Source organism: Ovis canadensis, chromosome 3, assembly GCF_042477335.2.
Source record: "Ovis canadensis isolate MfBH-ARS-UI-01 breed Bighorn chromosome 3, ARS-UI_OviCan_v2, whole genome shotgun sequence".
Classification (NCBI taxonomy): domain Eukaryota; kingdom Metazoa; phylum Chordata; class Mammalia; order Artiodactyla; family Bovidae; genus Ovis; species Ovis canadensis.
The window spans coordinates 43,358,768-43,430,856 of record NC_091247.1 but is presented as its reverse complement, the minus strand read 5'-3'; the positions used below and the strand labels follow the sequence as shown (position 1 = coordinate 43,430,856).

The 72,089-nt window shown below is 44.0% G+C and overlaps 1 protein-coding gene and 1 long non-coding RNA gene across 2 annotated transcripts; one reads left to right on the top strand and one right to left on the bottom strand.

Annotated features, from left to right (window-relative positions):
• Positions 1-28,940: 28,940 nt before the first annotated feature.
• SLC1A4 (solute carrier family 1 member 4) lies at positions 28,941-57,145 on the top strand. The gene is made up of 8 exons (XM_069580344.1): positions 28,941-29,800; positions 40,098-40,140; positions 42,074-42,136; positions 44,019-44,185; positions 50,102-50,335; positions 51,697-51,891; positions 52,228-52,362; positions 54,305-57,145. The coding sequence occupies exons 1-8, from the start codon at positions 29,274-29,276 to the stop codon at positions 54,531-54,533; spliced, it is 1,593 nt and encodes a 530-aa protein (XP_069436445.1). The 5' UTR covers positions 28,941-29,273; the 3' UTR covers positions 54,534-57,145.
• On the bottom strand, positions 48,503-67,071 carry LOC138435533 (uncharacterized). The gene is made up of 2 exons (XR_011255129.1): positions 66,587-67,071; positions 48,503-49,679 (listed from the first exon to the last, which is right to left on the bottom strand). It is a non-coding gene; the product is annotated as an uncharacterized lncRNA (long non-coding RNA).
• Between the last annotated feature and the right edge of the window lie 5,018 nt (positions 67,072-72,089).

Here is a 72,089-nt window from a genome sequence, read left to right as displayed (position 1 = left end):
TCATTGTTTGGGATTTTCCATAGATGATATCATATGACATGCAGCCTTTTGCAACTTGCTTTTTAATTTTTTGGATTTTGAAAAAAATTGTATGTGTAATAGATGCTGGTTGTAAGAAGTTGAGCCACACAGGCATGGATAAGGAAAAGTTTAATTATTTCCACCTGCCCCCTTCAACTGCACTGCCCAAGAGGACCTCTGTTGACAGGTGATAACCATCTTTCTGCATCTTTGCTTCTGCTCACAACACACACAATGGCTCCGATGCTGAGGGAAGAGCCAGGAGGAGTCTGGGATAGGCTGGAGGAGTCAGGGGTGCCACACGAACAGATCCTGGTGCTGCTGAGCGAGGGGAATGCAGTCAGAGGCTGTGGAGGGAGATGTGCAACTTCCCTGACCGTTAGCCCACAGCCTGCTGGTTTCACTACTCACTCCCTCTCCTGACAGGCCCTGTGGTCTGCAGGGCATCCAGAGTCAGTTAACAAGTCGTGTCTTGAGTTGCAACATGGGGAGGGTCCCCCCTTATCAGACTGGATGACTATGGTGAGCCATGTGATGAAGGGACCATAAGATCTCTGCATCCCTTTCTGATTGGTGATTGTCACTCAGATTGTTCTAGCGAAGAGCTGACATGCTGTGAGTCCCAGATGTTGGAGAAACCTATGAGAGGCCAAGCTGGCTTTAGCTGTGACCCAGAAGGCATTCACAGATACGTGTTTTTAGTTCCTGTGACCTCTCCATGAACCTGGGGTGAAGACATAGAATGCCAAGAAAATTTCCAATTTTTTTTTCTTTAATTTAAGAGTGAATAGGACCAGACATGTCATGCTTAGCGCTGGATTGGAATTTTTTTTTCCTTGCCAAAAAGAAAGCTAATAATTAGAGCTTAAGTTATTTTTGTTTTGTTTTTCAAAGTGAGTTTCATGTTGCAGCAAAGCAGACAGAGAACCTGAACATGAGACTTAATCATTCTCATCGTGAAGGCCTGCTCAACTTTTCCACCCTTGAGATTGCAATAGTTTGAAAAGAAGCATAAACCTCACTGGGACTTGTAAACCAAGATTTGAGATTGACCCAAGGGATCCCTCCAGCTGTTAAGCTCTAGAGTTCCGTACTTTCCACTTTTCCCCATTTATTTATTCAACACAATTTTTTGAGTTTCTGCTGCGTTCAGCCATTATTCTGAGTTGGGTCATTATAGAGTCATTATACACTAGACAAACCTTTGCCCTCCTGAGGAGCTAAGAACTCAAAGGGTCTCAAAATGCAAAGACTCCCATTCTGTACCAATATTCAAATCATTCATTTATTCTTCAGAGTGAATCGATTCCCACAACATCCTCCTGCCAGTAGGTAGGACAGGTCTTTCTAGTCTCATTTTCCAAGTGGGCAGACCTAACAATAATAAACATAATTCAGGAAGATCAGCATGAATACTGTGGCCTTTAAGGAAACACAGAGGTGGAAACGCCTGCATCTTACTTCCCAGAATCTCTATCTAGCTTCTCTCACAGGCTGGGAAAGCTTGAGCGTGCACATCTTCTGAATTAATACCAAGAAGAAACCTCAGTTTCCAGACATGATGCAAGAAGCAGGTGATGAATTCTGGAAAATGATACTTGGGTAAGAGAGGAGAGAATTCCTGAAACTCCTTGAGCAACTAAATGCTCCCTACCCTGCTCCATTCTCCAACATGTTTGAATCCCCATTTGGCATCCTACAAGCTGAAAATGACAATCTCTCTCTTTATCTTTTTTTCTCTCCTTTTCCCTGGTCTGGTGTTGGCCCCAATGACATCAGCTTGCATCCAGACTGGGACCTGATGCCTCCTCAGGCCCCATGGTTGCATCTGATAGCCACGCCAGGGACTCTCTCAACTGCCCAGTGGGGCCTTTATAAGGTACTTAGTAACTTACCCATGGCTCTAGTTCCCCCAGCTCCAGGCTCCTGGCCAAGTTCTCCAAATTGTTTTCATTAGCAATGAAAGGCCTTCTCAGCCTTGCAGCAGAATGCAGGGCTTTTTTCTCTTTTCCTTGCAGGGCTGTGAAGTCTCTTTCAGGCTGTTCTCTCCCAGCAAAGATCACTCAGAAGAAGGTGTTCAGCCCCAAATGTGGGCCTGCTAACTGAGAAGGTGGCTCCCAACAAATTCCCCTAGAAGCTGCAAGTTGGCAGCACAGGTGTGATGGATGACCTGAATGTATTCTGCCCCTAAAAATACCCTGGAGATTTAAAGGTAGCAAGTATCTATATTTTGTGACTCAGGTAAATCCTTTATCAGATTCTTTTCTATAATGGAATGATTTTTGACTCACATAGTGAGTTTTGTGTAAAAATGTTGCTTAATCTTTACAGCAAACACTTGGAGAGTGAGAGTTCACTCCCTCTGGTTGCAGAGAAATGATGGATCTCCCTGTTTGAGGAAACCATCTCTGTCGGCTGGATGGATAGTGGCCTCAGTTCTGGACCTGCCTGTGTCCAGTGGGCTCATTTCAGGAGCTAACTCCATAGTCCCTGAAGGATTACAGACACTCCCCACCCATTTGTTCACGGAATTCCCCTAGCAGTTGTTTCCCTCATCCTCAATTCAGACACAAACATCACAAGTCCTTCCTCCCCACAGGTCCGCAGGAAAATGGTGGGGAAGGTTTTCATTCTTTTATCTCCCCTTGGGCACTTAAATGAAAGAAGTCCACTCACTGAGTCATTATGGAGTCCTGTAGTGTCTGAGCATGGGAGGACGGAGGCGATTAAGACTGGAGTCAGTGACTTTTGTGGGCTTACAATTTAGAGAAGTTGGAATAGAAAATTTGAAAACTCAGGTCTTTCATCTTCTGGGGAAGGCTGTATGCATCATGTAATGCCTCTCATTTATTATGAGTTAGAGCAAATGCTATGATTTAATACTTAATCATCATAGATAATCATTATAAAGAAAGCATTGCATTTTTAGGACACTTATACTTTGTCAAAAAAGCCCTCCTGTGCTCACGACTTCTGGTAGGAAGCTGCATGGTTCAGGGGTTCCTCACCCTGACAGTGCTGCTGTCCGGTGACTGCTGCTAGTGAGGTACCCTTCGGGGATCCCCCCGTTCCCTTCTGTGGTGTGTGATCTGGGTGGACACTCTTCTCTCCTTTCTAGGGCAGGAAAACTGTGAGGGGCTGTGCAAATGAGTCAGCATATTTCTCTGCAGCTTCTCTTGATGAAGAAATCAACAGTGTCCAGTTTCCAAGACTCATAAAAGAATAAATGGTACCCACCTTTCTGCTTGTCCAAAATAAATGGTACCCACATTTCTGCCTGTTCATCTGCCACCCCCTGCCTATGTCCTGGAAGCAGAAGCTTCTCTTGTCTTTCTAAAGCTCAGGTTCAGGTCATAGGGGTGTGAGGTGAGGCCATAAAGCTTAAAGGGTGGGTTTGACCTGAACAGAGGGGAGACGTGTGCTCTGGAGTTGGAGGAGCCAGGAGATGGAGGGACAGCACAGTCTTGAGGCTGGCATACACCCCCTACAAAGCCCTGGCAGCCTTGAGACCTGCAGGAGCCCTTGTGACTCCACAAGTCAGGAAGGATTTCTCTGAACCCACTCAGGGCAGCAGGGTTGGGACCCACTCAGCACGGCCTCCTGCAGCAAAGTGGGTAACTACAGCGCCAACCACTCCTCTGGACCCAGGATCAGGGTCCTCACAGCTTCCTGGCATCACATAACCTCCGGGATCCAAGATGGTCCCATGGAGATGCAAGCCAGCTCCAGTAATAGCCACATCAGACTTCTCATCAGCAGATAGGTAGGTCTCACAGCTGGATGAATTAGTTGAATTTTTTTAAAAAGAAGAAATACAATGTTTTTACACTTGAGTGTTGTTAAGAAAATTTATACCTATGAGACTTGACTATGGATAAAAGTGACCCTGTAACTTCCTGGTGACTCAGAGGCGTTGCAGGAAAGGGACCCACAGAGGCTCAAAGAACAAAGCCCTCTGAAGAGGTGAAGGGACTTATGCCTTGGCCAGAAACAAAGAGAAACACACTCAGGAAATAGGCAAGATGGAAAGGATGCCCTTTACCAGAAGAAGGTCTGTTAGTACTGTGTGGGGTCTGTGAGTTCAGAGAAAGCAGGGCAACTGGTGCACTGTGCAGTCATGACTTAGCGTGTGAGGGTCGAACCTGGAGCATCTGCTGTGCTCCCTCAGGGCTGGAGCACAACAGCTGGAAACAAAACACTCACCCCCGCGCCCCCCCAAAAAACCCACCCACAGCTTCAAGTCTCTCCCAAGATGAAGAATTGGCTCCAGAGGAGGAGGAAGTGACCCTGACTCATCTACTCACCACATAATTCATACTACTGTATATTCTTCCATTTTAACTAAACTGAATACAACTGTGCCGAGAACTGGAGGGAAGAATGTTGCTTGGGTTAGTGGGGTGGATATTTCCAAATATTAAGGCACTATTTGACATATGTGCTCAGTCACGGGTCTCTCATAACTGGCCATGTTTATATTACTCTGTGACCAGGGCTGATTGGACCAGGGAAGGTCACCTGACCCAGGATGTGCCAATCAGCTTCACTTTCACGTTAAAAATGTTAGTCGCTCAGTTGTGTCCAACTCTTTGCAACCCAATGGACTGGGGCTCACCAGGCTCTTCTGTCCGTGGGATTCTCCAGGCAAAAATACTGGAGTGGATTGCCATTTCCTTCTCCAGGGTATCTTCCTGACCCAGGGTTCGAACCTGGGTCTCCTGCATTGCAGGCAGACTCTACCATCTGAGCCACCAGGGAAGTTTCCCTTTTATGGGTATGTGGAATTAGGAGCGAGAGACAGCCAGTTATTCTCAACACAAGAATAAAACAGGCCAAGTAAAGTTGGGAGTCATGAAGAGAGGAAGGCAGTGGGTACATTCCACCCTGTGAGCCAGAGAGACAGAGAAACCAGATAGTTGAGAGAATGAAGATGAAGAAGAATCACAGAGAAAAGCAGAGACAAGGAAGAGTCCCAGTGGCCTTACAGTTCCTGACTCTAGTCCTCCGAGGTCTTTTAGTATTCCTGCCCTTGATTTCTGAGACACGCCGTTGCATCCTTGCAAGTCCCCTTTTTTGGCTCAAGCTAGCTACTATTGGTTCTATAGCAACCAAAGGAACTTAACTAACCATCAGGAATAATACATCCAAGCCAAGAAAGTCAGTGACTCACCATATTCTTTTTTTATTGTGGTCAAACATCCATAAAATAAAATTTATCACTTCAGCCATTTTAAGTATACAATTCTATGACATTAAGTGATCCCCACTATTTTATGGTCATAACCACCATCCATCTCTAGAACTTCTTGCCATTTTGTTAATTGGTGTCCTCATGATGTAAGTTTAGATCAATATGATGTAAGTGTAGTTGATGAGCATGGGCCAAAGTGGTGACCTATGCCAGTACTATGAGTTGGTTTTGGGGTTCATTCATTTTAGTTATATTCCTAATTGGGTTTACTGTCAGATGACTTGCTTTCCCCCCATAATTTTAGAGTTAAGAAAATCATGTTTACTTGAAGGTCCCAGCTAACCCAGTGTTCATTATAAAAACTTTGTTGTTTGATAAAATTAATTGACAATCAGTTTGTTTGCTGAGAGTTGAACAAGTCCATAGTTTTCTCATATGTGACATGATGATCATAAAGGTGTCTACCAGAGTTCTGGAAAAATTAAGTCATGTAAAGCTTGGCCCTTTGTACAATATAAGGACCTGGTGAAAACTAGTTATCATTATTCATAGCTTTGTTATGTGGCCCATATTGAAAAAATGGTTAAGGGTTCAAGGATTTGCTATTTTAGGCAGCACCATGTCAATATGAAATAATGAAGGTGGTAAGAAAATAGGTTAAGATGGACCTTTAATAAAATCTTAAATTATGATGGATAATAACTGGATAATAGTTGAAAAATATTTAAGAAATGGTTCAGTAGAGTTTCCTCAGGGACCAACAACCAAAATATCAAAAGTGGAAGGAAATATAAGTAAGGGCCTGGTCAACATAACACTCCACTTGGAATCTCATCCCCTTATCAGAGAGTCTGACATGATAACGCTTTATTTGAAACAAATCAGGAAGGTTTCTCTCTATTCCTGCACAAAGCCCCCGTCACTGGGCAGGCTTCATTTGCCTGAACCAGGAAGCCACACAAGCATCTAGAAGGCTCACAAAGTACAGAGCACCAGGGCTGAAGCAAAAACTTGATAAGCCTTGAACCCCAAACGAGACTGAACTCACTGTTGTGCTGAGCCAACCCTCCTGCCAACACCACCATTCCTAATTTGCCTCTCATTTGGGGAGGGGATATGATGTGAGATGTAATTTGGGTGATCAAGTTTACTCCCTGCAAAGCCCTAAAGCTTGAAAAGAAAATATAATCATTTTGGATGAATTTTCCCCCTCGACTATCTTGCCTATTTCCTTGCCAGCTTAAACACACCACAAAGATCTCATGCAGTTTCTCATTGATGCGCATGCGGCATTACCTTGAATGCCCGTGCCATCAATACCAGAAATGAGATTATTCAACTATTTCCCATGCATGAAATGGCCCCATTTCATGGTTCTGACATCCTTTTCCTTTGCTTCTGCTTCTTGCCATTTTACTGTGTCCTCCTTTGTTGCCACCCACCGGTTACTATTTTCTAATTTAACCCATACCCTGGCTTTCACTCCATGTTATTCTCATATTTCAGGAAGATGGCAATGTCTTGTTTTATTCTTCTTCACTGAAGATGTATTGTTGGGATCACAATAGGCTCCTGGACCCTGGTGTAGAAGTGAGGTTTGATTTTGAATGCCGTCTCATGACAACAACTCTGTGACATATGTGAGCTGTTTAGTGTTTGCCTTTTTGTTTGTCAAGGTTTGACTCAAAAGAATATCTGAGGCTCCCAAATGTCCTTTTTTGCCTGAGTTGAAATGACATTCTTTCCCTGTATGTTTCCTGTTGCTGATGTCACAAATTACCAGAAAGTTAGTGAAAAACACAAAATATGTTACTCAACAGTTCCGGAGGTCAGAAATCTGAAATGAATCTCTATGGACTAAAATCAAGGTTTCGGCAGGGCCATTATCTTTTCTGGAAGATTAAGGGGAGAATCCGTTTGTTTGTCTTTTGCAGCTTCTAAGAGGCACCTGCATTTTTTGCCTTATGATCCCTGTCCAACTTCACAGCCAGCAATGGCCAGTCAAGTCCTCACAGGACGTCACTCTGACACTCTTCTGCCTCCCTCTTCCCCATGGAAGGATGTTGTGATTACACTGGGCACACCTGGATAAGGGATTCTCTGGTGGCTCAGACAGTAAAGAATCTGCCTGCAACTCAAGAAACCTGGGTTCATTTTCTGGGTTGGGAAGATCCCCTGGATGAGGGAATGGGCTACCCACTCCAGTATTCTTGCCTGGAGAATCCCATGGAAAGAGGAGCCTGGTGGACAACACAGAGTCGGACATGACTGAGCAACCAGCACTTTCACCTGGATAATCCAGGCTAATCTCCCTATTTTAAGGTGATCTGATTAGCAGCCTCATCCATCTGCTACAATTCCCCTTTGTCTTGTAATATAACATATTCACAGGTTCTGAGGATTTGGATTCAGACATATTTGGGGGCCATTATTCAGCCTACTACAGTCTCTATATTTTATGGTAAACATCCTAAGGTGAATCTCTTATTAAAAAAAAAAAAAAACACGAGAAAATATAGTGATGGCCAAGTGGAGGGAAACAATGATACAACCCACATCACATTCCAGAAGCACTCATTCTTTGTGGCATCTGTGAAATAGATTTGATTTCCATGCGGCCCGTTTGCCCACCATCTTTCAGAAGGAACTTGAAAACCATTATATGCCTGTAAGGGCTTGCATAATTTCTATTTTCTATTTTTATATGATTTTGTGCAGTTTTGGAAACCAGATAATTTATTTTGGAATTGTATCAAAAATGGAATAACAAATATTTATACAATGCTCACTAAGTGCCAGGAGTTATTCTAAGTGCTTTTAGGCATCATTTCCAGTCCTTCCAACACCTTTAGAGGATAGGTTTGTTTGGCCCATTTCACAGACAAAGGAACCAAGGCTTTGAGCCATGCATCTTGATTGAAAGGCTTGAATAATACCTTGAATTTTTTCAATAAAATAGAGTTGTTTAACAAACAACAAGAGTGAATGTGGTGTAAACAGTCAACAGTATCTTCTATCTGTATATTTTTACATATTAAAAATTAACATGCATTCAAAAACTCTGCAAGAATATAAATAATGTTAACAGCTATCTATGAGAGGGAACTTTGTGCCAGCTAAGACATACATATTTGTGATTTTTTTTTTGCAATGAGCTTGTATTATTTAAAAATAGTAAAAGGCATTATGTTTTACATTTAAAAATGAAGTGATGCCATTGTAAATCAACTATACTTCAATCAAGAAAAGAAATGTTTTAAATGAAGTCATTCAGAATTGAGTGCAGGAAAGGATTCATTTCACTCAGGAAGTGAACCAGTGTCAGTAAAAAGAGCAAAAGAAGACTTTGTAACAGTGGCAGGGAGTAGGGACCAAATCAGTGAAGCAGGTACTAAACAGATTCAGATTAACAAGTGAGCATAATTGTTTCTAGAAATGTTAACCAGGAAGTGTACAGTGGGTTCCTATTTATCCATTTGGAATTTGGAAATGAAAATTTGTAGACCTAGGTAGTATAGGATGTTTTATGCTGAGATATATATACATCAATTTTTAAATTTTAATTACATTAAGAATTTTTTTAACTAAGAGAAAATATGGTTTAAAGAAATCTTAAAGTATTGGGTTTTCTTAATGTAAAATGTATCTGTTATTTGGAATGGGTTATTTCTATGACTTAGGCCAGAATTTCCTAAACTGTGCTCTGAAGAAATAGAATATATGTTCCATGAAAATAAGTGATGCTGATGTTATTTTTTTCTACAAAAATTTCTTCTAGAAAAACATGTGTGGGGACTTCCCTGGTGGTCCAGGGGCTAAGACTCCACGCTCCCAATGCAGGGGGCCTGGGTTCGATCCTGAATTTGATCCCACTAAGGGAAAGTAAGAGTTCACGTGCTGCAATGAAGATCAAAGATCCTGTGTGCTCCAACTAAGACCCAGCAGAGCCAAATAAATAAATAAAAATAAATATTTTTTTAAAAGAAAGAAAAATATGAAAGTATATATGTAAAAAATCAACTAAATAAATATTATTTTAATTCTGTAGTAAGCTGTCTTTAGCAGAAATAGGTAGAGTAGTCCCTGGAGGACATTTGCTCTGTGCTTTGATGTATGCGCAGCAATTACCACCAACTGACTTTCAAGCTCCTGGTGGCCAGCCCCGAAAGTGCCTACATGATATCCACTCTCCTCGCCTTCCTTACCTGTAGAAACCTGATTTTGTTCAGGATGCCCAAGGCCAGGTACAGACTTGATTTTTCTCAGCTTCTTCACAGCTAGTAGTGACCATGAGATGTAAAGGGATGTCTGCTAAACTGACTTCCAGAAAGATGTTTTCCGGGTGAAAGGGAAAGACTCAGCTGCCTAATACCTTTTGCTGTTTGTCTTTGTCCTCCTTTCCCCTGCATGAGATACAGATTTGACATCTGGAGCTGCAGCAGCCAACTTTTGACCTAGAGGACAAAAGTCACAAGCTAAAGGTAGTGACCCAAGGAGCTAGCCAAACTTGGAGTCCTTGATGACATCACAGAGTTACTGTAACAGTTTAGAGGTATATTGCTCACCTCTAAGGTCCATCTAGTCAAGGCTATGGTTTTTCCAGTAGTCATGTATGGATGTGAGAGCTGGACTGTGAAGAAGGCTGAGCGCTAAAGAACTGATGCTTTTGAACTGTGGTGTTGGAGAAGACTCTTGAGAGTCCCTTGGATTGCAAGGAGATCCAACCAATCCATTCTGAAGATCAGCCCTGGGATTTCTTTGGAAGGAATGATGCTAAAACTGAAACTCCAATACTTTGGCCACCTCATGCGAAGAGTTGACTCATTGGAAAAGACTCTGATGCTGGGAGGGATTGGGGGCAGGAGGAGAAGGGGACGACAGAGGATGAGATAGCTGAATGGCATCACTGACTCCTGCGATTCATGGGGTCGCAAAGAGTCAGACATGACTGAGCTACTGAACTGAACTGAACTGAAGTTCCCTGTATAAAGGGGGAAAAGCTATTTAGTTAAGCCATTGTTGTCAGATTCCTACTATACATAGCCAAATATAATTCCTGTTACATGCAGCCAAATGCATCTGGGTTTGTACACCCATGTGCATCATCTTTTGATTGATTGCCATAATGTCCCAAACCTAGTCACATAATTTCAGCAGATGTCCATGATGTTAAGCAATATTTGGTGAAACGGGAGAGTGAAAAACTGGCTTAAAACTCAACATTCAAAAAAACTAAGATCATGGCATTCAGTCCCATCACTTCATGACAAATAGATGGGGGAAAAATGGAAATAGTGACAGAGTTTCTTTTCTTGGGCTCCAAAATCACTGCAGACTGTGACTGCAGCCATGAAATTAAAAGATGCTTGTTCCTTGGAAGAAAAGCTATGACAAACCTAGACAGCATATTAAAAAGCAGAGACACCACTTTGCTGACAAAAGTCTGGATTGTCAAAGCTATGGTTTTTCCAGTAGTCATGTACGGATGTGAGAGTTCGACCATAAAGGAAGCTGAGCACCGAAGAATTGATGGTTTCAACTGTGGTGCTAGAGAAGACTCTTGAGAATCCCTTCGACTGCAAGGAGATCAAACCACTCAATCCTAAAGGAAATCAACCTTGAATATTTCTTGGAAGGACTGATGCTAAAGCTGAAGATCCAATACTTTGGCCACCTGATGTGAAGAGCTGACTCATTAGAAAAGACACTGATGCTGGGAAAGATTGAGGGGAAGAAAAGAAGGAGGCAACAGAGGATGAGAGGGTTGGATCATCAACTCAATGGACACGAATTTGAGCCAACTCCAGGAGACAGTAAAGGACAGGGAAGCCTGGTATGCTGCAGACCATGTGGCCACAAAGAGTTGGCATGACTGAGTGACTGAACCACAACAACATTCAATATTAAATAATTATCCAATACTAACATGTTCTCTCTGGAGAAGGCAATGGCACCCCACTCCAGTACTCTTGCCTGGAAAATCCCATGGACAGAGGAGTCTGGTAGGCTGCAGTCCGTGGGGTCACTAAGAGTTGGACACGACTGAGTGACTTCACTTTCACTTTTCACTTTCGTGCATTGGAGAAAGAAATGGCAACCCACTCCAGTGTTCTTGCCTGGAGAATCCCAGGGACAGTGGAGCCTGATGGGATGCCGTCTATGGGGTTGCACAGAGTCGGACATGACTGAAGCCACTTAGCAGCAGCAGCAGCAGCAATGTGTTCTCTCTAGATCTATGGCTAAAGTGATAGGATTTAAATGATAAGAAGTTCTTGGGGTTCTAAATGATATCTGAACCAACACAAATTTAGAATACTTTAAAGTGAAGATGAATAATCTGAACTTTAACTTTCAAAAAGAAAAAAAAAAATCTAGGGGACTTTCCCAGCAATCCAGTGTTTAAGACTCCATGCTTCCACTGCAGGGATCATGAGTTTGATTCCCGGTGGGTAACTAAGCTCCTGCATGCTTCCTTGTGGCATGGCCAAAAAAACAAAAACCCTAGATGTGTGTTGCCCAAGAAGAAACAGTGAGCACTCTATGGAGTAGCCTAAACTAAGAGGACACAAGTATCACACAGCGTATAACTCACATCATTTGCCTCTTTGCTCCAGTGTATATAGGAAGTGGGACTTTTCACTACACACAGCACTGAATGAAAATGCAGTGTTGCATCTGATGTTTCATGTGAATACCTCTCAGCCACAAGACTGTTTCCAATAGAGAGACAGGGGGTTTTAAAAGGACAAAAATATTCAAAACATAAATATCTGAAAGACCAAAAACACAAACATTTAAAAACACAGATATACAAAAGACATGTAATATGTACAAACGACTTTAAAAGTTTTATAAGAACATGTAAAATAAAAAGATGTTTTGCTTTCACATTTTTCCTTAAGGAAATACACCTGTGAGACCTTTGCCTTCTTTCAAACCAGTTTTCATTGTAGTGAATACATGTCTGCTAGTGTTCTGTCAGTAGACTATCATTTTTAATGTATACCTCAGTCAAGGTTAAGTAAGTTTGGGAAACACCATGCTAAACTGATAGATCTCTAATCTCACCAAAAAAAATGTTAAAAATCATAGTCCAAGAATAGGAGTTGGCGTGGCCTGGGAAATCTAGGTTAACATTCTTAAGGAGAGACTACTAATTATTACTTTTATTCAGCATCTTGTTGTATTGTTTTAATTCATAAGAAATCAGATTACAAAGGTATGTCACATCCATTGAGAGAAATTCCAACAGTGGGGGAATGCACAAAGTCCCTCCCTGCTGGACTGTAGAACTTTGGAAGATGAGCCATGCCTGTTTCATTGACCTCTGTCTCTCCAATCCCTTGCACACAGCTGGGCTTACCTTGCACACAGCAGGGCATCAACATCCCTTTCTGTGGTTAACAGGCTAAGGTGTTGCTCTGTAGACCTCTCCTACACAAAGTTTTAAAAATAAATTTTCATTTTAAAATAGCCTCAGATTTACAGAAAAATCATGAAGTTAATACAGAGAGTTTAAGTATACACATACCCACTTTCCCCTGTTTTTAACAACTTACTATAGAATAGTACATTTACCACAATGAATGAACAAATACTGACACTTTATTCAGATTTTCTAATATCCTTTTCTGGTCAGGATCCCATCCAGGACACCACACAACATTTCATCATCGTGTTTCTTTAAGTCCCTCTCAGCTGTGACGATTTCTCAGACTCTCCTTGTTTTTGGATGACCTTAGCAGTTTTGCAGAATACAGATCCAGTATTTTGTAGACTACCCCCCTATTGAAATTTGTCTGGCATTCTTTTCATGACTAAAGAGGGTAGTGAGTTTTTGAATGGAAAACCATAGAAGTAAAATGCCCACCCTCTTTACATCATGTTCAGTTCAGTTCAGTTCAGTTCAGTCGCTCAGTCGTGTCTGACTCTTTGTAACCCCATGAATTGCCGCACGCCAGGCCTCCCTGTCATCACCAACTCCCGGAGTTCACTCAGACTCACGTCCATCGAGTCGGTGATGCCATCATGTTAAGGGTGAAAAAAGAGTGAAAGTGTTAGTTGCTCAGTCATGTCCGACTCTGTGACCCCATGGACGGTAGCCTGCCAGGTTCCTCTGTCCATGGAATTCTCCAGGCAAGAATACTGGAGTGGGTTGCTGTTCTGTTCTCCAGTAGACCTTCCAGACTCAGGGATGGAACCCAAGAATCCTGCATCTCCTGCATTGGCAGGTGATTCTTTACCATCGAAGCCACCAGGGATGAATTATCAGTATCACTTATCACTGTTGATATTAACCTTGGCTCCTAGTTAGACTTAATCATCCCTCACATACCACTAAATGGAATCCTGCTGCCTTTCATGTCCAGACGGGGATTTGATTCCAATTCATAACAGTCAGTATCCCCAGTTAGCTTGGACTTGGGCAGCCTAAACACTGAAATGATTCACAAGACAAATGTGTGACCTTCACACTGGCCCTGAGAGTGGGAGGTAGGTAGAGAAGAGTCAGGTTGACCTGCCCACTTTGACAACATGCCAAACCCACCTGGGAGGCTTGCCAAGGGCCAAGGTCAGCAGCCAAGTAGGGCCAAGTGCCCAGTCTTCTTCCTATCCACGGGTGCTGACCTTTCATGGGGCAGCTTGGAATTTTCAACTCAGTCTTTTCTGCAAATGCCTTCTGTGGGTGGTGACTCATTCCCCAGTACTCTTGGAGGCAGCAAGAGTCCAGAAAAGCTGGGCAAGAATACTAAGGGAAGAGAAAAGAATAGAACAAAATAGATCTGACAAGTTCACCAGTCTAACCTGCTCCTCTGTTACACTGTGAGGTTTTTGCTGGACTCTTCCTTACTTCATTCAAACATATGAACAAGAATTCAGATTCTTTTATATTCACTTTATAAAGTCTTTAAAAATTTTTATGGAAGTATAGTTGATTTACAATGTGTCAATTTTTGCTGCACAGCAAAGTGACTTAGTTATATATATATTCTTTTGGGGGGCTTCCCAGGTGGCACAGCAGTAAAGAATCCATCTGCCAATGCAGGAAGTAAAAGAGTTGTGGGTTCAATCCCTGGGTCAGAAAGATTCCCTGGAGTAGGAAATGGCAACCCCCTCCAGTATTCTTGCCTGGAAAACTCCACGGACAGAGAAGCCTGGTGAGCTACATTCCATGGGGTTGCAAAGAGTTGGACGTTACTGAGCACACATGCACACATACACATTTTTCATATTGTTTCCCATTATGGTTTATCACAGAATATTGCATATAGTTCCCTGTGCTACACAGTAGGATCTTCTTGTTTATCTATTCTTTATATAACAGTGTGCATCTGCTAATCCAAGACTCCCAATTCTTCCTTCACTCTCCACCCTGGCAAACACAAGTCTGTCCTCTATGTCCATGAGACAGTTTCTACTTCATAGATACGTTCATTTGTGTCGTATTTTAGATGCCATGTTTAAGTGGTATTGTATGATATTTGTCTTTCTCTTTCTTACTTGCTTTGCTTAGTATGAGAATGTTTAGGTCCATCCATGTGGCTGCAAATGGCATTCTTTCATTATTTTTTATGGCTGAGTAATATTCCACTGTATATAGATACCATATCTTCTTCATCCACACATCTGTCAATGCACATTTAGGCTGTCTCCGTGTCTTGGCTATTCTGAATAATACTGCTATGAACATTGCATGAACATAGGGGTGTAATGTATTTTTTCAAATTATAATTTTGTCTGGATGTATGTCTAGGAGTGGGACTGCAGGATCACATGACAACTCTTAAAATTTTTAGTTGTTTTGAGGAAACTCCATATCATTTTCTATAGTGGCTGTATCAATTTACAACAAAGTAGTATGATTCCCTTTTCTCTACATCCTCTCCAGTATTTGTTATTTGTATATTTTTTAATGACAGCTATTCTGACCAGTGTGAGGTGGTACTTCATTGCAGGTGTGATTTGCATTTCTCTGATAATTAGCAATGTTGAGCATCTTTTCACTTGCCTGTTGTCCATTTGTATGTCTTGTCTGGAGAAATGTCTGTTTAGGTCTTCTGCCCATTTTTCGATTGGGTTGTTGGTTTTTTGTTATTGAGTTGTATGATCTGTATATTTTGGAAATTAATCCCTTGTCATTCACATCCTTTGCAAATATTTTCTTTCGGCCCATAGGCTATGTTTTTGTTTATGGTTTCCTTTGCTATGCAAAAGCTTGTAAGTCCAGTTGGGTCCCATTTGTGTATCTTTGCTTTTATTCCCTAACAATGTTGCCTTAGGAGACTGACCTAAGAAAACATTGGTATGATTTATATCAGAGAATTATTTGCCTGCATTCTCTTCTAGGAGTTTTACTGTGTCATGTCTTATACTTAAATCCTTATGCCATTTTGAGTTTATTTTTGTGTTTGGGAAGAGGGTGTGTTTTAACTTCATTGATTTACATGTGGCTGTCTAACTTTTCCAACAGTACTTGCTGAAGAGACTATCTTTCCTTCATTGTGTATTCTTGCCTCTTTTGTTGAAGACTAAAGACTCTTGAGAGTCCCTTGGACTGCAAGGAGATCCAACCAGTCCATTCTAAAAGAGATCCGTCCTGGGTGTTCTTTGGAAAGACTGATGCTAAAGCTGAGACTCCAATACTTCGGCCACCTCATGCGAAGAGTTGACTCATTGGAAAAGACTCTGATGTTGGGAGAGATTGGGGGCAGGAGGAGAAGGGGACGACAGAGGATGAGATGGCTGGATGCATCACTGACTCGATGGACGTGAGTCTGAGTGAACTCCAGGAGTTGGTGATGGACAGGGAGGCCTGGCGTGCTGCAATTCATGGGGTCGCAAAGAGTTGGACACGACTGAGCGACTGAACTGAACTGAACTGACCATAACAATATGGGTTTACTTTTGGGCTCTCTATTCTGTTCCGTTGATCCATATGTCTGTTTTTGTGCCAATGCTATACTATTTTGATTACTGTAGTTTTGTGGTATTGTCTGAAGTCTGGGACAGTTATACCTCCTGCCTTGCTCTTTTTCCTCAGGATTGCTTTGGTGATTCTAGGTCTTTAATGGTTCCATATAAATTTTAGGATTATTTGTTCTAGTTCTGTGAAAAATGTCATGGGTAATTTCATAGGGATCACATTAAATAAATCACATTACATGTAGATTGCTTTGAGTAGCATGGCCATTTTAACTATATTAATTCTTCCAAACCAAGAGCATGGGATATCTTTCCACTTCTTTGAATCATCTACAATTTCCTTTGTTAATGTTTTGTGAAAAGTGAAAGTGTAGTCCCTCAGTTATGTCTGACTCCTTGTGACCCCCTGCCAGGCTCCTCTGTCCATGGAATTCTCCAGGCAAGAACCCTGGGGTGGATAGTCATTACCTTCTCCAGGGGATCTTCCGTGCCCAGAGACTGAACCTGTGTCTCCTGCACTGCAGGCAGATTCTTTACCATCTAAGCCACCAGGGAAGCTCTAATGTCTTGTAGTTCTCAGCATATAATTCTTTCACCTCTTTGGTGACGTTTATTCCTAAGTACTTTTTAATGTGATTTTAAAAGGAATGCTTTGCTTACATTCCCTTTCTGATGTTTCATTATTAGTGTAAAGAAATGCAGCCAATTTCTATATGTTAATCTTGTTTACTGCTACCTTGCTGAATTCCTTCCTCAGTTCTAGTAGTTCTTGTGTGGAGTCTCCAGTGTTTTCTGTATGTAATATCATCAAATTCTTTTTCACTGGGTACAGTTAGGGTTTGGAACATTGTTTCTCTTCCCTCTCTTTATTCTGACACACTTAGTTCAAGTAACTGAATTAGATCACACAAAATAATAATTAAAGTATGTTATATAACATTATTTCAGTTAACATTTATTCACATTGTACAATGCATCTGGAATTGTGCTAATTATTTTAGGTATATACCTCATTTAATTCTCAACAACTTGATGAGTTTGTTAGCCCCATATTCTAGAGGATAAAGTGAGCCATAGAAAAGTTAAGTAACTTGCCCAAGATCACATACCTAGTAACTGGCCAAGAAGGCTATAAACGCAGTCTGACTTCTCACTCCATACTGCTACACAGTTGATCAGATCACTACACTACATTTCTATACTACTCAAAAACAACTACACCACTCCTCCAGTGTTCAGCTAACCACCCACCATACTGCTACCCCACGCAGCAAGCCCATATGCCATACAATAGTGTCTTCAATACTCCCAGCAACTTGCAAGGTGCCAAGAGTAGAAAGATGAATACAGTGGAGTCCTGGCCAAAAGGATCTCACTGTTGGTTAACTTATCCCCAGAAGTGCTGGGGATTCCCCAGAAATTCCCACATGTCCATGTCCAGATTCAGTGGTACTGAGAGAGCTGGCTGTCTAGAGGAGATCTCGATTCAGGATATAGAATTTCAGCATGTGATGACTTTGAGACCAAAAAAAAAAAAAAAAGGCATGGGACATGAACATAATCTCAAATAACTAACAATGTTCAAAATCTTGAAAATTAGTTCAGTTCCAGCCCATCAGAAAAGTCATCCATCTATCGTGATGGAGGACAGGTCAGTCAGAATAGTGTCAGTTGTGGAGGAGCTGGGATGGGCTGGACATTATTAGCCTTGAGAAATCCACAGAGATGGAGCAACAGGGCCCCTTCACAGAAGATATCCACTTTTGTTGAGTTAACCCAGTGAGATTTTGTAGTTTTTGTTACCGCAGCCTAGCTTTGCCCATTCTAATATTTATCAGCCCACATCTTTCTCCTGAACACCAGGTGCAGATTCCAGATACTGACTCAACGGCATTGGGATGTCAAGACAGAGATTTCAAACCCAAGAGGCCCACAGCTGAATTTCTTAACTCCCCCTAACAACTGTGTCCATTCAGCCTTCCCCACCTCAGTGGGATGTCAATTCTATCAATTACTTAGGCCAGAAACCTCAGAGCCATCATGTCTCTTCTCTTTCTCTCACGTCCTATGTGCAATCCATGAGAAAATACTTTTGCCCTACTTTCAAAGTATATTCAGAATTGAACCATTTCTCACCACGTCCTGTGCCACCCTGTTGGCCCAAGTTACCATCATGTCTCACTGGGATAAATACAATAGCCTCCCAACAGGTCTCACGTCTTTTATTCAAGAACCTCCTTAGAGTCTTATTCTTAATGCAGCAGATCATATTAAACCATTCAGATTCCATCCCAAATCCTGCAGCAGCCCCCATTTTACTCCTGGCAAAAGCCAAAGTCTTTTTATTTTTTTTAACTTTTATTTATTTATTTGGCTATATCCGGTCTTAGTTGCAGCATGTGGGATCTTTCTAGTTGTGGCATGAGAACTCTTGGTTGTGGCATGTGGGATCTAAGTCCCTGACCAGGGATTGAATCTGGGCCCCTGTACTGGGAGCATGGAGTCTTAGCCACTGAACCATTAGGGAAGTCTCTTTTTATTCCTTTTGAGTATCGTTATTTACTCATGTTTTATACAGAATTTTTTTTTTCCTTTTCAGTGCTCAGGTTCTCACAATCTGGCCAGTGGGAGTCCCAGAGATCCTTGCAAGCATTTTTGCTTTTTCAAATTAGTAAAATTTTCTAACATTTCTGCTTTCTCTGCTCTGAACATAGAATAATAGTCACTCTCCACGGAGCCCTGGTTCCTTTTATTAGAAAGTAATAATAGAGACCAAAAACTGGCTGCTTTAGGGATAGATACCAGATTGTTCCCTAGGAACACACATGGAGATAGCATCACTACTAGACACTATGGACAGGCAGATGTGTGTCTTTAAAAGATTTCATTAGTCAAGATCCAGTCAAGAAAACAGAAATCACACCAGCATTAGGAATTTCCAATAAGAAAGATATAAAATAGACAATTAATAACAAAAGTGTTAGGTAGTTGGGGGAAAAGCAAACAAGGAATGCTGAGGTAAACCAGAGATTAATAGCTGAGGACACAGCTGCCACTGGTCTGAGGAGCAGAAGCGAAGAGGAGGTATTACTGCTGCTGCTGCTGCTAAGTCGCTTCAGTCGTGGCCGACTGTGCAACCCCATAGACGGCAGCCCGCCAGGCTCCCCCATCCCTGGGATTCTCCAGGCAGGAGGTATTACTAGAAACCGGAATTCCAGAGGAAGCTGGGCAGGCCTGACACCCAGACCTGTCCTCACCTGTGCGCACTGAATTCCGGATGAAAGCTCAGAGGATGGGACTCTGGATAATGAGGAAGTCTGTGGCTCCGCTGATGAGGCACCTCCAAGGGGCTGCTGGAGGCTAGCGTTGGGGCTGCAGAAAGAAGTTAGAAGCTGAGCTAGAGCTGTCCAGGGCTTCCGACAGGAGAAGGAAACAAGAAAACAGCCTCCTTTTCCCTACTTCCACCCTCCCAGTTTCCACCAGGGCCTCCAGACCCATAGGAAGCCAGCTGGCAAGGGAAAGTAGGAAGTATGGCTCAGCCCCAAGATCACAGAAAGGGGGGCCTGGAGGGGGTGATACTAGAGGATAGCCAGCATAGAGTTCATGAGGTCACCCAGACCTTCCAGTGAAACTCCAATTCTTTTTCTTAATTGAATTGTAGTTGATCTACAATGTTGTGTTAGTTTCTGGCATACAGCAAAGCAATTCAGATATATTCTTCTTCATGTTCTTTTCCATTATGGCTTAAAAAAGATACTGAATATAGTTCCCTGTGCTATACAGTAGGAACTTATTATTTATCGACTTTATAAGTGGTAGTCTGTGTCTGTTCATTTCAAGCTCCTAATTTATCTGTCCCCTTCACTCCTTTCCCCTTTGGTAACCATAAGTTTGTTTTCTGTGTCTGTATAAACTCCAACTTCTTTAAGTCCTCTCAAAGAAAAAAATCTTGTTTTGGTATAAACAAATTACTGAGTTACTAGGTTCTCCAAATGTCATATCATTTCTTATCAATTTTATATATTAAATAAGTATGTACCCACATTCAGAAAAACCTATATACTTAAATATCAATATAACATTAATGGACACTATTACTTACTAGTATCCATATATATTTTACTCAGAGTCTGACCTAGGCTGGAATTACATTCCCTTCTACTCTCTTTCTCTTTTATTGTGGTAAAATATACATAATATAAAACTTACCATCATAACCATTTTTAAGCGTACACTTCAACAGTGTTAGGTATATTCACACTGTTGTGCAACCAACCTCCAGAAATCTTTTCATCTTGCAAAACCGAAACTCTACTCACCAAACAATAATTCACAATCCTCCCCTGGTCCCAGCCCCTGGCAGCCACCCTCCTACTTTCTGTCTCTCCAGATTTGCCACTCTAGCTACTTCATGTAGGTGGAAGCATAACAGTATTTGCCCTTTCGTGACTGGCTTATTTCACTTAGCAGAATGTCTACAGTGTTCATCCATGTTGTAGCACAGATCAGATTGTCCTTCCTTTTCAAGGCTTTTAGATATTCTGTTATATATGTATGTATACATACACACACACCACATTGTGTTTATCCATTCCTTTGTCAGTGGACATGGGTCACTTCCTCTTTGGCTAATGTGTGCAATCCTGCTGCGAACACAGTTGCATGTTTCCCTTCTGTCTCATAATCCTTCTGTACACTTTCCTTCTATAAGAGTGATTCTTAACCATGTCTGACCTAGCACTTTCTCTCACTCTAAAATGAAGTTCATAAGCAATTTAGCCTGTCTACTGTACAGTTTCAGGAAAATCAGTACAATAAAATATTCCATTGAGTAAATACCTTAGAACAATCATACAGGGCACATAACAAAATCATCAAATGTTTTTGCATGTTGCTCACGGTGACCACAGCCACAAATGTACAATGTGTCAGGAGCATTGTATTGGTGATTTGAACAGCACAAATAGTGTTGCTTGGTGGCATGACTTCCTAATGTGAGTAACCAACACAGTAAAGTTTGAAGCAAAGCAGTCGGTTTTCAATGTCATGGCAATTGTAACCTTAGAAATACAGTGCGTATTTGTGCTGGGCAAAATATACTTTTTTAAAAAAACATTTTTATTTGGCTGCTCTTGGTCTTAGTTGTGGGATCTTCCATTTTTGTTGCAGCATGCAGCATCTTTAGCTGTGGCATATGAATTCTTGGATGCAGCATGTGGGATCTAGTTCCCTGACCGGGACTGAATCCGAGCCCTCTGCATCAGGAGTGTGGAGTTTTAGCCACCGAACCACCAGGGAAGTCCCCTAATACTTGATGTTTCTGTGTAAAACAGAATTAGGTTCTTGGCTCAGATCATTTAAAACAGATTATTCCACCCCAGGGCATCAAAAATTAGTGAACACGTGGGATGCTTTGTCATGCAGGATGGTCCAGGGAATTGCGAGACATCTAGCTTCTTTGGCCTGTGCCCACTAAATGCCAGTAGTACCTCCTCAGTCATGACACGGGTCAAGCAATGCCCCCAGACATTTCCAAAATGCCCTCTAGGACGCAGTACCTCCCACATTAAGAACTGCTGTTCTGTAAGTCAGTAGTCTCCCTGCCTCTGTCGCTTAAGTCCAAACCAACAAAGCTGTGTAACCGTGGCAAGCATGAGGAAAAAACCCTGCAGACTTATTAATCTAATTGGCTAACTAGTGTGCTCTGAAACCCACTGCCAAGTGTATGCCAAGGCCATGCATCCCAAAGGTTGCTCCAGCCAATGGCTGAGTACAGTGGGATATGAAGGCCAACTTGTTCCTAGAAAGCTTGAGATGCCTCTGATTGCTGACTTCACCTTGAGGTTCCCCAGGAGCTTCTCTGACTTTTCTTGGCTGCATGACAGGCTAGGATGTTTCCATCCAACCTGCTCCCCTCTTTCCTTCACTTGGGGTCAGACTCTCATCACCCTCTGACAGCTCGTCTACTTCTGCTCCTTCTCTATTTTCTTTCCTAAATGTCTCCCTAGTAAAATCTTTGTACATTTTGTCCTGTCTTGGCATGTGCTTCTTAGTGGACTTGGAGTCACATAGTAACAAAAAACCATAAGCCTCCATGACACACAACACTAGGTGTTTATGGCTCCTGTTTCTGGGGGCTGCTGACTAGACAGCTCATTGACCTTGGCTAGGTTTGTTCCTGTATCAGGGTTGACTGGCCAGTAGCTGATCAAGGGTCACTTCCTCTATGATGACTGGGGACTCAGCTGGACTCCACATATCTCTCACCCTCCAGTAGGCTAGGCCCAGTGTGTTCTGATGGCAATGGCGCAAGCACAAGGGAAAAGCCCAACATATAAACCTATTTCAAATTTGTGCTTACCTAGGATCAGCTATGGGTTTCCCTGGTGGCTCAGTGGTAAAGAATCTATTGCCCAATGCAGGAGACTTGGGTTTGACCCCTGGGTCAAGAAGAGGCCCTGAAGCAGGAAATAGCAACCCATTCCAGTATTCTTGCCCAGAAAATCCCATGGACAGAAGAACCTGGTGGCCTATAGTCCATAGGGTCTCAAAGAGTTGGACATGACTTAGCAACTTAACAAAAAACAAAAGCAAAGGATAAGTTATACCCACTGGCTAAGGAAAATCATATAGTTGACCCCAGATGGAATCAGAGGACCCTGAAAAGCAACATGACAAAGGGTCGGGATTCAAGGAAAGGTGAAGAATGGGACTATTTTTAATAATCTACCACAACGTCCATGCATTTTCGTTATTAGTGAACTACCGATCGAGTTTTTAAAAAATTATAACCGCATCATTGTAGAACCACTTATTGATAGAGAGGAAGTCTGAGTACTTACCAAAAGACTCTGAATTATCCACACAAGGTTATTTAAACTAGAAAATATTTCCTGTACATTCATTGTCGAGTTGAAATCATTTTCTCCTCCCTGCAATGACCCAGGGCTGTGACTGCCCGTGACAAAGATTAGATCAGATATAGATAGCAAATAACTGACATTTTTTTTGTAATTCAGAGTGATTTATTAAATTTTCAAACCTCTTCCACACAAAAATAGAGATGGTTAGACAGTATTATTTTAAAAATAAATTTGAATAATTCAAAATTATATCTATGGTAATATCACTTACTTGTATTTTTTCTTGAGTAGGAAAACCTGTTGTGTTACAGGTCAGTAGCCAGGAATTACCTCTAAGCCTAGGTGCACCTGTGGCTGTGGGCATTGTGTATAAGCATCATTTTTCACGTGTGTTGTAGCAGAGAATGAGTGGAGAACCAGAGTGACTTCTCTGCCCTGAGCTCCTGTAACCCATACCTTCCTACTAAGGTTGCTCAATCTGTGTACAAGAAAATCAAGAATGGAGCCTTCCCTTTCCATCATTTATTCTCTCTTGTAAAAAAAAAACAAATTAATGTTTTGTAATTTTGAAAAAGTTACCTCCTATACTACAGTGCTCTCTTTATATTTACACGTTTCCCCTTTACCAAGCCATTCAAGCATGGTGTGCAGGCACCATGACACTTCACCACTAAACAATTCTCCATCTTTTCCCAAGAATGAGGTCATTGTCCTGTTTACTGAGGATGCCGTTGTCACACCTGGGAAACACAACATTAAGTCCAACATTCCATTCACATGAATTTTGCCTAATTGTATCAAAATTATGCTTTAGTTTTCTTTTAATCCAGATTCCATTGCATTTAGTTATTTTTGTTTTTTATTTTTTATTTTTTGCATTTAGTTGTTATATATCATTAATCTGTTAACAGGAAGAATAAAAAATAGATGTCTGGGTCATACCCTAAGGCTACAGAAACAAAATTTCCAGGGTTAGATCCCAGGAATCTTAAAAAAAAAAAAAAAAAAAAAAAACTCTTTCTGAAAGAAAAAAAAAAGAAAATTCTCTCTGGATGACTGATGAGAGCCAAGCTTGGGAATCACTGAGTTCTGTTTGGAAGGTTAATTATCTTTTCAGCTGTCCGTGGCTGTTTTCCCAAACAGACTTCAGTGAATTCTTGTTCCAGGAGTAATAAACTGTTGGGAGAACTATACCCCATTACTATTGATATCCATCTCTTCTCTTCCCTAACCATTGCCCCTCTCCTCAAATCCCACCTGTTTCTCACCTCTTAACATTATACTCACAACCTGAGTGGCAGGTTTTGAAAGCCTAGCCCTAGACTTTATCTTAGACTTCTCTTTAATTCCAAATTCTGTTAATTCATTGCCCTTACACGTACTTTTAATCAAATAATCTAGCATGGGAGTAAAGGGCTGTGGAAGGGAAGGATTGGCTTGTTGCATGGCAGATTCCTAGGTCTTCCTCTGGACACAGGAGTATGCATTTTAATCAGTTCCCTAGATGGTCCATACTCCCTTTTTTGTGCTTCACCGTATGGGCCATTTAGAGTGATTTACTCTTGGTAAGAAACTTTTAAACCTCTGCTTATGTCGCTGAATTAAACCTCCATTCTTAGAACCCTTGTCCACAAAACACAGACACCAAATGAATTTACCTCCCCATCTTTTAACTCATCTCTTTCAATGCTCCTATTTCACCAGTTCTATTCACAGAGTCTTAGCTTTTCTCTAAAACCATAGAAACAAGCATCTCATTTCTGCTCTCCCTGCCTTTTACGCCTACTCTGACCAAATTCCCTTTTAGTGTTGACTCAAATTGTTTATCTGAGTCTGTGCCTGACCTTTTAGTTCTAGGGACATCTTCATGGCCCCCTTCCCCTCATGACCCCCTTTTTTTTCCTTTTTGGTGGGTAGAGATCATGTAGAGGGGAGCCCAGAGGAATGATTACAGGTTGAGAAGTGACCCGCACTTTGATTCCAGTATGCCACTTTGAACTAAGTTGTTCATCATGGGAGAAAAAGAAATTATTTACTATTTTGTTTTTTCAACTTGCTTGCTCTGTTTGTTAGGTAATCTGATCTATTCGAAAAGCAAATATTCTATTTTTGAAAATCACATTAGATTTTCCACAAAGCTATATTTTGCTACCGTAGAAAGAATTACACAGAAATTTAACCTTTTCAATATGGTTGTTAAAATATCTGGTGTTTCTTAGTAAATGAAAAGGAGCCCTCTAGAACCCAAATTTGCCTGTGATGAAGGATACAACTTTCCTTTTTCATTCCATCCAGTAGAAAATAATTCTTGCCAGATGATGTGATTCTAGTGATGCCACTAGCAATTTTAGTGAAACAATGTGGAAAATATGATGCTGTTATCAGATACAAAGTAAATATTTCTATTTATCAATTTCTATTGATTTATAATAAGTATTCATTTATTTAAAATACTTATTAGTTATTTTTATTTGGTTGCGTCAGGTCTTAGCTGTGGCATGCACAGTCTTCATCGTGCAATATGGGGTCTTTAGTTGCAGCATGTGAACTCTTAGTTGCAGCATATGGAATCTAGTTCCCTGACCAGGGATTGAACCCAGGCCCCCTGCATTGGAAGTGTGGAGTCTTAGTCACTGGACCACCAGGGAAATCCCTCTATTGATTTATTATACTAAATCCCTATAAGGGGGAGGAATGAAAAATTATGAAGAGGGACTTCCCTGTTGGTCCAGTGGCTAAGACTTCACACTCCCAATGCAGGGAAACCAAGTTCGAGCCCTGGTTGGGGAACTAGATCCCATATGCCATAACTAAGGATTCAGCATGCTGCAACTAAGACCCAGCACAGCCAAATGAATAAGTAAAATAAATTTTAAAAAACTATGAAGAGACAAAATAAATGTAATAGGTGAACAAATGGAGGGGATTTTAAAAAGAAGTAAGGAGAGAAAAAGAAGGCAGAAAGTGAAACCCTTTATCAGCTGTTGGGGGACATGAGTGGACACCTGTTTCTCGGTTTACTTCATTTGTAGGCAGTACTACTGCTAGGCAGCCAGTCTTTGTAGGAAGTCCCAACAGACCAGTTCCTCTTTAAAGGGAGCTTTTGCTAGTTAAATGACAGATGCATGGGGCACCGCATAAGGCACCCACAAACACTGCTCTCTCACTCAGCACCACAGCTATACTCAAGGAAAGTGCTAACAGTGCAGGGAGCTCCCCATTCCCAATGGAGGGTTAACTATTAACACAGCTGTGAAGCGCATGGGAATAGCCCCCAAAGCTATGGGCAGCAGGCAGACTTAGAGCAACAGGCATTAGGAAAGGCTTTGGGGGAGAAGTGGTATCTGAACTGGGACTGGGTACAGAAGCCAGAAAATGTGGAAGCAGCACAGTCTGATTTTGTTGCATGTACAGAGAGCACAGCAGTAAAGAATCTGCTTGCCAATGTAGGAGATATGGGTTCAGTCCCTGGGTTGGGAATATCCACTGGAGAAGGAAATGGCTAACCACTCCCAGTGTTCTTGCCTGGGAAATTATATGCACAGAGGAACCTGGCAGGCTACAATTCATGGGGGTGCAAAGAGTCGGACATGACTGAGCAACTGAGCACACACTCATAGAGGGCACAAGGCTGGAGAGTGAGCTGAGGCCTGATCATGGCAAGTTTTGAATGTAGGATGGAAAGCATCTTCTTACTTCAGTGGGAGCTCTGAGAGCTTTTGAACAAGAAGTGATCTGAAGGAGTTGCCCTCCAAGATCATTCTTGCCTACTTCTTTGGTAACAGAAACCCCAGTTTTTAACTGGGTTTATGCCTGTGCAAATTAAGATTGCTTTCCTAACTTCTCTTGAAACTAGGTGTGGTCATGTAACTAGATTCTGGTGAACGAAACAGAAATGAAATAGTGTGTGCAACTTTTAGGAAGTGTTTTCAGAGGGAGAAGGCTTTGCTCCTTCTTATTTTTTCCTTCTGGATGGAAGCCCAACCCGATCCTAATATGCATATTATTTATTAGGAAGATTGGCCTGGGGCAAGACGAAACACCTGATGGCTGGAACAGAGTAGCATTGGAGGTGGGAAGACTAATTAGGAGAACACCTCAACAGTGAAGATAAGGAGTGTGGAAACAAGAACTGAGCCAGAATGGCAGCTTTGGGAACAGATTGGGAAAGGTAGATGGGCTAAATATTGCGAAAGGAGAGTCTGTGGGACTTGGCAATAGGTCAGGTGAGAGGAGACACCAGGAAGAATCAAAGGTCATTCTGAGGTTTCAAGCAGAGGTGACTGGGAAGTCAAAGATATTGGTAACAGAAATAGGGGCATCAGCAGGATAAGGAGGCATCCTTGAGGAAGGCAACTAGGAGTTCAGTCCTGAGCATATTGAGCTGAGATGCCTGCAAGATATCCAGAGGGAGATGTAAAGCAGGCCATTGGAAATTCATTTCTGCAGCTTGATTTGAGAGCCCTTTGCATAAAAGTGGTAGTCAAAATGAAGGGAGGGGCTGGTTGGCAAAATAGAGTGTCTATAGTGATTCCTCTTTCTTCAGTGCACATAGAGAAATAAACTTTGCTCTGCAAAACCAGATAAAAATATGTAAGCTCTTCACTTGATTTATACCCCCTCCCTCAAAAGACCCTACAAGCTGTCTGGCTTCAAGCAATGAAATCCTCACTGTCTCAAAATGCAGACAACTCCTTAAAGTTCTTTACGAAGGCATTATGATTTGCACAGATAGCAGTGTTCACGTGTTCAAAGATGACTCCTTTTCACCAAGAGATCTATCTTCCTCCTTAATTCAGATTAGCCACACATAAGACTTCCCTTCCACAGATGTCTTAAAAGGACAATTCCTTTCCTTTCAAAAGCAGAATGAGAGAATATGAAAATCTAATTAATAAATGTGACAGTAAGATGCCTCTGCATAGACTTCTCTCATATCTGCCATGACCAGAGCAGTTGTTAAATAAAACTTGAAATAAAAAGGAAACGAATCTAACGTGAACCTTAGGGAAACATCTCAGCAGGCTGGCTGAATCTTTGTGTGCACTACTTTCATGGATGGCTGGGGACCAGGGGATGGAAAAGGTTAAAAGCCAGTGGCTTGTTTCAGCTGAAGGTACAAAGTAGAAACAAACGCAACTGGAAGTGGTGGTGAGAGCTCTGTTTCTTCTCCAAGTTTTGGTCCTCAGCTCACATAACGGGAAGACAGCTGCAGGGCGACGCAGGGCCTATCCCGGTGGCCTCAGGCCAAGCGCTTAGGAGCACGCGAGTGCACGAGGTGGCGGGGTGTAGGGGCTCAATTAAGGACCCCGTTTCACTTACGAATAAAGCTTTGTCAGACCCTTTATTGGGAGGGTGATAAGGCTTTTGCATTTGCCTATCCATCCATCCATCCTTTGTCTCAACGTCAAGGCCTGCGCCCGGGCAAGGCTTTATCGCACGCACAGGACTAGAGGGGGTACTTAACGCAGGAGTAAGATGTGGTGGGAGGACCGCCCAGGATCCCCCCAACTGCGCGAGGCCCCTTCGCAGGAGGGGCGGGTGGCACTGGAGCGACAGTACCACGGTGCCAGCAGCCCCTCCCCCAATCCCCAGGACAAGGAACGCGTCAGCGTTCCACGTTCTCCCCGACCCTCTGGCCGCGAGGGCCCAGACCCCGGCCGGCCCGAGAGGCCCCGGCAGGTGCCAACAAGCCCGGGCCGTCCCTCAGGCCGCGGCCTGCCCCGCGGTCGCCGGGAGCCCGCCTCGGTTAGCGGGGCCTCGGAGGCTGTGGACGCCGGGACTCGCCGGCTCGCCCCGCGCCCCAGCCGCTTCAGGCGGCGGCCCAGGCGCGGCCGCCCCTCCCCCCGCGCCGGTGGCCTGGAGCCCCGCGCGAGGCGCGCGGCGGCGCCTCTCGGATGCTGATTGGCCGGAGCCGCAGGGGGCGGGGCGGTGGGTGTGAAGGGGGCGGGCCCAAGCCGCTCTGCACTCCGGTTTTTCTCGGCTTCTGCGAGCTCCCTCATTGCATCATCTTGAGCCAGTGGCCGCAGTGAAACGCTGGGCGCGGCGCGATCCACCCTGGCCGGGGCTCTAGTTCGGTCTCCCGCGTCTGTCCTGGCCCTTCCCGCACCTGCTCCAGCGCCAAGGCCGGAGGACCCCAGCGGGCCGACTCCGAGAACCCGCTAGGGATAGCTAGCGGATCTCGCCTCCTCCAGGGGATCCATTCATTGAGAGCCGAGTCTTTTCCCGGAGCTCGAGTCCCCCGCCTCCTCCAGCTCGAAGCCGCGGACAGCGCCATGGAGAAAAGCAGCGAGACCAACGGCTACCTAGACAGCGCCCAGGAGGGGCCTGCAGCGGGGCCTGGCGAGCCTGGAACCACTGCTAGACGCGCGGGGCGCTGCGCCGGCTTCCTGCGGCGCCACGGGCTCGTGCTGCTCACGGTGTCCGGGGTGGTGGCGGGTGCTGGCCTGGGCGCGGCGTTGCGTGGACTCAAGCTGAATCGCACACAGGTCACCTACCTGGCCTTTCCGGGCGAGATGCTGCTCCGCATGCTGCGTATGATCATCCTGCCGCTGGTGGTCTGCAGCCTGGTGTCGGGCGCCGCCTCCCTCGACGCCAGCTCTCTCGGGCGCCTGGGCGGCATAGCCATCGCCTACTTCGGCCTCACCACGCTAGGAGCCTCGGCTCTCGCGGTCGCTTTGGCGTTCATCATCAAACCTGGATCTGGCTCGCAGACCCTTCAGTCCAGCGACTTGGGTCTGGAGGATTCGGGGCCCCCACCGGTCCCCAAAGAGACAGTGGACTCCTTCCTTGACCTGACCAGGTAATGTCCCTGCGACCTCCACCCCACCTTCCTGAGCCTCAGTGGGAGACGCCAGCTCATTAATGCACTCTAGTTCATATACCCCCATATTCATTCTTAACTGGCTGCTGGTGGCCTTTAACAGTTTTAAATGTCAAAATAACGTCTACAGACTTTGGTCACCTGTGCAAACGTCAGCCGGGTCTCACCGGGCATTTTCAAGGACCAGGGCTCCATCTTTTAGTAAGACCCATCCTACCGTTAGATGGGAGTGTGCTAGAGAGAGGCAGAGGTCTCACTTGTACTTCGCTTATACATTTTGGCTGCCCTCTCTAGGGAAAAACATTCCAACCACGCCCCTATATTCTCACCTAATTTTCTCCCCAAGTGGTGCAGAGAAGCTTCTGAGAGCATTGGTTAAATTTTGTCTGTTGGGCCATTCTCCCCTGTAATCTGTGGCGTCTGTTTTAGCCCTTTGGCTGGGAAGAAGCTGGCAGTTTTTTGAAGGGCTGTCAGTGGACCCAAGAATAACAAGGCTGGAGTGAGTTATGCAGGGCTCATTCCCCAGAAACATGCCTCTCGGGGGGCTTGGGACAGGTTGCTCTCCACCTGCATAGTCAGGACCACTGTAGAGTATTGTGAGTTTGAAAGAAGCATCTTCAGTTAACTTTGCCTGCTTTTGGGGACTCTGAAGTTGCATTTCATCCCTAGAAATGTAGTGTAGTTTTTGTGGATTCGCCAAAGCCTCAGCTTCTTTTGGTTTCTTCGTTAGCCCAGAGTTCACAGATGGGAAAACTGCAACCTAGAGGCATTTACTGATGTGGCCAGGTTCAGTTGAGTGGGGAGAGCCTGGCTGGCTCCCTCTCTAGGTTTTCAATAATTCTGGAATCAGAGCCTTGGACATATGTTTTGTCTTGAGTCACTGAAGCAAAGCTCCTCATTGCTGAGGCTGTGAAAAACAGCAAACACTGGGCAAAGTGACTTGACTTCCTGCTGTTTCCATTTCTCCTTCTGGAAAATGTGATGACTGCCACTTAAGAGAGAGTGTTCATTTAAAGTTATAACAACAAAAAAAAGTCAAAGGCATTTACTTTGGGGAAAAAAAACAAAACCCATAACCTCTCTGATAAGGGGGACCAAGAAGTTCTTACCAAAAAGATAGGTGGAGGTGGCCTATTACAACTTTGATGAGATATAGCCTTTGTCTAGTGTCTGGTAGCTGGTTATTTGGAGTCTTTAGAGATTGTTACAGTTTGAGGACTAACTTTTAGGTGGGTACTGAAAAAGTCTACTGAGGTTGAGAGTAGTGGTCACTAATGCTTAGCGGTCAGTGTAAGTGCAGACTCTCAGTGGCTCAGGCTGAAAACACAGAAGGGCCAAGTGAGCCTTCATCATGGCTTGTTGGAAGTAGGTAGTGTTTCATGTGCCTTTGACTTATTACCTTCAGTGTATCAGTAAGGGAGCACGATTGTGGGCTTAAAGGAGTCTTTTTTTGCAGGGATTAGCCACGATCTTGAGATTGTGGTGAGGGTTGAATGAGTTGTGTTTGTAAAGCTCTAAGAATAGGACTGACCCAGTAATGCTTGCTCTTGTTATAAATGGAGCAAGATTATGAGTGATGATGTTTTTCCAGTTCACATGAGTTAATGGGGATGATTCTCTTTTTATGTGTATGCTAAGTGGCTCAGTCATGTCTGACTCTGTGCAATCCCATGGACTGTAGCTCTCTAGGCTTGTCTGTCCATGAGATTCTCCAGGCAAAGATACTGAAGTGGGTTGCCATTTCCTCCTCCAGGGGATCTTCCCAACCCTGGGATCAAACCCATGTCTCTTATGTCTCCTGCCTTGGCAGGCACTTTCTTTACCACTAGCACCACCTGTGAAGCCCGGCTCTCTTTTCATACTCTGAAATAAAGAGTGGGTGGGAAGAAAAGGATGTTTGGGGAGCTCAGGATGACTTGAAGGTAATAGAGCTTTTTGGGTCTATTGGGAACCATGTGGAGCCTGGAGAAAAATCCTGGTGATCAGTGGCTGTGTTTTGGACTAACAGAATCAACAATGTGGAACATTTGGGAAATGGAGAAAATCAAAACTAAACACAGAAGAGCCTTCCATTCTGAAATGGGGCAGAAATCCTCACATATCCTCCCCAACATCTGTTTTCTTTTTCCTCTGCATGACATGCGTCTGGTCTCCAAAGTTGACCTCAGGTTTCTTCACCTGTCAATGGAAAGGATTGAGGTAACCTTCCTCTGAGTGCTAATATTTGTGGTTTTCAAATGGAAAACCAGACACTGATGTGCCAGGGAGGCAGGGGTCTAAGGCACCGTCTGCACTGGCAGCCTGGAAAATGGCCCCGGGCCACTGTCTTGCAGAAGTCTACCCATGGCTGCTGAGTGCCTGGTAAAGACAACTGAGATTTTGCCTGTTGCCTAGTTTTCTAGGCTCTATTGCTTTCCTTGCACTCATTTTCTCAACAGTGGACTGTGTTAGGAGCCTTTCCCCTGCTGGAAGGAGGCTCTAGGTCCTTAGTTTTTTTTCCCAAGAACTGGGTGACTATGAGCCCTCTCAGCCTGCAAAGAATGCATTTCTTCAGTAGATGTGAAGAAAATTGTCAGTGACTGAGATCTGATATGAGTCCCTAGATCACAGTCAAGGGAGTAAATGATGAATCTTTTATTTAAATGTTGACCACAGCAGGTTCTCTGACCTACGTCTCTCCCTTCTGTAGGCTAGATGAAGACTCCTAGCAAATCGAACGTGGATCCAAATTAATGGAGATTTCTCAGCCTACCTAGTCACTGAAACTGGCAGCTTGTAATTTAAAACTAATTTCTTTAGCTCGACACCAGACCTAAAGAACATAAATCCAGGGAGACAGTGTGGATAGTGATGAAGTACAGACACTGAGGTCAGCTACCCGAGTTTGAATACAGCTTTACCACCATAGGCTTTCCTAGTGGCTCAAACGGTAAAGAATTGCCTGCTATGTGGGAGACCTGGGTTCAATCCTTGGGTTGGGAAGATCCCCTGGAGAAGGGCATGGCAACCCACTTCAGTATTCTTGCTGGAGAATCCCACGGACAGAGAGGAGCAGGCTACAGTCAGGGGGTCTCAAAGAGTCAGACACGACTGAGCAACTGATACTTTCACTTCACTTTCACTACCACTTACTAGCTGTATGGACAGTCATTTAGCCTGTTTGTACCTCAGTATCTGTACCTTATCTGTAAAATGGGGTTAATAATAGTGTAGCTACTACCCAGACTTGTTACAGGGATTGAAAGAGTTAGTATATGAGTGTCTCTCTAATATTCTAGCATGTCCCAACCTCTTGGGGACAGCTGAAGGCTGCTTGATACAGAGAATGAGTGGTCCTCTTAGCCTTGTTTCCTCCAACACCCCCCACCCCAGGGGCCCGGCATTAGCCTTTCCAGCAGGAATCTAAAACTGAATGTGGGCCTCAAAAAGAGGATAGGTTACTCCCCTACCCCCTACTGTCTCCATAGTGTGGGCCCATCACCCCCAGCTCTCCCTCTGCTCCTGACCTTGTAGGGGGTACCAAGATCTGAAGGTGCACACCCCGTTAGCTAACTCTGTAACAATGAACACTGCGGATGATAAATATTTATTAGGTGTACATACAGTGTCATATCCTGTTCTGAAGAGTCTTTGAAATGTTCATAAGTTCGCTAATGACTGTTTGAAGTTAAATGAAAGGAAATGCTATTGGAACAAAAAAAATATACCTAAGCAAAAGTAAATTGCTTTACATTCTTCTCATATGGAACCGGGAAATGCATACCATCCTTGACAATAGGCTCAGAAGAACAAACAGGACCAGATGTATAAAGAAGGAACATTTGTGAAGTTTTCATGGTGTGAGGTGCATGAGTGTGTTCAGTACCACTCACAGTAGTTCTGCTTTTGCCAGTTCGGTCTTGGCTTATGCCAGTTTTTCTGTTTGCTTTAAACTATGTGTCCAAATGTTCCTAAAGCACTAGCAAGACTCGTCCATTCATTCGCTCCCAGTTTGTTCTGACTCGGGTCTCTGGATGTAGTAATACAGTCTTGGCACTTTTGCAGATGTTTTTGACTTAGACACACTAAGAAAATACATTTTAGATGATAGCATGCACATATACTCATCCCCACCTCCACATAGATAACCTGAAACACAAGTTCCACAAAACCACGTTTTAAGTACTGATGCACGCTGCTCTTTTATATTCTGTCTAATGTATTACATCTTTTATAGAGTGCTCCTTAGAGCTGGGAAATATAGCTGGTATTATGTAATTCCAGAACATTTCTCAGAATCAAATAACTGGAAAAAGGACCCATTTGAGAATTTGAATAAAATGAAGAACTCAGTGTTTAGAAGCATACTAGTACCCAGTGAAACGGAGTGCTCTGCAGAGGTGAGCGTGAGGAGCATTTGCTCCTTCTGGTTTCCAGATGGTGAATCTTACAACATCAAATCTGTACTGGAGTTGTGAGGTCCACAACTCACCAGCCACAAGTAACTATTTCAAGTTAACTAGTTTAAATGTAAATAAAATAAGAAATTCAGACTTTAAGTAGCACTTGCCATTGTTCAAGTGCTCAGTAACCACACAACTAGCATATTGGACAGCATAAGTATAGAAAAGTCCTGTTGGATGCTGCTGATCTGTTATGGAATGTGAATGAGAGATACAGCGAATTCCTATCTCTGGACATTCAGTGAAGGGTTAAATTGATTACTTTAAGATCCTGTTCCTCATTTTGAAAACACCCAAGGTTGCTCTGTCAATGTGAGGAGCTGGGAAAAGTGCCTGGAGACAGAGCTCTGGGGGAAAAACTGCTTGTGTGATGGAGCAGACGATCCCTCAATACAGGAGAGCTCAGCGGTAAGAAAAAGCCCAAATTCATTGCAGCATCTGTGTCTAAAAGCCAATGAAAGAGGGGAAAGAAGAGTGCAGAGAGAACAAAATCAAAGAACTGACACACCTGATTGTTAAGACTTACTGCAAAGAAAGCTACAGTGAAAAAAAAAAAAAAAAGAAAGCTACAGTGATCAAGACAGTGTGATATTGACACTGAAACAGGGTAGAGAGCCCAGAAATCAACCCACCTGGTGGCTCAGATGGTAAAGCGTCTGTTGACAATGCGGGAGACCTGGGTTCGATCCCTGGATTGGGAAGATCCCCTGGAGAAGGAAATGGCAATCCACTCCAGTATTGCCTGGAAAATCCCACGGACAGAGGAGCCTGGTAGGCTGCAGTCTGTGGGGTCGCAAAGAGTCAGACATGACTGAGCGACTTCACTTCACTTCACTTCAAATATGATCAACTGCTCTTTAACAAAAGAGTAAAGGCAGTAGAATGGCACAAGAACCATCTTTTCAGCAAATGGTGTTGGAACACTAGACATCCACATGCAAAAAAAGTGAATCTAAACACAGCCCCTGTGCCATTCACAAAAATCAGCTCAGAATGGATCACACATAAATGTAAAATACATAACTATAAAACTCCTGGAAGATAACATAAGATGACCTCTGATATGGCAATGACTTTTTAGATACAACACCAAAGGCAGAATCTATGAAGAGTAGAGAAAAATGTTTTGTCTTATTGCTGTGGCCAGCACAGCAGGTAGGGATTGAAAGTGGTTGACGCACAGTTTGGGAAAAAGAAACTAGAGACAGAATTAAAGTTTTAAAGATGGGACCAGGGGACTCGACCTCTTGGATCAAGAGCCCTGTTCCTTGGAGCCACATAACTTTTATTTAGTGTCTTGGCAAGCAGAAACTATCTGTTGTGTTACAATGAAATCAGCCTCCTATGTCCCTAGTCACATCTCCCATTTTATTGATTACTTTAAACTATATTGTTATTTTCTTGTACAAGAGCTATCACCTAGTGGGAGGTCATAGACCCGCATATGCCTTGGGAAAACATCTTAGTGTGTGCACAAGCAGTGTTCTGAACTTGCGCTGACCTAGCATTCCAAAGTCCACAGTGTGTTTTTCCTTAGCTAAGCAGGGCATGACAATCCCAACTGATCAACCCAATATACTTTTACTTGGGTTATGTTGTATTGCTGTATTTTGCTTTTATTCTTTTCCCATGGTGACTTTCTCATTTAGCCAGAGCAACAGGCGGCTGACTATTAACCAATGCATCTTACTCCTGCAGCATCACACCCTTGCCCCGTGGAGGGGCAGGTGGGGCAGGGGGCACTCCTGCTTCTGGCCTGTGGCAATGAGGGGAACTAAAGGAGAGCGATTCGGTGGGTTCAGCTCATTGCCCCCAGGCGTCTCCTCCCAAGGGATTAATGTCTGAGAGCTGAGTTGTGTAATCTAAAAAGTCCAGTCATCCGGTTGGATGTGCGTATGTTTTTTGGTTGTCAGATTTCCTTTGCAGTTAGCACGGTATCTTTTGTCTTAACTTTTTAAGGAATTTTGAGATATGATTTACATACAAAAGATGCACCCATTTCAGGGGTGCAGTTCAATGAGTTTTGACAGATAGATAAACCACTTAATCACTACCACAATCCAAACAGTGAACATTTGTTTCTCCCATGATCCTTCTCAGCAGTTCCCACACTTCATCCCTGGCCCTAGGCAGCTTTGGATAGAAAGTTTTGCTTTCTATCACTATGGATTAGTTTTGCTTTTTCTAGAGTTTCATGGCAATGGAATCACTCAGTATGTACTTTTCTTTGTCTGACTTCTTTTGCTCAGCACAGTATTATTGAGATTCTCCATGCGTGTGTGTTAGTGATTGATTCCTTTTTATTTTCAAGTAGAGTTCCTTTGTATGGATTTATCTTAATGCTATTTGTCCATTCATCAGTTAATGGACATTTCCGTTTCGAGCAATTTTGAATAATGCTGTTATTCATATAGCTTATATCTAGGAGTAGAAATGCTGGGTCATATGGTAAGTATATGTTTAACTTTATAAGAAACTGCCAGAACACATCATGTTCTTCTTAGAAATTTGATTCTTTTGGCTGGAGTTGCCGCTTTGACTCTAGTATTGAATGTACCCCTCTATTCCCATTGGATTTTGTAGACTATCTGAAAACAGATTGGTCTAGAAGTTGTGGGTTAGAATTCATTCTGGGTGAGGCAGTATTGGGTTATTGCTTTTGCCAAAGACACCAGGCTGGCCAGGTAGTAGGGTTTGAACAAGTGGTCTGTGACCCTTGGAAGAGAGTGTTTCAAGGTGATGGGAGAGGCTGTGCTTGCACCGAGTGGGGAAACAGCTCATTTCTGAAGGATGTGAACTATTTGTGGGGGAAATCATCCCCCATGGAGAAGATAGCGAGCTTCTATCCCAGCTCTCTCCTTAACATCTCTGTCCTTTTAGGGAGAGAAGCAGGTGGCCAAGCTCAGTCTGAGAACTACTGTGGTGGATGTAGAATTGATGAAACCTTGGCTCAGGGCCTGTTTTTGCTTCTAACTAGTATAGCAAATGGAAATGAGATACCAAACAAGACTGAGAAAGGTGCTTTGTAATGGAAATCATAGGCAAAAGTAAGTTGCTATTCATCTATACATTAACAAATAACCAATAACAATGCCTAGTCTGTTTCTACCTTCCTTTTAAAATAAATAATGCTTGTAATAGGAATCAAATTTCAGATCACCATTTTGCAATGGTTAATTCACAGATCACATTTTGTCTGTTTAAATACGGCCATGTACTTTCGGGTATTCTTTAAGTACGTTGAAAGCAATTCAGGTTTCATAGACAAGCAAGTGAGGAAATGCTGAGTTGCCATCTCTAGCTGTTGGCTGTCTTTTGGAAGCCTGAGTGTTCTAACAAAGTCATTTTTGTGTCTTGTTAACCCTGTTGGTGGGTGTATTATCTCTTGTACAACAAGTTGCCACCATTTAACAGCTTAAAGTCACACATTTATTATCCCGGAGAATCTGTAGTGTCAGGAATCCTAGCATGGCTTAGCTGGGTTTTCTGCTTCAGTCTCTTACAAGGCTGCAATCAGTGTCAGCCACAGCTGGGGTTTCATCTGAAGGCTAAACTGAGGAAGGATTCCCTTCTGAGGACACATGGTTGCTGGCAGGATTCAGTTCCTTGAGGTTCACACTGGGAGCCTCTGTTCCTAGCTGGCTATTGGCCAGAGACCGTCCTCCATGTCTTGTCATATGGGTCTTTCTAACATGGCGGCTTGTTTCATCAATATGGAAGCCCAGAAAGCAATAAAGAGTGTCTTCTAGCAAGATAGCATCCACAAGTTTATGTAGCATATCACAAGAGTGATATCCCATTACCCTTACTGTATTGTGTTTGTGCTCGTATTCATGCTAAGTCACTTCATTCATGTCCGACTCTTTGCGACCCACGGACTGTAGCCCACCAGATTCCTCTGTCCTTGGGATTCTCCAGGCAAGAATACTGGAGAGGGTTGCCATGCCTTCCTCTAGGGGATCTTCTCCACACAGGGACTGAACCCACAACTCTTGCGTTTCCTGCATTTACAGGCAGGTTCTTTACTACTAGTGCCATTCTTTTGACTAGAAGCAAGTCATAGCCCCCACCCCCACACCCCACCATGACACACACACTCAAGGGGAGGGTATTACACAAAGATGTGACTACCAGGAGGCCTTTTAGACCCTGCTTGCCAAGCTGGGCTGCAGTCAGACCTGCTGACCTCTGAAACTGAATACATGCTAAGTTGCCTAGCGATTCTAACACTGTGAATAACTCATCCACCGAAGTGAGAATTAATGGATGTTTGGCACAGATTGTAAAGGATGAGCTTTTGCTCTCCAGACTTACTATAGGAGGTCAGTAGAAAAATGGATTGTCAGTGGGATTTTCATATATCACAACTCAGTTCTCAGTTCAGTCGCTCAGTCGTGTCCGACTCTTTGTGACCCCATGATCCGCAGCACACCAGGCCTCCCTGTCCATCACCAGCTCCCAGAGTTCACTCAGACTCACGTCCATCGAGTCAGTGATGCCATCCAACCATCTCATCCTCTGTCGTCCCCTTCTCCTCCTGCCCTCAATCTTTCGCAGCATCAGGGTCTTTTCAAATGAGTCAGCTCTTCGCATAAGTCTAGCATCTGTACAAAATCTGACCCAAAGGAGGCTCAATATAAACTATTTGCCTGCCAAGGTTTTGGTTTCAAAAATCTAGTGTAACTGGATCAGTTCTATTGCTCTCCTTTTATAACAAAATTCTATAATTTCCTTCATCCTGAAATGAAATCCATAAATAGAACTTACCCTACACGTAATCTCAAACATCAATATGACTTAACTGTAATATAAAAAACATACCAGATTGGTGGTTGCCAGAGGTGATGGTGGAGGATGGGATAAATAGGTAGAAGGGATTATTACATATTTTAAAAAATAGAAATAAAAAAGTGTACTGTAAAGTCTTTAAAAGTTAAATACTGAAGGAGAGTAATTAATAGTAAAAATAATGTATTTCAAGATGTGAATGCTCTAAAACAAAATGGTTAGGTGCTTGCTTCTGAGTATAGAGTCACCATTAATGAGAGAGCTTTAAATTCAGACTGATACTCAGTTACTAGCATGTGTGATTAAGGGCCCAGATCCTATAATTTTTGATTAGTGATGTGATTTCCCAGAAAGTGAATGACTCTTGAAAATATTCTGAACAAAGCAAAACAAAAAAATCATCCCACATTTTACACAGGAGTTTCAGTCCTAGAAAATACAGTGTATATTCAAACTGCACAAAAAATACCTTGCTGTAAAGTTAGTTTCTAAGCTCAAATAATTTACGAACAAGATTTTCCTCTACAGTTTTGTGTCGTACAGGACATTGGGAAGTATGAGGGCCTTGAAACTATTTATTACACAGGACTTTGCCACACTTAGCAGAACAAATAGCTGGGACCTGGCACTTCTGCCCAAACATACTCCCCCAGTTCCAGGAATGCCCCCCAGTTATCGTAACAACAAAGCATTCCCTTGGATTTCACAAGTTGGCAGCACCACTTCTCACTGAAAACCACTGCCCTAGGGCCTAGCCACCAGGGGAAAGGAAAGTGATGCAGTTACTCTGGTTTGCTTGGACAAAGCTAAATATCAAGGGTACCACGAGGGAGATGAGGATAGAGATCAGTGCTTCAAAGTCTGTGCTGTGACTCTTCAGCCAACGCACAGTTGAGTGCTTGGATCAAGCAGAAGATGGCAATAACTGCAGGATGTGGGGAGAGAGGGAACCCTGTGTGTTAGGCTGTCAGGTGTGGGCATCTTAAAGTGAACATGTTGAATGACAAATTTTAAGGATACTGACAAAGTGCTTTCTTTTCCAACAGAAACCTGTTTCCTTCAAATCTTGTGGTTGCAGCTTTCCGGACGGTAAGCTTGATGCTTTGCTAAAAATAGGAAACTTTGGGTGTTATATGTTTATAGCATATAAATTACTGCTATAGAGTTAGGTAAGGTGGAACAAGGAGGGTTTTGTGCACTTAGTATCATTGGCCTAAATTTTTATAGATGGGCCCCTGGAGTGAAAACAAACAAAACAACAAGAAACCAAAAAATTGTCCAAAATATCCCACTAGTTCCAGCATCTTTTCACATCACCTAGTACCCTCAAATCATGTTTTATGGAGCTCTTAAATATTTTAGAATTTTAATTTTTTAAAATCTTTTTTAAGTTTTTTGGTTGCATTGCACAGCCTGTGGGATCTTAGTTCCCAGACCAGGGATTGAACCTGGGCCATGGCAGTGGAAGTGCTAAATCTTAACCACTAGACTGCCAGAGGAATTCCCTAGAATTTTTTTTTTAATGCATTTTTATATTTTTTTCTGATTACAAATATAATATATGCTCCTTGCAAAAAAAATTAAAGTACAAAAGAATGGAAGGAAATAAAAATCACCCATAATCACTACCTAGAGCTACCCATTAACATTTTGTTATACATCTTTCTGGTATCTTTTTTCTATACATGTACATATGCACCTGCACACAGATACACACGCACACAAGATTTTAAAATAATTATACTACATACATTGTTATTATGTATACACATATTTTTCAGTAACCAGCTCTTATTGTGAACATTTTCTCATGTCGGTTAATATCCTTCTGCATAAGTTACTGGCTGTAGTATGAACATGTCATAATTTTACTCAATCAGTCCCATGTGGATGGCTGTTTCTAGTTTTCCCCTAACTTTAGCAATCCTGAAGGTAATGTTCCTACAGCCAAGCTTCACACAGAGAAGGAATATAAAGGTCTAGATTAGATGGACTAAACTGATTGCCTTTTTCACGCACTGTCTTTTCAGTTTCCACTCAGTCTTGCTCTTTAAAAAAACAAACAAAAAAACCCTGGGTATAAATACAACTGTGGCTTGTATGTATAATGTGAGATAGAAGATAAGAGAAAAATGAAAAGTGTCGTGGCTTTCAATGCCTGCCACGGAAGGTGTGGGGTGGCTTTTGTATCCCCTGCCACCCCTATCACAGGACAGCTGATCATCTCTGCCTGTCTGAAAGCTTGATAAGTCAAAGCTGAGAGAGACCAGAGCTCTTTAAAAGGCAGGTTCAAAGCAGAGGCCTCTGGGCCTGACGGGCCCCTTTTTAACAGTTACTGTCCTTAGAAGGATGAGGAAGGGTGTCATATAACAGAATCCACTAAATGTCAGTGCACACTGTTGCAGGGAGACACCTGTGTGTGTCAGGCAGAAGTGTATGAAGTCAACCACAGGACCAGAGTTGGAAAGATAGTTCCCCTCTGATGAGTGGGTCTCCCAGAAGACTCAGCCAAAAAATAGCATCTTGCCCCATATCCTTTGTTTTGAGGAGTAGAGGGCTGAAGGTGTATTAGATGCTGAAAAGCAGTCAAGCTCAAGTAAGTTTTGGAACAGAGTGGAGCATAAATAAATGAATGAAAATAAAATGGCACATCAAAAAAACGAACTTTAATATTATGGAATGAATACCAAGTTTCTCCAAATAATATGAATTCTCAGCCGTTTAAGATATCAGCTTGAAATTGTACAGACCTTCTCCAAGCCAGGGTCTGGGGACTGAGGAAATTCTCTCCATTCCCTTGAGTTCCTAAATAATCAGTGGTCTCCTAGAGTGCATGTTGCCCTGATCTTAAGTGACTTTGGTACAGTCCTCAGAGGCCCTTGTCCGGCCAAGCAACTGAGGAATGCCAGCAGACCTGGAGGGAAGAACAACAAAGTAGCAAGAGGCCCAGCAGTCCTCTGGATTCCTCTTGGGAAAGGTCTTCAGCTGTGAACTGACGGGGTTTTCTTTCTCTTGCTCACAGTATGCAACTGACTACAGAGAAGTGACCCACAACACAAGCGCTGGAAACATGACCATTGAAAAAGTAAGGGTTTTTGTGAGATCACTTATGACAAATCCTGTAACACAAATAATGCTTCTGAACTCAAGGAGCGTAAATGATGCTTAGTTGTTTCTCAGCAGGACTGAAGACTGGGGTTTGAATCACACAGTTTAGGTGTGCTCTTTGGGCCGTTTACCATCTTTAGAATACGTCCATTTCATTGAACTAAAACTAATGTTCCCTGTCTTAAAAGAAATTGTGTAACATCCCTTCTGTTTTTCTGAAATATAAATAATAGGTGATTTAACCTACCCTTGCACATAGAATTTGTCTTAGGGGTTTAACTCACTATAACCATCATTCATTCACAAGTATGTTTTGAGTACCTGTTGTTTCTTTTGTTGTTGTGTGTGTGTTGGTTTTGTTGTGGTTTTTTTTTTTGGACACACCACAAGGCATGTATGTGGGAACTTAGTTCCCTGACCAGGGATTGAACCTGAGTCCCTTGTAGCTGAAGCACAGAGTAACCGCTAGACCACCAAGGAAGTCCCTTGAGTACCTATTGTTTACCAGACACTGAGCTAAGTCCTAGCCTTCATGCTGGAGCTGAAAGAGACGAGGGACCTCAAGGATTATTTAGTCCAGCTATGAAGCTGCCATGGGAAGAAGGAGGAACTTTGCCCTTCCCCCATCCCCTATACACCTCCCCAGGGCTAAGTGGCTCTGAGTTCTACCAGCCTGTTTTTGATTGAAGGAAAAGTTCTACTTTTTTTAAAAAAAGTTGAAAGCTAAAATAGTTTAGTCCCTTTCACTTCATCTTGCAGATGAAGCACCTGAAGCTCAGAGAAGTTATTTTAATATCAAAGCTGGGACTAGGGTTCAGACTAGAATGATGGTAAACATGCTCTTTCAGTTTTTACCACGCTGACATGTTTCCTATTCAGAATTTCATAATGTGTTTGATGGAATAAAATGTCTGTCTTACATAAATGCTTGCAGTAGTGAGATTCAGTACTGCTGGGAAAAAAATAAAGAACACATTATATTTATACATTTTAAGTTGGTGATTTAGGAAAGAATATCCTGAAAATATCCATGTTGATTCTGAACATCCTTTTTGAAATTTGTCAGTGAGGAGACTATGGTAAGAACCTAGCAACAAAGAATTAGTAGCCAAAGTTAGAATCACTGGCCTTTTTTGGGAGGGGGGGGCGGGGGCCACACCCTTGAGGCTTATGGGATCTTAGTTCCCTGACCAGGGATTGAACTGGGGCCTACAGCAGTGAAAGCACTGAATCCTAATCACTAGATCATCAGGGAATTCCTTATAATCACTGACTCTTGAGCTGAAGGACCTTTTCACCAATCAGCTTGTCTTTTAATGTGAAGTGAAAGTCGCTCAGTCGTGTCTGATTCTTTGCAACCCCATGGACTATACCGTCCATGGGATTCTCTAGGCCAGAATACTGGAGTGGGTAGCCTTTCCTTTCTCCAGGGGATCTTCCCAACCCAGGGATCAAAGCCAGGTCTCCCGCACTGCGGGCAGATTCTTTACCAGCTGAGCCACAAGGGAAGCCCTGACTTTTAAAAGCAACCCTTTAAAATGATTGTCCAACCTCTGCCTGAGCATATCCAGTGAGGAGAGGCTCAGTACTTGCTGCTTCAACCTGTGCCCATTTCCAAAGCTTTCACAGTTAACAAGTAGGTGAAAATCCTGTTTGTTGACTTTCCAAATCCTGAGACTCCATCTCCCTCTGAGTTTCCGGCCCCTTGATCTGTGAAATCGCTGAGTGTTAGAGGAAATACGAGCCTTTCCTCTTTCTGGGCACACTGTTTCCGTCTGACGGAGACCTGAGCAAATGCATTCTTTAGTCCTCACTCATCTGCTGTCAACTTAGACCCTGTGTCCCCTCTGATCCTACAGATCCCCATTGGCACCGAAATTGAAGGGATGAACATTTTAGGATTGGTCCTTTTTGCCCTGGTATTAGGAGTGGCCCTGAAGAAACTCGGCTCTGAAGGAGAAGAGCTCATTCGTTTTTTCAATGCCTTCAATGAGGCGACCATGGTGCTGGTGTCATGGATTATGTGGTGAGTGTCACCCTGCCCCCAACTCTCTCTCTCATTTCTCCTGCTACCCAGGAAAGAACCCCACTTAGCTGTTCCAGGCCACCCCGTGGGGCCACCCGGCCCAGAGCTGTCTGTGGATGATGTACCACGACCAGTCTTGGTACAAGGGTTGAAGGATCTCAGAGAAATAAATAAGCACGTACCATGGTTACTAGTCACTTGCTTGTCACCCACAGTGACCCCTGGGGTTCTATCACTGATGATTTATCGATGAGCCTCACCATTATTCTTGCCACATCTTGTGGGGCAGTGAATTCCATATAAAATAAGGCTTATTTCTCTTTAAAGAATAGATTAAAGCTTCAGAAGGGCCCCTTACTAGAGTATTACAACATGGAGAACAAATCCATCTTTACCCCATACGTACAGGTAAACTTGGAATGGTTTTTACATGAATGTCTCTTTATATAACAGCAATGAAAGGGTACTTGTTTAATAAAAACCACCAGATTGATTTCTGGCTAACAAGGAAAAATTTGACAAGATCTCTCAAAGTAACTTCTCAAAAATCATACCAGTTCCAGTGGTAATGCTTCCTGCTGTTTTACTGAAGCCAGACTTTGGGGGTTTTAGTTTCTACCTGCTCGTTGTTGAGAAACTAGTTTATCTTTTCATGCACAAAACGTGTTCCTTATTGTCAACCCTTAAATATCCTAGGGTGTCTCTCTCTCAGATGATACTGGGATGGCAGCTGGCCTGAAGAGAGAAGCCTGGAATTTGGTAGGAAAGCTTGAGATTGGTTGGGAAGCTGAGTTCAGAGCCTCCACTAGTAGTGTTTATCCTGCTTAACCAAGTTTTCTTGCTCAGCCCCGAACTCCAGAGTCTGAGTCTGCATCAGAAACATGCCACTTCATATGACTCCTGTTGTTCTGGGGAGAAAAATATTTCCAGAAAGGAAAAAGCATTTTCATCCTGTCAGGTTCTTTCCCTGGCTTATTCTTTTTAGTCTGAAATCCTCCCAAAGGTTGGATTAAAGGAAACTGTGCAGGAAAGTGATGTTCCTGTGTGAAAACATTTGTTTTCAATCTGAAACCAATTTACAGTCATTCCTTCAACATGACGTGTTAGTTATACAAGCAGACATTTGGAAAGGCAGACCTGTCTGAGAGTCTTAACTGCAGTAGGATATCTGTTGCCCAGAAAGTGCATCCCACACAGAACTGGGGTTTAGAATGCCTTAACTGATTAAAGGGGCTTCCCTGTTGGTTCAGTGGTAAAGAATCTGCCTGCAATGCAGGAGACACAGGTTCGATCCCTGGGTCGGGAAGATCCCCTGGAGGAGGCCATGGCAACCCACTTCAGTATTCTTGCCTGGAAAATTCCATGGACAGATGAGCTTGGCAGGCTACAGTCCATGGGGTCCCGAAAGAGTCTGACATGACTTATTAACTAGAACATATACAAGTACACACACACAACTGGTTAAAGGATCTCCCCTAGGTGTGGGAGGGGTCTTCAGTAGTAGCTCTTTCTTTCCTTTGCTAATTACCTACTATAATATCAGGCACCTGCCTAGACTGTACTATTCATAGAAATGCTTTCTCAGTAGATGGTCAGGAAACCTTGCAGGCCATGTGGTCTCTGTCATAGCTGCCAATGCTGCCATCACAAGACAAAAACAGTCATAGACAATTTATAAATGAATGAACTTGGCTGTATTCCAGTAAGACTCATGGTGCCAACCCATGCATTAAACTGTCCAGGGAGGAAGGAAGGAAGGGAGTCCTCTGAAAGTATTAGAAGAAAATACAGGGGTAGAGAAAGTCCTCCTACACAAAATACAGAAAGAAAAAGCCATAAAAAGCTGCTAAATTTGATTCCACCAGAATATGAAAATATTTGCATGCAAAGGATACCTTGGATGAAGTTATAAGACAAGATACTTATTGAAAAAAAAGTGATATATATTTACATATAGTCTATACACACACACACACACAAACACACTCACACTCAAAGCATTGGGATTGAAAGGACTGGTACAAGTTCACAAAAGGTTCATCTTTCTGTAGTGAAATTAATAGAGAACTTGAGAATAAGTGTTAAAAATCTTTTATAGCAGTTTCATATTCTTCAGCATCCAAGCCATGATCATTGTTCTATTTTGTGTGTGTGTGTGTTTTCTAAGAATGCTGGTCCATGACCAACTAGGAAGAAATGAACCAGTCTTTCACCAAAGATAGTTTGAGAAGAACTAATATAAAGAGCCCTGATTACTGAAAAAGAAAAAAAAGACTGAATAAACTCTTAGAAAATGAACACAGGAAATGAACAGGCAATGCATAGAAAAGGAAACCTGAATGACCAATAAATGTTTTAAGGGATGGCCAGTTTATTAGAAATCAGGGAAATGAAAAGCTTGGTTCTATCAGGCACTGATAAGGGTAAAGTTAAGATTTCTCAACAGCAGTACTATTTTTTTTTCCTTTGGAATTTGAGGAATTTTTATTTTAATTTTTCTGCATTTTCCACTTTCAACAATAAAAACCTGTTTCTTTTTTGTTGAGATATATTTGATTTAGTGCTTCCCTGATGGCTCAGCTGGTAAAGAATCCACCTGCAATGCAAGAGACCTGGGTTTAATCCCTGGGTTGGGAAGATCCCCTAGAGAAGGGAACAGCTACCCACTCCAGTATTCTGGTCTGAAGAATAGTCCATGGGGTTGCAAAGAGTTGGGCATGACTGAGTGACTTTCACTTAATCACTAATAGTTGATTTATGATGTTATATTAGTTTCAGGTATACAGCATGGTGATTCAAAGTTTTTATAGATTATATTCCACGTATGAGTGAGTGAAGTCACTCAGTCGTGTCCGACTCTTAGCGACCCCATGGACTGTAGCCTACCAGGCTCCTCCGTCCATGGGATTCTCCTGGCAAGAGTACTGGAGTGGGTTGCCATTGCCTTCTCCATATTCCATGTATGGTTACTATAAAATACTGGCTATCTTTACAGTATTTTGGCTATTGTGCTGTACAATGTACCTTTATTAGCAGCACTATTGATGTTCTTTGTTGTGGGGGGCTGTCTTGTACACTGTAGTTAGTATATTTAGGCATATCCTTGGTCTCTAGCCCCTAGATGCCAGAAGCACCTCCTGCCAAAGCTGTGACAACCAAAACTGTCTCCAGATATTACTTAACGTTCCCTGGGGACAAAATCATCATTGGATGAGAACCAGTGGTGCAGGGGGAGAAGGCAATGGCACCCCACTCCAGTACTCTTGCCTGGAAAATCCCATGGATGGAGGAGCCTGGTGGGCTGCAGTCCATGGGGTCGCTAAGAGTCGGACACGACCGAAGCAACTTAGCAGCAGCAGTGGTGCAGGGCAAGGATTATTCTCCTAGAAGCCATTGGGAACATGAATTAGAACAGCCACACTGGAGAAAAATTTGTCAGGATCTACTAAACTTTAAGATCCCCTGGAGAAGGAAATGGCAACCCACTCCAGTACTCTTGCCTGGAAAATTCCATGGACAGAGGAGCCTTGTAGGCTATCGGTCGCAAGGAGTTGGACACGACTGAGCGACTTCACTTCACTAAACTTTAAAACACATCTCATGACTCAGTAGCCCCACTTCATGGTGTCTCTACCTGGAGAACATAGGCATGTGGGCACAAAGAGGCCTGTTTGCAGTGTTCTGTGTGGTGATGAAAACCTGGGAATAATTTAAATGCTCATCAGCAGGGCAATGCAAATAATCTATAGTGTAGTTCTGAGGATGCTATTTTAAAAGAATGAGATAAAGGTGGAATCACCCAAATGTCCATTGACAAACTGAATGGATAAGGAAAATGTGGGATATGCATACAATGGAATATTATTCAGCCTTAAGAAGGAGTGAAATTCTGAAAAGTGCTACAATATAGAGGAACCTTAAAGACATGAATGGGTTGACATGCTCTCCTTCAGGGGATCTTTCCAACCCAGGGATCAAACCTGGGTCTCCTGCATTGCAGGCTGATTCTTTACTGTCTGAGCCAGACACAAGGGGGCTAAAATTGTATTATTCCATGTATAAGGGCACCTTGAATAGTCAAATTCATCGAGACTGAAAGTAGAACAGTGGTCTCTGAAAGCAGCAGTGTGGGGGAACATGGGGTTATTATTTACTGAATATAGAGTTTCTGTTTGTGATGATGAGAAAGTTCTGGATGGTGATAGTGCACAAGACTTTGAATACACTTAATGCCACCAACCTGTACACTTAAAATGGTTAATATGGTCAGTTTTATGTTATGCATACTTTACCATGATAAAAAAAAAGAGACCAGAATGAGGTAGATGTCTATGTATTGATATGAAAAGGTCTCAAAGACATAATAGGGAGTTTAAAAAAATATGCAGATTTAAACACATGTATCTAAAAGAATAGGAAGTGGGACTGGTTACCAGAGGAGGGGGCTGGCTTGAGGATAGGGCCTAAAGATTTTGGTCTTAGCTATCATGTTTTAATTTTTTGAAAGGAGAATGTATTCATGTATTACTATAGGATTTAAAAATAATTATACTTCTTAGAATACCTCTGGGAAGAAGTCTTAAGAAACCAGTGACACTGGCAATGTCTCCTTGGAAGGAAGCCTGGTACTTGGGAGGACAGAGGTGGCAGGTAGACTGCATCCTTTTGTACCCTTTGAAACTTGAACTGTGTGACATTATATCTGTATAATTAAAATTTATAAATAAAGTCAATAGTTATAAAATTCATCTTCCACTCAGTCCAGTCGCTCAGTCATGTCCAACTCCACAACCCCATGGACTGCAGCATGCCATGATTCCCTGTCCATCACCAACTCCCAGAGCTGACTCAGACTCATGTCCAATGAGTCAGTGATGCCATCCAACCATCTCATCCTCTGTCTCATTCTCCTGCCTTCAGTCTTTCCCAGCATCAGGGAGTCAGTTCAATGAGCCAGTTCAAACCAGTTAGTCCAATGAGTCAGTTCTTCACATCAGGTGGCCAAAGTATTGGAGCTTCAGCATCCCTCCAATGAATGTTCAGGACTGATTTCCTTCAGGATTGACTGGTTTGATCTCCTTGTAATCCAAGGAGCTCTCAAGAGTCTTCTCCAACACCACAGTTCAAAAGCATCAATTTTTCGGTGATCAGCCTTCTTTATGGTCCAGCTCTCACATCCACAAATGACTACTGGAAAAACCGTAGCTTTGACTAGATGGACCTTTGTCAGCAATGTTTCTGCTTTTTAATATTTTTTAAATTCATCCTCAGTTAAGCTCAAAACAGCAGGCTTTTGTCCTTTGTAGCTCCTATAGTTCATTTCCTCCCTTCCTTCCTCCCACCTGCCCATTAAAAAAAATCTTCACGCTCCAAGAGTGTTCTCAGAAGGTCATTGTTAGTGACTTCTTCCCGTGGAATCATGTTTTCCAATCCACCAGGAATTTGAAACTTCATGAAAGTCCCAGCTTTGGCTCAATTCTGTATCACAGCAATTCTGCAAAATGAAATAGGTGTTAGTCTTTCGTGTTTCTGAGTTCTCGGAGCAAGCCTGAGCAAAGCTGGAAATCAAGCCCACAGTCGCAGAGGCTTTAATCTCAAAGAGTTCCTTCCACCTGGGAGCCCACATGGTTGGCAGCATCCAGCTGCTAAGAACATACAATATCCAAGGGGAAAGAAGTCTGGGTCCTCGTCCTGACTCCACACCCATGATGAGTGATCCTGTTAATTTTACTCAGTTTCATGGCCTGTAAAATAGGCATGGCATACCCCCTTCCTTTTCTATTTCTCAGGGTCATCCCAGGGAGAGATGAAGACAACCTGGTTGAGAGTGCGCAAGTCCCATGTCAGGAAAGGCCTGCATCTCTCAGCCCCAGCATCCTCACCCTTGCTTACCTGTGCCCTGTGCTCACATCCTAGGTACGTACCTGTGGGCATCATGTTCCTGGTTGGAAGCAAGATTGTAGAAATGAAGGACATCATCATGCTGGTGACCAGCCTGGGGAAATACATCTTCACGTCTATATTGGGCCATTTTATTCATGGAGGAATTGTTCTGCCACTTATTTATTTTGTCTTCACGAGAAAAAACCCATTCAGGTTCCTCCTGGGCCTCCTCACACCGTTTGCCACAGCGTTTGCCACCTGCTCCAGGTGAGTGGCTTGCAGGTGCCCTTGGCTGCCCTTGAGCTTGGAACCAGATGAACCCACGGTGGATGCACAACTAGCATCTTGACAAATTTTAGTTTCTTGAAAACTCTAAATTGGTTTCATCTGATTTTTTTTTGCACTGCCAGCCCCATAGCTCTTAGGGAAGTAGATTTTTAGGATTGCCAGAATGAGAGATTGCCTCATTCCCTTCTCCTTCTTGCTTCTTAGAGGTCAGTTAGATCATAATTTTACCCAGCTGTGGGTCCTCACCCTAACTGGACTTCAGCCTGAGTAAAAGAAGACAACCACTTGACTCAAAATGCATTGCAGTAGAGTTTCTAGAATGATACCTCTTCAGTTCTCCCTTTGGATGGGTGAATTAGGAAATAAGACCAAGACATAAGGCTTCCTGGTGAGGGGTGTATGCTCAGCTCTCTAGGAGCACACAATATTGTGGGATTATCTAATTTACCACAAAAGATGGACCTTGTCATGGCTGATATTCTTCCAGAAAAACACTGGGCTTTCCAAATACAAAGAAAACTTTGAAAGGATGGCGGCACATCGTTTGATTCACACATTTAGTTTCTGCCTCTCTGCTGCCTGCTTCCCGCCACCCTGCCCTGCAGTGTCTATGACTCGGTTGTGGTGTGGGAGGAATGAAGGAGGTAAGTTTCTCCGGCTTTGGCAGAAACCAGCCTACTTCAGCTATGCCAGCCACATGTGCAGAGTCTGCAGAACCCACTGTGGGGAGCAGGTCTTATTCTTCATTATCTTGAGATACAGGTCCTCTTTCCAAACTCTCAGAGCCATGTTTTTTCTCTTTTTTCTCGTTTTTTTTTTGGCCACACTGTCACGGCATGCGGAACTTCCCTGACCAGGGATTGAACTCATGTCCCCTGCCGTAGAAGCACAGAGCCCTCACCACTAGACCACCAGGGAAATCCTGTCAGAGCTATTTCTGCTTCTTGGCGTAGAAGAAAAAACATAGTTTGCCTTTTACTTTTTGGAGGGGAACATGTTCAAGAGAGGAGATGCATGTGTAGAGGAAATAGTTCTTTGTTCTCTTGAGAATACTTTGCACTGTGAGACAATGTGTGGTTCTTGGGAAATCTGGAATGGGTGTATCCAGGGGAAAAATAACTAAGTCTAGAAAGCCCAATTTTGAACACTTTGGGAAAGCAATTGACAAAACCCCATGTGTGACAGAAACTCTGCAAAAATTCTGATTTTTCTTTTCTTTCAAGGGGAGAGTGCCATAACCTAGGATGATGCTAATTGCTCTGTTCCTGGGTCTGAGCTGAGTAATAGGTTAGCCTGGTCACAAAGGACTATTCTCTTATTTGGTGGTTTGCATTTCCCAGCTCAGCAACCCTTCCCTCTATGATGAAGTGCATTGAAGAAAACAATGGTGTAGACAAGAGGATCAGCCGGTTCATTCTCCCCATCGGGGCCACTGTGAACATGGATGGCGCAGCCATCTTCCAGTGCGTGGCCGCAGTGTTCATTGCCCAGCTCAACAACGTGGAGCTGAGAGCTGGACAGATTTTCACCATTCTGTAAGTTCCATATTCTTTCCTTCATCTTTAGGCCTGGTTTAAACTTTGAGATTTTTTTTATTGCGATTTCCTTTGAAAAACTTCATGAATACAATCTTGAGACGATTGTATCTTGAGACGATTGTATCTTGAGACGCCATGACTCAGGCGTCTCATTTGTAAATGAGGACAGCATGAATTCATTACTTGAAGAAAGTGGATCCTCTCCCGAGGGTGCAGCCGACAGACTAGGGTTGTGTGGTTTTCAGTTCCAAGCCGTGGCTGCCATGTTCTGCATGTCTCTGTGTCCCCTCGGTGCTCTGGGCTCATGGCTGATCCTGCCGTCCCATCCCCTAGAGTGACCGCCACGGCGTCCAGTGTTGGAGCAGCAGGCGTGCCCGCTGGAGGGGTCCTCACCATCGCCATTATCCTGGAGGCCATCGGGCTGCCCACTCATGACCTCTCTCTGATCCTGGCTGTGGACTGGATTGTGTAAGTAGCAAGTCCTAAGGGCACTGAATAAAAGAAAGTCTGTATTGAGCTCCCTAGGAGCTTGGCACTGGCCCGGGGCATGCAGAGAAACTTAAAACATGCCATTACTGAGAACTTGCTTAGAACATTCAGAAAAGTCAGAGGCCCAAGCGTCTGTGGAGATTGTTGGCTGCACAGGGGTCATAACCATTGGAGGAGTGAATCTTTGGGAATGATTGTCCTTGGCCTGGAATGTCCAAGGAGTGATTTCTGTAAGTGGAGAAAAGATGAGCGCTGCTAATGCAAGTGCCTGGGCTTGGGCTCAGGGGCAGAGTTAGAAAGAAGCTGTGATCTGGGTAACCATCACCAGGGCTCCTGTAAAGACGCAGAACAGTTCCTAATTGTTGCTGCCTTGAGTTCCATGACACTTTTCTCAGATACAAACAATACCTGTATCATAGGGAAGGTCAGTGAGGGACTGATGTTGGACAATAGGTAGAGCATATGAATAAGAAATGAGCCCTGGAGCCTGGGGTCACATCGTTTACTAGTTGTGTGATATGAGCTGTCTGTGATTTAGTCTGCCAGTCTGTGGAAAGGGGATAAGAACAGAGCCCTATAGCAGAGTTGTAGTGGAGACTAAGCGAGTTAGCACATGCGCAGCACATGGAAGAGCATTCAGTCAGCACTGGGGAAGACACTCCTGGCCAGGCTGGTCAGAGCCGGGTATGGATACTCTGACCACTAGACCCTGGCCCCGGGCTGGTGGGTCTGCCCACAGTGGTTAGGAATGCTGGGTTCCAACCTTATTTTTAAGCCCTGGAAACTTGAAGGGACTTCTCAGAATTCCTTGAGCTCCTTGGGGATGAAAAGTGCTTTGGAGATGCACAGTGTTCAGACGAGTAAGAGGGACCAGGGCAGAGTGTCAGAGGCCCCGCCTCCTTCCTCACCGGCTCTCCTCCATGGGGAAGGCAGGCGTTTAAGGGGTGCTTGGTCAGGATGAGGGAGGTCAGGCACCAAGTGGGCTGCCCAAGTGAGACCCCCACCATCCACAACCTCTGATTCCACAACTCTCAGCTTCTCCAGCACCTCAGGCAAGTTCCTATTTTCCCTCCTTCTTCAGAATGAGCATGATACTTCCTCTGAGCCCCAGGGAGAGGTGCTGGTTGTTGGGCTCTGGGAAGACAAAGCTTCTGGAAAGGGCAGTGCTGTTCTCTCTGAGATGGTATTTGCCAACAGCCATGGGAAGCACATGAAGGTTATAGTTCAGTAGAGATGCAGTGTGGATGTGAGACTGGGAGGGAGCTTCCCACAGGGTTACAGTGAGTGGGAGGGAAGCTGGAGCCAGGACCGAATCTGCACCATCACCCCAGTCGTGTGTGGGTACTTAGTCGCTCAGTCATGTTCAACTCCTTGCGACCCTGTGGGCTGTAGTTGCCAGGCTCCTCTGTCCATGGGGATTCTCCAGGCAAGAACACTGGAGTGGATTGTCATTCCCTTCTCCAGGGGATCTTCCCAACCCAGGGATCAAATCCAGGTCTTCTGCACTGCAGGCAGATTCTTTACCATCTGAGCCACCAGGAAGCCCTTGTCATCCCAGTTACTTATAACTTTTACATGATGGTGTCTCACACATGAAGTGCACACATAGGAAGATTTCTGGAAGGAAACAGATCCAGATGATACTACTGGTTCACTCAGGGATGCAGAGGATGGGGGGGAGTGACTTTTGTTTTTTCCTTTATGCTTCTCTTCTCCCCAAGTTTTCTACAATGAGTGGGCCTGTTTCATAAGAATGAAAAATATTTGGAGAAAATCAGTTTAGCATCAAGCAGCACCCCATGCCCTTAGCTTGCTCTCCCTCAGGGTCACAGCCTCCTGGTACCTCAGCCCTCAATGACATCCGCCCCCTGGTGGCTCCAGGCAGCATTGACTGTAACGCCTGCCTGTTCTCTCCTTGCAGGGACCGCACCACCACCGTGGTGAACGTGGAGGGCGATGCCCTGGGTGCGGGCATCCTCCACCACCTGAATCAGAAGGCGATGAAGAGAGGGGAGCAGGAGCTGAGTGAGGTCAAAGTGGAGGCCATCCCAAACTGCAAGTCGGAGGAGGAGACGTCGCCCTTGGTGACACACCCAAATCCCACCGGCCCAGCAGCCAGCACCCCAGAGTCCAAGGAGTCAGTTCTGTGATGGGGCTGGGCTTCCAGCTCACCCACTGGGGGTGCCCACCCCATCAGTCTGGCCACCTGGCCCTGGCACCGCCCTCACCAACTTTTTGCCTCCCGAGCAATGCACTGGCCCAGCCACCAGTTTGAGGGTTACTTCTCGGCACAGGCATTGGGTTTCCCAGTGGGAACTGACTCTTGAGGACCAAGACACTCTGACATTTGACACTCGATCATGTCCAGGTCAACTGTGTGCACCCTGGCTCTGTCTGGAAACACACCCTCGAGCTGCCAGGGTGGGGAGTAACAGGCTCATAGAGACCTGGCAGTTAAAGCTTGGAAGATGCACATGTTATTTCATTGCACCCAGGAAAGTTCAGCATTCGGATACTTCCTGGACAGACCTGGGCGGGTGGCAGTCATCTGTCACCTTGTGAGCCAGAATAATTGGAAAAATTCCCAAATTCGTGTCCTTGGCTGGAATTCTCTGAGCTGGGACTCAGGTGTTAAGAGTCTCCGACTAGGCATGGCTGGCTTCTGGGTCACTAGGCTGGAGGCACTGCGTGCCCATCAAGTTAGAAATACTCCATGGTGTTAGCACTGCTGGTGTCTCTGGTTAGCGGCATTAGGTAAACAATACATTCTGAGGTCAAAGAAAGGAGGGGGAGTGCAGCCAGGGGAAAGGGAAGTAGCCCGACAGGTAAGGACACACACATACACACACACACATATATTAATGTCCCCAGTCTGGCCCCAGCCCCGGAAAGTTTTCTGCTTTCATGATCTGGACTTCTGCCAACACTGTAGCTTTATCCACCTCCACTCTGATTTGGCAAACAAGTCACACAGGGGCCTCTGCCTCTGGGGAGGTGTGATATGGTCATTGCATTCAGGACCCTGACTGGTCTAGCAATAGATTTCAATCCAACTAGACCCTCCCTTAAAGCAAATTTTTTTTTTAAAAACTACAAACCCACCCTTCACTGGGGTGAAGCCAGATGTCCTGGCTTTGGCTGATTTTGGTAGGCTTGGTTTCCCTTTCCTCCAGCACATCAGAGTTTAAAATTATCAGCCAAATGGTCTACCTGACTCCTACTGACTCAGGTTGAACCTTGGAGACGGGGCTTTATAGAGAGAACCAGTGTTGCCAGGGGCAGGGAAGGAATATCTAAAAGGCACAAGACTGCTGTTTCTATGTAGTTGTTGGTGTGTATGTGTGGGGTGACCTACAGCAAATCCTGGGGCCTCACTCTACCCCATCAGTAAAATGGGGCTGACGTCACCTGCCTTTTACCTACCTCAGAGGAATCTGGTGAGGCAAACTGAATGAATCTGGAAAATGATCATTTCGCATCTTGGCTATTAAGTGCTAACACTTAACCCCGTACCTTCCTCACTGTTACCTAAGCGATTCCTAAGTTCTCCGGGAGGCTCCTTCTCCTGGGGATGACGGCTTTTATGAGCAGGGCTTTGTTTTGTGTGCAGGAGCAACTGTTATCACGTCACTTGTGCTCTTGGCAGTTTCATGTGAGCATCAAATGCAGCCTCTTCCTATTGTCCTTCATCTTTTTGTGAATTAACCTCCCAGCCCACTTTTGGGTCCCTGGCCTCCCAGTGACTCTCAGACCCAGGCACGTTTCTGCCACCACACTCTGGCCATTATTCAAACTCCCAAACTTTCAGCCTTGCTCATTCCCCTCTCTTCTCTGTTGCTGTCACCCAAGCCCTGCAGGAGAGGAGCACGCCGTTATGGTGCATGTCCCATCACAGCTAAAATAGGGGGAGGGGCAGAGACAGTGAAGCTCCCCTGTTTTAAAATTATGGGGCATGGGCCTGAGCAGAAGTGGTGGGGAAGAGCCAAGGGGCACAGGAAAGACCCAGCCAGTGGGCAGGCCCTCCTCCCTCTAGCCCTCTTTTAAAACTAGCTAAACCACTCCTGTGAAGCAGGAGTGACCAGGAGCTGGGCTCAGCAGTACATGGACGCCTTTACCCTCTGGCTTGTTGTTGATGCCTTCTATTTTTAAAGGAGAAATAATCACATGGCTGGATTCCAAACTGCAAGTGAACATTCATTACTTTTCAGCCTTAGCTAGATCTGATCTTTCCGTCTTCCACATCTGTGTAACTATGTGTGCACACACATATGTGTAGCATGTGGGGGGCGTACATGTGTTTAGCATCTATATCTACATGTGTGTTTGTGTATTTTAGCTCCAGTCCAAACAAGTTTGAATTTTGGGGCAGAGGTGAATTAACTGCAAGTTGTGTGGCTTTGGCATCCTGATTTTCCTGTTTCTAAAGGTGAATTTCACCATGGACAGTCTGACCTAGGGGCTGCACACACTCTCTCTGGGACCTGGGAGTGCAGTGTGGGGAGCACGTGGCCTAGGGAAGGGTGCTTCCATGTAAAACCCCTGTGATGATCACTCCCCTCTCCCTGGTTTCTCCCTGTTTTTCTGTCCAAAAGAGGAATCAGACTGGGAGTGAGCCAGCTGGGGAAAAATGCCACCCTCTCACTGTCTGATGATGTGTCCCCTGCTCTAACATGTCATAATGCTGTTCATCTCTGTTTTCAATATGTGACACTTGCCTTAAAACATAGCAGTGTTCAAAATGAATACAAGATTTCTACTAGAATCCGATGTTCCTTTATTTTTTTCCTTGTGTTTTGAAGTTGCATTGACTGGTGGAGTTCTTCTGGGGGATGGCCTGTGGGTGACAAACTGAGGGGTTATTTTTCTAGCTGCATTTAGCCAGCATGACCCCCTGTAGCAGGGCAGGCCACTCAGGTGGCAGAACCGTCACTGATGTGGCTTGCGGTGGTGAGCTCCAGGCTCCTGGGCTCCTCCCACTCAACACTAGCAGAACCCTTGAAACAGTGAGTGGTTTGGCCACATACCTCCATTAAGCCAAGCCTTGTTAGGACAACTAGGTCGACAGGTATTAATTGACCATCTAGTGTAAACCCAGAGCCAAGCTGGAAGAATGCTCCAGTCTGTAGAATCACTGAGAAAGTCCCTGCATAAAACAGTTGCCCGTGCCTACCATCCTCCTTAACACACCCAGAACCTTCTTTCATATCATCTCATGTTCAGTAGGGGCTTTCCAGGTGGTGTAGGGGTAAAGCACACCTGGCTGCCAATGCAGGAAATGTAAAAGACTCAGGTTCAATCCCTGGGTCAGGAAGATCCCCTGGAGGAGGGCATGGCTACCCATTCCAATGTTCTTGCCTGAAGAATCCCATAGACAGAGGAGACTGGCGGGCTACAGTCCATGGGGTTGCAAAGAGTCAGACACGACTGAAATGACCAAGCACACGTGTTCAGTGACATTGCATCCCAGCACTATTAGGAAATTTAAAAGTTTCTTACAATAGGATTATCCCACCAGCTCCCAATGACAGCCTTAGTTTCCAGACCCTGGGCCCTCAGAAGGAAGAGAACCCTGCTCTCACCTGGACATATCCAGCCCTCCACATAATATGGAAGCCAGTTTTACTTTCTGGGCAAGGCCCAAAGGGATGAGGAGAGCCTGCACAGATCAAGTGCCTGATGGGGCTTGTTACTAATGACATATAGATTCCCATCTTGGAGTGTGGCTCCCTTGATTCTCTGGGTGGAGTATTTGGAGACTGGGGTGAGTACTCAGTGATTAAGCTTTTCCTGTCAAATCAAGAGTGGCGGTTCCATAAGCCACCTCTTCCCAGGGGAGAAGAGAGGGTGCTGATCTGCTGGGTCACTGAAGCCTGCACAGAGGAACATCTCGTGACACCATGAGCACATGAGTGATGCGGCAAGGAGGGATGCACACTGTCTGTGTCCAGTCCCAGCTCTGCCACTTCTTGCTGCCTGACCCTGGGCATGATAACGTCTCTGTGCCTCAGCCTATTCGCCTTTAAAATGGGGATAATAATCCTGCCAGTGGCATAGGCTCGTGAAGAGTACAGGAGTTGATACATTTAAGAGGCTCGAAAGAGCGCCTGGCCCAGGAAAGTTCCTCTGTCATGCCGGCTCTCAGATCAGACACTCTGGCAGGAGAGCTTCCCAACCAGCCTGTGGCCCTTTGCATCGGGCCTAATGAGTGGCATTTCCTTTTCTGGCTTGGAAAGACAGAAAAGAAGATCTAGTTCAACTCGTGGGCCTTTCTGCAGATCTGTGCCTGTGTGGTATGAGAAAATGCCCATTTTGAACATTTGTCCTAAAAATATTTGGATAACTACCTAAAAGAAATCAGGCTTTATAAATGATTTTCAGAATGCATGTGAATGTCCCTTATTCATAACAGAAGCCCACGTCTAGAAAACTCAAGCTTTCCTTCCTTCAACTATTATCCTCCCAAGTTGCAACTCTGAATGCAGACAGCTGCATCCAGCAGGGTCCTGCCCTATACACAGGAAGTTGCTCTCCTGGCCTAAGCTCAACCCCTTTTCCTCATGTTCAGGGGACACAAAGGCAGGCTTCTGGTCTACCTCCCAATTGTAGGGCCCTGGACCCTGGGCCCCCTTCTTGAGGCTCTCAGGGAATGAGAATGACGGAGCATATAACAAGAGGGAAATCTTGAGTCATTTGGAAGAAAACTTTCCCATCTCAAGGGAAGAAGCACTATGATCCCCACTGTTTTCCATCTTTTCAAAGAGTTGGAACTGAGTATCCTAAATTTTCTCTCATCAGAGTCTCAAACCTACATTATTTTTTACAAACAATATACAGAAGAGTGTTGAGCTAGATTTTTAGCAGATTTAGGATTATTTGGAGTGACACACAAGACTGAGATGCTAGTTTTGGGATTCTTAGTGTGGTCTTCCTGACTGTCCCCTAGCTCTGCCTTTAGGAGGAAAAGAAAATCATGCATTAAGCTCAGACATGGTCCTTCTTTGTAAAAATAATAATAATAATAGTAGTTTCAGCAAATGTCCTGAGGTCAATGAAGATTCAGTGTCTCTTCATTTTTTGGGAAAAAAAAAATAGAATTAAAAAAAATTTTTTTAATAATCCACACACCATAAAATTCACTTTAAAGATTTAGTAGTTTTTAGTACATTAGAGGGTTGTGCAGCCATCACCACAATCTGATTCCAGAAGATTTTCATCAGCTCAAAAAGAAACCCAGAATCTCTGACAACTATTAATTTATTTTCTATCTCTATGGATTTGCCTATTCTGGATATTTTGTATTTGTAGATATAGATATTTTCTTTTATAGATACATCCCAGATAAAAAGAACTGATGTTTAAAATCACTAGGACTTTCATGGTGGTCCAGTAATTAAGTCTCTACACTTCCAATTCAGGGGGCGTGGGTTCAATCCCTAGCCTGTAAACCAAGATCTCACATGCCAATGGGCATGGCAAAAAAAAAAAAAAAAATTTACCTTTGGAAAAAAAAAGTGTAATCATTGCCCACCTTCCCACATACACCCACAGGAGAGCCTGTAAGATATTTTTTTTCTCTCTCTCTCTCTTTTTTTTTTAACATTTATTTATCTGGCTGCTTTGTTGGTCTTAGTTGTAGTGTGCAGGCTCAGTGACTCTGCAGCATGTGGGATCTTGGCTCCCCAATCAGGGATTGAACCCACATACCCTGCATTGCAAGTCAGATTCTTAACCACTGGACTACCAGGGACGTCCCATGTAAGATCTTTATCATCAGATACAGATTCAGTCATTTTAGCCTATTGGGGGCAGGGAAGAGGGGATTGAATTTCTAGGTTAATAGTGGATAACCAGAACACTTAACTAATTTGCAGAACTTTTCCCCACACAGGTGTAACTGGTGAAGGTTTAGGTATCTAGACCACACGCTAAGTTACAGTGTGGCCTGGATCCAGGCAACCGAGTCTGCTAACATTCTGGTCTCTGCACCGTGTGGTTCATGCCTGATGCTGTGCACACTGTGTTCTGTGTGAGCGATGCTCCCTGGAGTTGTGTATTGTGCAGCCCTGACCTCAGAAGGTGGAAGAATTGATGCTTTTGAACTGTGCTGCTGGTGAAGACTGCCCCTTGGACAGCAAAGAGATCCAACCTGTCAATTCTAAAGGAAATCAATGCTGAATATTCATTGGAAGGACCGATGGTGAAGCTGAAGATCCAATACTTTGGCCACCTGATGCAAAGAGCCGACTTATTGGAAAAGACCCTGATGCTGGGGAAGATTGAAGGAGGGAGGAGAAGGGGATGACAGAGGATGAAATGGCTGGATGGCATCACCGACTCAATGGGCATGAGTTTGAGCAAACTCCAGGAGACAGTGAAGGACAAGAAAGCCTGGCATGCTGCAGTCCATGGGGTGGCAAAGAGTTGGACACAACTGAGCAACTGAACAACAACAAATAAAAAGCATGTTGAAAATGTCTGCCCTGTAAAAAAATTTTTTTTTTCTTTTTAACAAGTGGTGGCTAATGAGTCCCAGAGGCCTTAATTAACTTCCCTGGTCAGGTCAGTTTTCCTGTTGGTGTGTCTTTCACAGGGTCTGTTGCCAGGCGCTTTGTGGCATCAATGTACCCTATATCTCTCTAGGCCACAGAGCACCCTGGGCTGCCTTTTTAGGTTGCTCCCAGATGCCCCTCGCCTCCAGCTGTGTCCATGTAAGAGAAGCAATCTTACAACAAACGGATCTTGTGAGTGGTTATCTACTCCATTCAGTCCTTCCAGAAACAAGAGCAACAATGGCCAGGACTGAAACCATCCAGACATTAAAGAGTGCAATGCTCTGTGTGGCATTATTCCATTTACATCAACGAAAGTGACCAGGGTTACAAGTCAGTTGAGTAGCCATGATCAGGTGGAAAGAGGGGTGATGATTGGAAGGGAACTAGAGGGGCCTCCAGAAATGCTGGCTATGTTCTGCTTCTTGATCTGAATGGGTGCTTACTTTGTGATAATGTACTAAGTTGACCGAATATGTTTTATACATTTTCTATTAGTCAGGAATACTTCATTAAGAAAAATAACAGGATTGGTGGCATGACATGGCAGGAGATCCAGCTCTCTGTAGTGGTTCCCAGTCTCTCTGGGTGATCATGTCTTTTCTTAGGTGTCCTGTGGCCCATGGGAAATGCTCTCAGCTAATTGCATCCTGACCGTCTCGAGCAGCGGGTCAGCTAACCGTGGCCTCCAGCCTGCTTCTTGCTTTTGTATGGCCTCGGGCACTGCACCAACAGACAAAGAGCAGCCAAGGAGACTAAGCATCGGTGGCCCCATCCACCCAGGTCAGGGCCAGCTCACCCATTAGTCTCAGAACACACAGGGCCTAGGGTCCACAGTACATTTAGGAGCCCACGAAAATATTTTATTTTGAAAACAGAAGGAAAGCATATAGTTCAACCTGAATTCCATTTGTCCTTATAAGACCACAGTTACAAACTGTAATCTTTAATATGTGTATCTGATACAGGGGCCCGTGTGGTGGAAAGTCATACATGGCCCTGTCCCTGTTCCCCACTCCATTCCCAACAGCAGCTTCTCTGGCTGGAGGCTACATCTTATCCCTGCCCAGGGCCTACACTGTCACCACCTACATGTTGGGGACTTTGCTGTTGGCACATGTGGGGGATCAGGGAGTAGAAGCCCAGTCCACGTGTTGACAACTCGGCAAATGTGGCCAGCGGCCCAAGTTGAGATGACTGCACTTATGCTCCAGGCTCGAGGTGACACTGGCAGTCAACCCTCCACCTACTGTCTATCAAGCCCCTCTCCAGACAGGCCAGTGGCTGTCTGTCCTGAAAATATCTCCAAGCTGATGGCACCTGGGCATCAAGATGTCCACTCCTGGGAATGGCCCATCCCAGGCAAAGTGGGGGTAGGATGGGGCAGGAATTTTCTCTTCTGTTACATTGATAGAAGAACCTACATGATATCCTCAATTTGGCCTTGTCCCAGAAAATCTAGATGGCCCAACTTACCAGCTGGCCCTTTATGGAAAAAGGTTGCCAACCCCTGCCGTAAAGAAAATAGGTCTCATCTCTCCTGATCCACTTGCCACTGGTATGGTTTGCTGGAAACTGGAAAGCCAAGTAAACTAGGCTGTGGTGTTCAGCCCATGAAAGATAGCACAGCCAGCCCAACCCTAGGACCATGGCCTGAAGTTTGTGGGTTGACTGGCTGGCAGTTTATCAGTGGCAAGGGAAACTAAGGCACATACCTCAGGGAGACTCTGAGATGGCCCCCAGAGATCCTGGCCTGTGAGTTTTCATTCCTTCGTGGAGATGGGAGCTATAACACCAAGTAGACCTCATCTGTGTAAGAGTCTTTGAACTGGAAGCTGGCCTCCAGCCACAGATGCTACTTACTAGAAAAATCTATGCTGTTATTTCATCTTAAATCCTCAGACACCCCAGAGAGAGAAGTAAAGCCACATTCATGAGAATAAATGAGGCAAAGTAGAAAGTCCTACCCAGTGGTTCTCATTAGAATCACCTGAATATAAAAATGCTTAAGCCCCACCCTAGACAGTCTGATTCAATAGGTCTAGGTTTGGACCTGGATAACTTACATTTTTTAAGTCCCAGGTGAGCCAAGGATGTGAGCCAAGGATGTGAGCCAAGGATGAGAACTGCTGAGCTAGTGATTTGTTGTTTAGTTGCTAAGTCGAGGCCAACTGTTTTGCAACACCATGGACTGTAGTCGGCCAGGCTCCTCTGTCCATGGGATCTCCCAGGCAAGAATTCTGGAGTGGGTTGCCATTTCCTTCTTCAGGGGATCTTCCTGCAAACCTGTGTCTCCTGCATTGGCAGGGGGATTCTTTACCACTGAGCCACAAGAAAGCACAGCGATTTGTAAGAAATATATATCTGGTCATTCAGGTGGCCAAAATACACTTCTCATACACAGTTGGTCTTCATCCACAGTTTCTAGCCCACAGCTCCCCATGTGCTTGGAATTCCCTGAGTGCTAGGAATAGCAGCAGCATCTTTGATTATAATATGTGGTCTCTTGTGGGCAGTTCCTGAAATTGCTTCAGAGCCATAAAGGTGAAGTGAGTGTTCTGTTGTTCCTAAGAAGTCCCTTTCCACTGCAACTTGGTTTATGTTAATGAGGTGACTTTTGAAAGCACTTAAGGATGGGAGCTGGTGTCCGGTGGAACCGACCACATGATTAGAAGTTGGCACTTTCAGTCCTACCCCCTGACTTGGGGTAAGGGAGAGGAGCTGGAGGTTGAATGGATCACCAGTGGCCGATGATTTAAACAACCATATGCTCAGGGGTGGTGCACTGGGATGACCCAGAGGAATGGTATGGAGAGGGAGGTGGGAGGGGGGTTCAGGATAGGGAACACATGTACACCTATGGTGGATTCATGTTGATGTATGGCAAAACCAGTGCAATATTGTAATTAGCCTCCAATTAAAATACACAAATTTATATTTTAAAAAAGAAAAAAAAAACATACCTATATAATTAAGCCTCTTTAAATACCCAAAGGACAGGGTTCAGAGAGCTTCTGGATTGGGAAGCACATGGTGGTCTCGGGGGAGAAGGGCACACTCCAAGCACAAAGCTCCCCACCCCTTCCTACAGTATCTTGCTCTATGCATCTCTTCTATCTGGATGTTCTTGAATTATATCCTGTTATAATAAACCTGTAATCTGGTAAATATTTTCTGTGAGCCTTAGCAAATTCATCAAAACCAAGGAGGGGAAAATGGGAGCCCCTGATTTATAGCCCATCAGTCAGAAACACACATGATAACCTGGACTTGTGATTGGCATCTGAAGTGGGGGCAGTCTTGTGGGACCAAGGTCTTAACCTGCAGAATCTGATGCTCCCTCCTGGGGGACAGTGTCCAAATTGAGTTGAAGTTTAGGACACCCAGAGGGTGTTGAAGAATGGATTAGCCATGCGAGAAAACCAACTCCGTCCCACCCACATGTTGGGATCTGGTGTTAGTCAGAGCTAGCCACTTTTCTTTCTTAGCACAGGTGCCTTCTCTCAGTGTCTAGTCAGTGCTATTGACATGAAACATCTCTAGGCAGCTTTCAGTCCCTATATTCAATTTTCCTGCTGTGTGTCTTTATGTACAATAAAAGTATACTACATTTAGCATTGTTCTGTGCAGAGATGGTTAATGCCATTCATATGAGGAATTACACTATTATAATGGCACCCCACTCCAGTACTCTTGCCTGGCAAATCCCATGGACAGGGAAGCCTGGTGGGCTGCCGTCCATGGGGCCGTGAAGAGTCAGAGACGACTGAGCGACTTCACTTTCACATTTCACTTTCATGCATTGGAGAAGGAAATGGCAACCCACTCCAGTGTTCTTGCCTGGAGAATCCCAGGGACGGGGGAGCCTGGTGGGCTGCCATCTATGGGGTCGCACAGAGTCACACATGACTGAAGCGACTTAGCAGCAGCAGCAGCAGAATAGGGTTAGCATAGATATTTCCTAACAATACCCATTAGCAAGTAGAAGGAGTATTAACACCCTCAGCTGAGAGCTCTGGTGGCATCTGTAAGCCCTGACCAACGAGCACTTGGGCTTTGTTTTCTCATTCTGAGTCACGAGAGTCAACGCATTCACTTCTCCGTGGTGTTTATGTTCTCATGGTAAAACCTGTCAAAAAAAACATCCAAATGACAGCACTGGAGGTGCCACAAAAGTGCCGAGGAAGAGTATCAGCTGGCTTTCAAAATGAACTCCTTCAAGAAACTGGATGAAACAGGGCAGAACAGGCAGTCCGATAGGGAGTGCTAGAGCCCCCGCTGACTGATAAGCATCAGAGCGCGGGGAGGAAGAGATCAAAACCGGCAGCAGTAACTAGGAGAAAGGGTAGCAGCAGATTCATCACAACTTCAGGGGGTTTAGAGAATGCTGTCACAACACACCGCCTTGAGCCCAGTCTTAATAATAGCTTTGATTAGAGTAACCTATTGGTAAGAGTTCCAAGTTACACACAGAATCCATTCTAGATAGGAAAAGCATTGATTACAGGGTATTAGTAAAAGTAGCACTTCTGAGAACTATAGGGGAAACATTGCTAAAAGCCAGTGGGCAGGAGCAATGGGCTGAGAGTTCCGAGTTCTAGAAGAACTGTTCTAACAGAAATCCTATTGCTGGCACTGCCCACCACGCCACACCTGGGACACAAGGAACCAGGTAGCGGAACCCAGTCCCCAGCTACTGCATCTGACTTCCCAGTACAGCTCTACCCTGTATTCCTCGCTTGCACCTTCCCAGGCACACCCGCCAAGTTTCACACAAGCGCCTCTGCCTGGCAGAGCTTGGAAGAAGTCTGGAAAAGTGGTTTCTGTTTTTTCGGGCTTTACACCTGTCGGAGTTAGAACGAGCTTCGAGGGGCCAATGGGCAGGCTCCGCCACAGCTCCCACTTACAGGACACATCCCCCTACTCTAGACAAGGCCTGGTCCCCCTAAATGCCTGCATTATGATACATGCAGATTTTCCCAAATGAATAAATACTTCAAACTGTCCTGCAGTTCTGTTCCCTACTGGCCGGTGGATCTGTTTCTGTGTGTCACCATCTCTGTTCAGCAATACCTGTTTTACGTCTACTTGAAATTGTACTTCCCTTTGCTCTTTTTTTCTCTCAAAGGAGTACAAAATAGAGACATGAGACTTATTTGTGATAAGAGACATAGTTCTCATAAATTTAATAAAAATGAAAACAAAGGCTAAAAACTACTAGCAGTCCCCAAAGAGGTCAACCTATAGTCTCACTGAGACCCGTACTGGGACAAAAGATCAACTGGCTAATCGCACATAAAGAACTCATTTAAATCGCTGAAACTATATTACTGAAGACTAAGTCTGATGAGCAAAAAACCCTTGGCAATTTTACCGTCTTGTTTACCTTTCTGGGAATGAAAACCACCTTGTCATGCGGAAGGCTGTTTTAAACTTTTGCACATTATCACGTGGCTGCATTTTCCAGACCCCATGAATATATGAAATGTATGTATATCTCAGTCTGCAGGGAGAAAGAAGCAAGAGAACAGGTGTGCAGGCGATAAGAGGGAGGTGCGACTCGCGGAGCCTGTGCACGCGGGCCCGCCCAGCACGTTCCACACTTTGGCCCATCCGGTGCCAGCCCAGCCCCTGCGGAGGTATCCACGCCTCACCTGGAAAGACGATGAGCTCCGGTTCTCAATCCTCAGTCCTTTTTGCTCCGACTCTTGCGAGTCCTGGGCCCTTGGCTGGCATGGAGTGAGGTGAAGACGCCATGGAAGATCAGGCAGCCGCTGAAGGGAAGGTCCCCTCCGCAGCACAGTGAGGATGGGGTTGGGGAGTGATGAGGGCGTGTGAGAGGCATGAGAGGCTGGTCAGCCTGTGTGGCGTCTGCTGTGTCCAGGGCGCCGTGGGCTACGCAGAGCTCGACGTCTGTGCTCTGCGTGCTCCCTTCCTTGTTGGCTGCAACGAAATCTCCTTTCCATTTCTGATAGCGAGTCTTCTCACACGTGCACACCTACTTGCCGGTATCATTTCCGTGTGAAGGACAGCAGTCATTTCTAACAGCATAGACTCTCACATTGTTAAGGAAACCGCCAGTGTGTCCCATGAGACAGCCTTTTGTGAACGGCAAGCTACTCGTCCTATTGCTGAATTCACTTTTTTTTAAAAAGAAATAGTTGGGAACTTTTCCAAAAAAACAAAAGCTATTTAAAATGGGGGCCAATGGAGTCATGACTGGAACTAGGGGGCCACCGTGTGGTTAAGTGTCAAAAAGTGAGGTCCAGAGTTGTTTGTTTTTTTTCCCCTCACATGTTTCTCCAATTAATCTTTTCATACAAAAAACAGGACCACCAGACAGGACACCAGAACAAAATTTGCCAAAATTCTGTTCAGAATTTCAGTTGGCCTTCCACGCTGGAATATTTAAGCCAAAGTGTATGCCTGCACCACTATCATCAGCATCACCTGAGAATGTATTAAAAATGTAGGTTTTTAGACCCACCCTATATCTACTGATTCTGGAACTCTAAGGGTAGGTATAACCATCTGAGTTTTAACAAGCTCCCCAGGTGATTCTGTTACCAGGTAATGTCTGAGATCCACCAGTTTAGACCAGGTAGGTAGCGGTCACAGCTAATTGTTTTATTGATTGCAATTATTGTAGAATTCACTAATTCAATCATTCGGTAACTGTTGTATTTCATTCATTTAACACAGATTTATTGCATATTTAAGGAGCAGCAAGAAAGTTCACGAGATTGAAGCAGAGCAACCAAGGGGAAGAATGAAACGAATGAGATCAGAGAGGCAGGCAGAGGCTGGCTGTGTAAACAGTAGACCATAAGGAGATGCAGTGTGTCCTAGGAGCCACTGGAGAGTACAGAGCTGGGAAGAGATATGGTGAGATTGTCTTCTTATCAACAGTAACTCCAGCTACAGATAAAGAACTGACAGTGGTGGAAGGAGGAGACAGATAAGGAGCTCAGGAAAGGGAGAGTGGTCACTTGGACTGGGGTGTGGTGGTGGAGATGTTGGCTCTGGATGGATTTGAAAGGTAGTGTCAACAGGATTTACAGATGAATTGGATATGAGATGAGACCAAGGAACATCTAGGATTACCCCAAGGTTTTGTGCCTGAACAAAACTATATTTATTGAGAAATAATTAAGTGCCTATCGCAGAGAGTTATTTGTGAGGTAAATGCATTAATATGTGAGAAGTTAGAAGGGTGCCTGGCACAGAATAAGCACTTTGTAAAGCTCAACATTCAGAAAACTAAGATCATGGCATCTGGTCCCATCACTTCATGGCAAATAGATGGGGAAACAGTGGACACAGTGTCAGACTTTGTTTTTTGAGGCTCCAAAATCGCTGCACATGGTGATTGCAGCCATGAAATTAGAAGACACTTACTCCTTGGAAGAAAAGTTATGACCAACCTAGATGGTATATTCAAAAGCAGAGACATTACTTTGCCAACAAAGGTCCATCTAGTCAAGGCTATGGTTTTTCTTATGGTCATGTATAGATGTGAGAGTTGGACTGAGAAGAAAGCTGAGCGCCGAAGAATTGATGCTTTTGAACTGTGGTGTTGAAGAAGACTCTTGAGAGTCCCTTGGACTGCAAGGAGATCCAACCAGTCCATTCCGAAGATCAGTCCTGGTGTTCTTTGGAAGGACTGATGCTAAAGCTGAAACTCCAATACTTTGGCCACCTGATGCGATGAGCTGACTCATTGGAAAAGACTCTGATGCTGGGAGGGATTGGGGGCAGGAGGGGAGGGGGATGACCGAGGATGAGATGCTTGGATGGCATCACTGACTCGATGGACATGGGTTTGAATAAACTCCGGGAGTTGGTGATGGACAGGGAGGCCTGGCGTGCTGCAATTCATGGGGTCGCAAAGAGTCGGACACAACTGAGCGACTGAACTGAAAGACATACTTTGTCTTACAGTTAAAAGGATCGAATGCTTTAGTAGAAAAGACCAATTAAATGAAGATTATGGGTTGTTTCTCCTTCCACACAATTTAACCTAATTCTTTGTTGGAGTCAAAATAGTTCATCCTCTTTTATAAAAATGTGTTTTAATTTCAGCAAATAGCCTGGAATTTCAGGTAATACTTTTGTACACTGGTGTTTACAATGAAAGTAGGGATCCTACTTGGGTAATCAAGGGCTATTCTTTATATTAGAAGTAGAAGTAGAACTCCTTTATCAATTTGCTTAGCAACAATTGTATGTGCCTGCAAACATACATTTTGATATATAATGGAGTCATCAGTTCAGTTCAGTTGCTCAGTCCTGTCCGACTCTTTGCGACCCCATGAACCGCAACACACAGGGCCTCCCTGTCCATCACCAACTCCTGGAGTCCACCCAAACCCATGTCCATTGAGTCAGTGATGCCATCCAACCATCTCATCCTCTGTCATCCCCTTCTGCTCCTGCCCTCAATCTTTCCCAGCATCAGGGTCTTTTCAAATAAGTCAGCTCTTCACATCAGGTGGCCAAAGTATTGGAGTTTCAGCTTAAATATCAGACCTTCCAAAGAACACCCAGGACTGATCTTCAGAATGGACTGGTTGGATCTCCTTGCAGTCCAAGGGACTCTCAAGAGTCTTCTCCAACACCACAGTTCAAAAGCATCAATTCTTCAGCGCTCAGCTTTCTTCTCAGTCCAACTCTCACATCCATACATGACCACTGGAAAAACCATAGCCTTGACTAGATGAACCTTTGTTGGCAAAATAATGTCTCTGCTTTTTAATATGCTATCTAGGTTGGTCATAATTTTCCTTCCAAGGAGTAAGCGTCTTTTAATTTCATGGCTGCAGTTACCATTTGCAGTGATTTTGGAGCCCAGAAAAATAAAGTCAGCCACTGTTTCCACTGTTTCCCCATCTATTTCCCATGAAGTGATGGGACCGGATGCCATGATCTTAGTTTTCTGAATGCTGAGCTTTAAGCCAGCTTTTTCACTCTCCTATTCACTTTCATCAAGAAGCTCTTTAGTTCTCTTTCTGCCATAAGTGTGCTGTCATATGCATATCTGAGGTTATTGATATTTCTCCTAGCAATCTTGATTCCAGCTTGTGCTTCATCCAGTCCAACATTTCCCATGATGTACTCTGCCCTGGTGGCTCAGACGGTAAAGCGTCTTGCTTACAATGCAGGAGACCTGAGTTCGATCCCTGGGTAGGGAAGATCCTCTGGAGAAGGAAATGGCAACCCACTCCAGTACTCTTGCCTGGAAAATCCCATGGACAGAGGAGCATGGTGGGCTACAGTCCACAGGGTTGCAAAGAGTCGGACATGACTGAGCGATTTCACTTTCACTCTGCATATAAGTTAAATAACCAGGGTGACAATATACAGCCTTGACGTACTCCTTTCCCTATTTGGAACCAGTCTGTTGTTCCCTATCCAGTTCTAACTGTTGCTTCCTGACCTGCATACAGATTTTTCAGGAGGCAGGTCAGGTGGTCTGGTATTCCCATCTCTTTCAGAATTTTCCACAGTTTCTTGTGATCCACACAGTTAAAGGCTTTGGCATAGTCAATAAAGCAGAAGTAGAGGTTTTTCTAGAACTCTCTTGCTTTTTTGATGATCCAGTGGATGTTGGCAATTTGATCTCTGCTTCCTCTGCCTTTTCTAAATCCAGCTTGAACATCTGGAAGTTCACAGTTCACAGACTGCTGAAGCCTGGCTTGGAGAATTTTGAGCATTACTTTGCTAGCATGTGAGATGAGTGCAATTGTGTGGTAGTTTGAGCATTCTTTGGCATTGTCTTTCTTTGGAGTTTGGATGAAAACTGACCTTTTCCAGTCCTGTGTCCATGATGAGTTTTCCAAATTTGCTGACATATTGAGTTCAGCACTTTCACAGCATCATCTTTCAGCATTTGAAATACCTCAACTGGAATTCCATCACCTCCACTAGCTTTGTTCATAGTGGTTCTTCCTAAGGCCCACGTGACTTCACATTCCAGGATGTCTGGCTCTAGGTGGTTATCTGGGTTATGAAGATCTTTTTTGCATAGTTCTTCTGTGTATTCTTGCCACCTCTTCTTAATATATTCTGCTTCTGTTAGGTCCATACCATTTCCTGTCTTTATTGTGCCCATCTTTGCATGAAATGTTCCCTTGGTATCTCTAATTTTTTTGAAGCTATCTCTAGTCTTTCCCATTCTGTTGTTTTCCTCTATTTCTTTTCATTGATCACTGAGGAAGGCTTTCTCATCTCTCCTTGCTATTCTTTGGATCTCTGCATTCAAATGGGTATATCTTTCCTTTCCTCCTTTGCCTTTCACTTCTCTTCTTTTCACAGCTATTTTTAAGGCCTCTTCAGACAACCGTTTTGCCTTTTTGCATTTCTTTTTTCTTGGGAATGATGTTGATCACTGCCTCCTGTACAATGTCACAAACCTCTGTCCATAGTTTTCAGGCACCCTGTCTATCAGATCTAATCCCTTGAATCTATTTCTCACTTCCACTGTATAATATAAGGGGTTTGATTTAGGTCATACCCGAATGGTCTTGTGGTTTCCCCTACTTTCTTCAATTTAAGTCTGAATTTGACAATAAGAAGTTCATGATCTGAGCCACAGTCAGCTCCCAGTCTTGTTTTTGCTGACTGTATACAGCTTTTCCATCTTTGGCTGCAAAGAATATAATCAATCTGATTTCTGTATTGACCATCTGGTGATGTCTATGTGTAGAGTCTTAATCTTGTGTTGTTCAAAGAGGGTGTTTGCTATGACCAGTGCATTCTCATGGCAAAACTCAGTTAGCCTTTGCCCTGCTTCATTCTGTACTCCAAGGCCAAATTTGCCTGTTATTCTAGGTATTTCTTGACTCCCTACTTTTGCATTCCAGTCCCCTATAATGAGAAGGACATCTTTTTTGGGTGTTAACTCTAGAAGGTCTTGTAGGTCTTCATAGAACCATTCAACTTAAGCTTCTTCAGCATTACTGGTTGGGGCGTAGACTTGGATTGCTGTGATATTGAACGGTTTGCCTTGGAAACGAACAGAGATCATTCTGCCGTTTTTGAGATTGCATCCAAGTACTGCATTTCAGACTCTTGTTGACTGTGATGGCTACTCCATTTCTTCTAAGGGATTCTTGCCCACAGTAGTAGATACAATGGTCATCTGAGTTAAATTCACCC

What these genes read in the sequence shown, in the direction of transcription:
- SLC1A4 (XM_069580344.1), top strand. Translation starts at nt 29,274, where the DNA reads ATGGAGAAAAGCAGCGAGACCAACGGCTACCTAGACAGCGCCCAGGAG. An exon ending in TGGTTGCAGCTTTCCGGACG is followed by an intron (nt 40,141 to 42,073) that starts GTAAGCTTGATG and finishes TCTTGCTCACAG; the next exon opens with TATGCAACTGACTACAGAGA. An exon ending in CTGGCTGTGGACTGGATTGT is followed by an intron (nt 52,363 to 54,304) that starts GTAAGTAGCAAG and finishes CTCTCCTTGCAG; the next exon opens with GGACCGCACCACCACCGTGG.